This window comes from Anser brachyrhynchus, assembly GCF_964034855.1.
Source record: "Anser brachyrhynchus genome assembly, chromosome: 6".
NCBI classification, from domain to species: domain Eukaryota; kingdom Metazoa; phylum Chordata; class Aves; order Anseriformes; family Anatidae; genus Anser; species Anser brachyrhynchus.
This window is the reverse complement of record NC_137700.1, coordinates 4,020,796-4,092,884: the sequence shown is the minus strand read 5'-3', so window position 1 is coordinate 4,092,884 and position 72,089 is coordinate 4,020,796. Positions and strand designations below refer to the sequence as shown.

Genomic DNA, 72,089 nt, shown 5'->3' with positions numbered 1-72,089 from the left:
GTTGCAAGCAGCGTATCTAAGTGGGGTACTGTTGGGGTACATCTCTTTCACTCATGTAGCCCAGTGATCCCAATGCCCTGGACTTGTGTAATGTGTGCAAGACATTTACTTTCTCCCTATACTTTTGACTGGTTTAGAATAAGCGAGTTCGCCATCTGCTGGCCAGAGAATTCACCGAAGCCCAAAGAGCATTAGAGCAGACGCATTTTCTTCTGTGCTATTCCTGATTTATCAGCTAGAAGAGACACAGTTTAGTACAATCAGGATTCTTTTGACATTAGTAGCATAAAAAGTCTATTTTTGCAACACTGGTATTTGAAAGACCTCCGTTCAGTCCCTAATTTTGTTCTTGATAATGGGACAGATTGTATTAATGTTTGCAAGAATGTGTGAACAACCAGCCTCCCCTCCATGTCGTATTTTAAGATTAAAACTTGTGGTCGTCCCTGTCTCAAAACACAGTCATGCTTTGCAACAATCGCACTCCCTCTTTAGCTTGAAGGAACTTGTCAGTGCCAGAATCTACTGACTATGGCAATTTACTTCATCATCCAAACCGGGCAGAATTTTTGAAAACCTCTAGCAAGATTTCACTTCTCCAAACATTATGTAGAAGACATTCAGCTGTAAAGCAAGAAGATGAAGTCCTTTGTTTCCTATGCCAGAATGACATTTTCAACACTGAACAGGATTGTCACCGACCGTTAACTGGTTGTTAAGTTGTGGCTAGGTATAAAATGTAGAAAATGTTTAAAAATAAAACTTGCCTTTGGATAGTGAACTGTCTTCTTCGGGGATTACTTCAGTTACCTGTAAGAGGAAAACAGATGATTTGGGGGGGTTGTTTGTTTTTAAGAACGGGTGCAGTCTTGCCAGTAATTTAGCTGGTATTTTTCAAAGTGACCTCTTAGAAACTTTACAGCACTGTTGAATCAACATGTCTCTAACCCTACAATTAAATAATGCTAAAAGATGCAGCAATTTATCTTCCTGCAAGTGCTTATTAAGATATCTGAGTAACTGCGACCGTGGCTTCATCACAGATATATATATATATATATATATTTAATACTACACACTTCTGCTCAGAAAGAAAATCACGGAAAATGTAAAATTTCATTTGAGATGCTGAATTTGTTGCAGTGTGAGATCTTCTTCATCACATGATTCTATTCGTAATTAAACCATATTATCTACTGAGAGACCAAGATTACGACAAGAACAGCACAGAGTTCAGCATGAAGCCGATCAGGAGCTCAAGTTTGTACTTATTTTTTTGTAAGGAGATGTACCAAGCTGGCTTTTTTATTGTTTCATCAGCACATTTCTAAGCCTATACGAGCAGGGGAAAAAAAAAAAAAACAAAAAAAAAACAAGTAGAACAATTGCAGGGCTCCTCAGTTTACAGCATGAGGTCGCTTTTTCCAGGTGAAAAGCAGAGCCATAAGTGGCAGTACACTAAAGCCCTGGCACGTGGAGATCCGAGAGGAGAGCTGTTTGGCCCTCCTTTTCACTCCTGGGAACCACATACCTCAAAACCCACAGACTATGGGATATATCTCAGAGAAATCTTGGGAAAGGAGAGCATGAAGAGCATGTTTGTAAATTTATTTCTCCCTGGGCTTCTTCTGCTTCTCCAAGAAATACTTGTTTGAATATAACTTTGGCAGCAGTACTTATGCTGTTTTGCACCTACCACATTTAAAACTCCTACAAAAAACTGAAAAGTTAGACTGAAAAGCATCTCTTTCCGTTCTACTTTGTAAAGCTGCATGTTTTCCTCATGCAAAACAACAGGGGAATGGAAGCTAGAAAAGGAAATGCTGAATGTAAAACAAAACAAAACAAACCTCAGCCCTCCAGGACAAAAGCCGATAACTAAGTGCTTTCTAACATGCTGATTAGGTTTCAAGAGGATACCGCTTTAAATAAGTGTAATTGTCTGTCCATAGGCAGAAGCTGAATAATGGCAGGATGAATATCTATACTTAATTTTTTGTTACTGTCTTCCTGTAGCACACAGGGACTTGTTACGTTTAGGGAAAATGCTAACCTAATGGAGGGTTTAAACCATAAGCTAGTTTGTTATACCAAAATGACTGAGAGAACAAAGCATAAAGTGTTTTCAGATTTCTAGTACACCTTGATTGCTATCCATTAAACTTAAGACAGGTTAAACAAAGCACAGGAAATAAGAGAACTCCTAGTCCCACAACTGGCAAATTGTGCGCACACTTTCCATTCCTGAGAAAATAATACACAAACCTGAAAAATGCATTTAACTGAGAAACGAAGACATCCTTGTCCTATTGGAAGACTAAGGTGACAGCTCTTGGGCTCAGTGATTTTCAGATAAGCTCCAGTCTTCAACTTGCAGACACCAGTGACAGCTCCTTTTTTTGCATTGAAAGGGAAAATGTTTCAACAACACATTGAAAACATACTTAAGGGACAAGAAACAAAATCAAGACTGCAGTGAGAAGGAAAACAGAAAAACAATACTGGGAAAAAAAAAAAAAAGAGAAAAGAGAAAAGACCTTGGTCTTTGTATCGACCAACGAGATAAGCCTTACACATTTTTAAGTTTATTTTTGACGATTGATTGATGCGTTACCAGATATTAAGTACTAATCAAGAGCAAATATTAACACTAGTAAGAATAAATCCGATCCACCAGCCCTTATTCAAAATACATCAATTTCTAATTTGGAGACAACGTCTCTCTGACAAGGAAGTAGAAAAGCTGTAAATACCGATATAGTTTCCTCTCCCGATGTTCCATATACATACCGACGCTGTTCCTACACCTACACTCTGAGCATAAATTTATGTTGACATGAGTATCGGGTGTTATTTCTCTCTCTGTTTGCCTTGAGAGACTCTCCTCCTGTCCACTGAAAAGTAAACTCAAGATTCCAGATCAGTTAAGACAGTTGCTAGCCCCCCATTCAGAGTTCTGCAGCAGCACTGTTCAGATTTTTCAGCAGTCTCTTTACAAAATGACCACTTATAAGTGTACAAAAACACTTATCACCTAGCTTCTCAGTAGGTACACGTTTGGCCTCTCTTAAGCAGAGAGTCAATCACAGCTTAAGATTTTATACAAGATCCCATTTTCAAGTTTGGGGTTATTTCAGAAAATCTTTTTGCCTAGAAACAGTACTACTAGTAACACTTGAACTGGTTTGCCAGCACAACCTTTTACCGTGTTAGAAATGATGTTGACTTCTACCTTCATGTAGCATACATAGTGTCCTGTGCGACAGCTGATTCCATGATGCACCAGCACCGCATATAAGGCGTAGAGGAGTGGTTCTCCACTTGACTGAGACATGTAGGCTCGGAGGTCCAAATACTCAGGATATTTTACCTCCTAAAGAGAGACCAAGAAGATAGAAAAATTATATCAGAGTACTTCGCGGACTAGCCAGAGAAAAACACTTCCAAAAACCAGAGACTGGAATTATATGAATATATTTCTTGATTCACTAAAAATAAGTCTTCCCATAAGCAATGTTTAATACTAGAAGTTGCAGACAACTGTTTCCTGATGAATTAGCCTTCTCAGAGGAAAGTATATGCTTCTTGTCAAGCAGGAACTTTACTGATATTAAGAGAAAAATGAAAAAAAGAGAAAATGAAAATAAAAGCAGACCATTTCTCTATATTCTTAAGATATATTCTTAATATACCTTGTTGATCTTTCCACCTGTGAAATCTGCAAATCTTTTCAGTGATATTGTGAGAACGTTGGAAGAACGGTGTATGGTAAATCTCTTGGATGCAGGAACCATCTTTTTACACCTTAAAAACAAGCAGAGACAAGTGTTTGAAAGCATCTTCTTTTTCGCCCCCAAAACAAACTCCTTTTAATGTCTCACGCATGCTTATGCTATTTGAATGATATTTACTTGCATCATGTGTTTGGTTTTTTCTTTTCATAAACCCATGCACTGCATGTCACGTTTGTTAATACAGAGAAGAAGGTAAGTTTTACCAACAACTCAGAGCATAGCGGGAACAGGAATCTCTCACGAAAGCGTATTACCAGGGAGTTATAAAATATAAACAAAAAATAGTAAAAATGAGTTATATATAAGACTAATAACAGTTATCAGCAATGGAAAAAGTACTGTACATGTGCAAGGCCTTTCCTTTTAAGCTCACAAAAAGACAGAAAATTCTGGCTTTAAGTGTGACTGAACCGATCACACCTCAAAGAGCACGTTAAGGAAGGACCATGCAATTCAGATGTGAGGTGCTATTACAGTTCTTTCTCTTCCTCAGACATCACTTATGAGAATCCTGAATACGCTGCATGTTGCTTTCTAGGATCCGCAGGCTAAGACGAACCTGGGATTAAATTGCTTTAATAACCTATTGGACGCTCTTGATTCGACACCCTAATTTCCTTAGTATCCAACAACAAGAAGTGGATACTGCATTTTTCATTTAGAGGGGTCAGGCATGAATCCTACAGAACTGAGCCGGGCACTCTGTGCTTTTCTGAGGGGATGTTTGACTAACAGCTTGTTTTGCCAAACCATCTTATGCAAATGTTCAATTGTTTCTCACATACGTAGAAACATCTTACATATTGATCAGCACAGAGAGCGCCTGAACTCAACAGGCTTTCCCTGTGCACGGGTTAGGCTTAAGGGAGCTCATTTCGGACATTAGTCCACATCGACAGGTTTCACAGTTCAAGAGCTGTGCAAGACGCTGTTTAGTGAGCCAGCACAGGCTGCTAACATTCATTACCACAGAGCCAGCTCACATTCCCTGACACTCAATCTAACTTTGTTTCACAGTGAACGCTAGGACCTGCAGCAACCTGCTGCTGCCTTCCACTCCAAATCATTCTCCACAGCTCCTTGCTTCAGCTCACCACTACTTACTGGGCATGTCTTTTCACTTCTGCCAATATGAATATTTCAGCATGCAGCTACACGCCTAGGAAGCTTGACAAGCCATGGTGCAGACAATGCTACGAGCAAAGTCCAATATCAGCTAATAGCCACTCTTCTTAGATTTCCAAAACAGATGTAACGTTTTCAAGTTTGGGATTATTTCCGTGCACCAGTTGTTTAAACAAAATGAAGCAACAACAACAACAACGAAGCTGCGTCTCCTTATTTCTAAATGAAGTTAAAAGATAACTTATGCTCTAAGTCATGCAATACATAAAACTAATATCTAGCATTAAGACATAATTAGTTAATAATCTCACTCGCTACATTTGTAGCAATTCTCTCCATCCAGCTCTTCAGGTTTCACAAATCGTTCTAGAGCTCTGGTAACAGATGAAACCGCCTAGAGGAGCGAGAGAGAAGAGCGTAAAGTCACTGTAAATTCAAAATTCCAGAGACGCACTAGGAGTTTATAAGAGAACCTGACTAATACATACTTAAGCGATCTACTATGAGCACTGTCAAGAAGGAGGCAGAAAGAGCATGCTCAGCGTTTACCTCACCTGGAAGTCATTTTACTTTGAAACAAATCATTTTCCAGTAACGCAGACAGCATCTATAGTGTGCTTTGTCATCAATACTGGCAACAAATCCAGCAGTCTAACAATTAGATGTATATTGAGGTAGAACAACAAAGAAGTTTTGACAGTATCATAATTTGTGCAGACATAAAATTCTTTCCGCTTAAACCCAATGCAAATTTGGAGACTCTTTACATGGCTTCCATCAGCGCATTCCTCTATATTCTTAAACCTATAATAGCAGGGAAAAAAAGAAAAAGACAAAAAAAAAAAACAAAAAGGAGAAAAAAAGCAGGATTTTTACATAGTATATATTTTTACATATTACATAGTTTACATATCCCTCCACATGCTGTTCTGAATAATAGCCAAAATATTCATAGCCACTGTATTTGTTCTCCCCACACAGCTGAAAAAACAACATTTGAAACATATTTTTCAAAACATATTTTAATATCCAGCAGACTGTTCAGTCATCAAGCATTTAAAGACTGTTTTAGATAATCTCTAGATTAATCTAAAAGGAATCCCATAAACATGCTGCAGCCGCTTACCTTTAATATACTCGCTGGATGCGATGTTTCTTCCTTTCACCTGCACTGGAAGGCTTCCCTTCCTTGTGAGGTTGTTTACTGCCCTCACTTCTGCATTGCTCTCATAAAGAGCCATCTGGAGGATGGGATTCTTCCTTCTTCTCCCGGGTTTTCTTCTGGAAACGAGGATCTAAGTGTTCCAAGAAGCCTTTCACTTTCCTGATGTTTCTCCTTTTTCTTCTTTTTGTTACGCTTGCGATTGGCATTGTCAAAGTGGAGCGCAGAGAAATACAAATCATAAAGTCTGAAAGAAACATGCAAGTTAAAAAGAGAAAAAAAGATGTGGCACTTGTTGCATACAGGAAACTTTATTTATTTTACCACAGGCGATGATTTGCCGCATGTCAGCTATTTTGTGGTACTTTGTGCACATGTAACTTCCTTTAGATGCAGCAAACTTAAGCCCTCAGATTGAAGGACCATAGGTCCTGGTTGGTACACAGATCATTAACAATGGTTAGCTCTGGAATATGTGCAAGTAAAAAAAAAAAAATATTTTAACCTAATCCAGAATGGTGTGCAGATGTGATTCGAACTACGTGGTCCAAAGCTAGTGCTCTGACACAATTCAGCAATACCTTTCCTGTCTTCACTGATCAACCTAATGATCCCCAGTCATGATCCCCAGCCAGATTATGCTATCTAAATAACTCAGAAACTATGAAAAAAAAAACAAAACATGAGAAGCACCCAGAAAAGAATTAGGAAAAAAAATGCTGATTAGGCTGGAATCCCTGCTTACTTGGAATCCTTCTCTCCCTGTTTATCTTCAGACTTCTTTTTCTTCTAGAACTTCTTATATTTTTTCATGTTTTCACCACCTAAAACCTCCTTTTCTACCTTTCTGCGTTGCCTTTCTATTTCACTTTCACTACCTTCTGCACGAGTATATTGTCTTTTTCTGTTTCCTTCTTTTGCCTTTTTCTGGCGACAGTTCTCCAAATGAGCTGACACAGGTGGAAGTGCATGTCTCTCACGCGAATGTTTTCCAGAATGTTGCTGAGCTACTGAGCAACGATGTGAGTCTGCTCTGGGTGTGCTAAAGTGATGTACATCTTCCTCTCTCAAGAGGGAACCGTGAGGCCATCTGCTTTTGTAATGATAACGCTTATGTGACCTGCTGGAGTAAGTCTGAGTCAATTTGTCAAAGTCTTTATCACCGTGAGAGAACTTTCTCTCTCTACTGTCTCCTGCTGCATGAGGTGAATAGTAATCCTTGTAATAGCTACATTTTTCCCATTTCCGTGGTTCATCTTGATAGTATCTTTCTCTGCTCCAACTTCTTTCCCCTTTGGAATGGTAATATCTAGCGCTATCTTGTTCTGATCTTCCTCTGCTTCGAGATCTGTACTTTGAATATTTTACTGGTCTTCTGCCATTATCAGGGCTGTTCCTTTCACTATGGGAAGATCTGTACCTGCTTCCCTCCCAATACTCCTGCTTGTGACGCTTTTGCTTAACAACTTCCACACTCCGAGAGCACCTTCTCTTGCTGGAATGACCATCTTTTTGACTCTCCTTCTCTTCAGTAGGAGAATGTTCCCTCTTTCTCTGGTAACGCTCTTTGTCAGATTTTTTAGTCTCGTCCTTTGTATCTTGGCATCTATCTGTAATAGCTAAGGAGGAAAGGTTTTTAGAACTACATTCACTGTCAGACTTTAGAGGGGAAGTTTGCCGCAATTTCTCACCAGTCTCAGAAGACTCTTTGATGTAGAAAACATTTTCTTCTGAAATCAGTTCATGTTCTTTTGATCTTCTTGGTTTCTCCTTGTCTCCACGGTCATCACATTGGTACTGTTCAAGGTATTCATCATTCTCAGTAGATTTCGGAGGTCCCGGGACACTGCACAAAATAAAAACACGTTTCCGTCTCCCTCCACCTGCTGCTCTGAGAAAAAAGGGGTGGGGGCGACGGGGGAACAGCCAATGTTTCTCCAGATAATGGAGAAAAACGGAAAAACATTCTATGAAGAAACACAAGTTCTCCGCGAGGCACCAGCCTGCATCAGAGTGCTATGCACAGTGTCGATCATTAGTTCTGTTCGCAACACTGGCCATACAGTACGGAATTCTACTGATTTAAATCCTTCCATTAAATAGTATTAGTAGACAGATAAAACCGCAATGAACTTCCACAAAATCTTGTCTTAATCAGACTGTGCTCATTTTACCTTCTTTCCTCTGACAAGCTGTTCAGCTGGCTGGCCGTGAGGGATTCCATGATGACTTCTCGAGGGACTGGAGGCATAGCTCCAGGCATCTGCAACTAAAACGCACAAGTCAGCAGACAGAAAAAATACCATTTGTGCTGAGGACTAGTCTTCTCAGAATTTCTACATTAAATGCTAAGCAAGATCGCTTTGTGTTGTATGCATTATCTACACTTCAAAGATAACGCCAACTCACCTCCCAAAATCTACTTTATGAAACTTAAGAATTTTTATCTCAGCTCAGCTTAAGCTGACAAGTTCTAATGTCAGCTCAGCTCTGCAAATTCTAATGGCATAATATCACAAAGGGTTACGATCAAATTTGTGCTGTGTTTTCTCAGCATTTCGCCTGAATTAGGAACATGATAAACACTCCCGAATACATCGTGGGTGAGAAATTCTCGATGGAGCAAACTACTATGTTTCAAGCAATCCGTTTGTTTTAGAAAAGAACATCTCACAAGGTTTAACAGGTTCAACTTGGCAAGTGGAATCATCAAGTTTCAGTCCGTTTTCTTTAGATTCATGAACTAAACTAATAGCACCATTCAGTGAATCAGTGTTTGGCAGCTCATGCTGGGATCTTCCTTCATCAGCATTCTGACAGGAAGAATGGGAATTCTGCGATGTACGGACTACCTTTCCAACCAAAATTCCACATTGCATTGCAATTCCTTTTAAATAAGCCCTTTGACTCCTCCTCAGATTTTCCTGAAGATTCTGCACCGTAAGGGACTGTGTTATCAGAGCTGAGTTTAGGATTTCCATTCACCTTTGGCTCCACAAAAATTTCAGCAGAAACTCTTTTTTTTTTTTTTTTGTATTTGTATTTGCTTCATTTGCTTTACCGAATTTGTGATTGTGGATGAAGGAACAGCCTTGTAGAGATCTTCATCCTCCACAGCACTGCTAAGACAGTCAGGCTGTGACACAGTCTGACGAGCAGGCAATTTATTGTGAATACTGATGGTGATCTTCTGGTTTTTTGACGTATCAGTAATTGAAGGCCTGGTAATCGCCTGTTCTTGAACACAGGCCATTGGTGGTGCTGAAGATGGCCTTTTTAGGGTGACACCAGTGGTATTTGCATCCTCTTTTATGGATCCATTTCCATTTAAACGACTTGAATTCTGTATTTAAAAAGAAGAAATTGCAAGACGGGTTAATGGAAACACTCCATTTAACATTTTTAAACATGTCATTCTCCTACTAAGTATTTCTACAAATGGTCTTAACACCTAAAAAGCAAAAAACACTGCCCTTAAAAGATAAATGCAAGTCCCATAAGTGTATTTAATTCCTGCTTTTGGTTTACTGCATATTGATATCAAATTAACATCATTTTTGAAAACCATCCAAACAACTTAACATTGCCTAAAGCTATTCCCAAATATATTTAGTTTCCCCTTTAAACATACCCCAAAAAGCCTGGAATAATTGTTCTGGTGCTCAGGAATAAGACAATTTGGTTTCCCTGTCTTAGCTAAAGTGACGTCGATAGGAAAAACAAGTCCTCTTTTAAATGATTCGAGGATTAGTACACTCTACTTAAATTGTCAAAGAGCGTAGCTCTCTGTGCTTTACAAAGCTGTCTAGGAGGTATAAACAATGGAGTCGCATGGCTGCGCAATTCAGCAGTAACCACTGTTTGAATGACTCTGGCTGTAGCATGAGGGCTGTGAAGACAGCTGCAGCGTGGGAAGGAAAACAAAACAAAGATGCCAAAAACCAAACAAAAAACCCCACACCAAACCCCAAACCCACTGTCCGTTTGGTGCCATTATCTGCCCTCCCGCTTCCCTAAATTACCTTAATCATATGAGGAGGAAGTCGTGGTCCCAGAAATCCAGCCTGCTTACTGTTAGCCCCCCGCTGACCAGGGGGGAATGAACAGGGATAAGACGGTGCTGCTAAGTAAAAAGCACGTTCTCCGAGCGTCAAATCATAGCGCCTTCAGAAAAGAGCAGTGATCTCAGTTTAGTTTTTCTTTCGGCCTACTCTTGGATTAAATCCCATCCTATAATTTTATAGGAACAGTTCATACGATATGGAAGCCTTCTCTACAGAAGACTTAGCCAAGACTACAAACTGAAAAGTAGGTAACAGTCTTCCTACTATGACTATCACTTTCAGAGCAATAATTCATTCTTACACCACAGATGGCCTTCATTTCTCTCCTTCTCTAAATTAGCCAGCTACAGATAACACATATACAGCAATTTACACAAGTGCTGCAGTTTAAGGCCAAGCAACAAAAGATAATAAATGACAGAGAATTTCAGGTTAGACAGAACTGAATTAGAGAAATAATCATCTTTTCCTGGGAGAGAAAGAAAAACACTTGCAAAAAGAAAAGTATCAATAACAGGAGAGTAAATCTCTTCTGAACACATTTGAATACTTGTTATTACCTGATATAAAAAAGTAAGTAAGCTTGCTGACCAAGAACTCTTTTAATGTCAGTACGGACTACTTTTGCATCATTCATCTGATACCAAAGTCCATTACCAGCCTGCAAATAAAGACAACGATATCTTCAGATGAATTGCATGTTTTCCAAATGAAATCACAGATAGCAATAAAATACACACGTGTCAAATAAACATATAATGAAATCTTTTTCCCTAGAAACAGTACTACTAGTAACACTTGAACTGGTTTGCCAGCACAACCTTTACCCTGTTAGAAATGATGCTGACTTCTACCTTTATGTAGCATACATAGTGTCCTGAGCGACAGTTGATACCATGATGCACCAGCACCGCATATAAGGCATAGATGAGTGGTTCTCCACTTGATTGAGACATGTAGGCTCGGAGGTCCAAATACTCAGGATATTTTACTTCCTAAAGAGAGACCAAGAAGATAGAAAAATTATATCAGAGTACTTCGCGGACTAGCCAGAGAAAAACACTTCCAAAAAACAGAGACTGGAATTATATGAATATATCTCTTGATTCACTAAAAATAAGTCTTCCCATAAGCAACGTTTAATACTAGAAGTTGCAGACAACTGTTTTCTGATGAATTAGCCTTCTCAGAGGAAAGTATATGCTTCTTGTCAAGCAGGAACTTTACTGATATTAAGAGAAAGAATAAGCCGTAGTCGTTAGTCTACAATTATTGTCTGAAAATATTAACAACTTTCAGCTTTGGGGGATGTCCCATTACATGATGACAAAGTTGCATTACAGCGGGAAATATACCTTGTTGATCTTTCCACCTGTGAAATCTGCAAATCTTTTCAGTGATATTGTGAGAACGTTGGAAGAACGGTGTATGGTAAATCTCTTGGATGCAGGAACCATCTTTTTACACCTTAAAAACAAGCAGAGACAAGTGTTTGAAAGCATCATCTTTTTTGCCCCCAAAACAAACTCGTTTTAATGTCTCATGCATGCTTATGCTATTTGAATGATATTTACTTGCATCATATGTTTGGTTTTTTCTTTTCATAAACCCATGCACTGCATGTCACGTTTGTTAATACAGAGAAGAAGGTAAGTTTTACCAACAACTCAGAGCATAGCGGGAACAGGAATCTCTCACGAAAGCGTATTACCAGGGAGTTATAAAATATAAACAAAAAATAGTAAAAATGAGTTATATATAAGACTAATAACAGTTATCAGCAATGGAAAAAGTACTGTACATGTGCAAGGCCTTTCCTTTTAAGCTCACAAAAAGACGGAAAATTCTGGCTTTAAGTGTGACTGAACCGATCACACCTCAAAGAGCACATTAAGGAAGGACCATGCAATTCAGATGTGAGGTGCTATTACAGTTCTTTCTCTTCCTCAGACATCACTTATGAGAATCCTGAATACGCTGCATGTTGCTTTCTAGGATCCGCAGGCCAAGACGAACCTGGGATTAAATTGCTTTAATAACCTATTGGACGCTCTTGATTCGACACCCTAATTTCCTTAGTATCCAACAACAAGAAGTGGATACTGCATTTTTCATTTAGAGGGGTCAGGCATGAATTCTACAGAACTGAGCCGGGCACTCTGTGCTTTTCTGAGGGGATGTTTGACTAACAGCTTGTTTTGCCAAACCATCTTATGCAAATGTTCAATTGTTTCTCACATACGTAGAAACATCTTACATATTGATCAGCACAGAGAGCGCCTGAACTCAACAGGCTTTCCCTGTGCACGGGTTAGGCTTAAGGGAGCTCATTTCGGACATTAGTCCACATCGACAGGTTTCACAGTTCAAGAGCTGTGCAAGACGCTGTTTAGTGAGCCAGCACAGGCTGCTAACATTCATTACCACAGAGCCAGCTCACATTCCCTGACACTCAATCTAACTTTGTTTCACAGTGAACGCTAGGACCTGCAGGAACCTGCTGCTGCCTTCCACTCCAAATCATTCTCCATAGCTCCTTGCTTCAGCTCACCACTACTAGAAAATGAAGCAACAACAACAACAACAATGCTGCGTCTCCTTATTTCTAAATGAAGTTAAAGGATAACTTACGCTCTAAGTCATGTAATATATAAAACTAATATCTAGTATTAAGACATAATTAGTAATAATCTTACTCGCTACATTTATAGCAATTCTCTCCATCCAGCTCTTCAGGTTTCACAAATAGTTCTAGAGCTCTGGTAACAGATGAAACCGCCTAGAGGAGCGAGAGAGAAGAGCGTAAAGTCACTGTAAATTCAAAATTCCAGAGACGCACTAGGAGTTTATAAGAGAACCTGACTAACACATACTTAAGCGATCTACTATGAGCACTGTCAAGAAGGAGGCAGAAAGAGCATGCTCAGCGTTTACCTCACCTGGAAGTCATTCTACTTTGAAACAAATCATTTTCCAGTAACGCAGACAGCATCTATAGTGTGCTTTGTCATCAATACTGGCAACAAATCCAACAGTCTAACAATTAGACGTATATTGAGGTAGAACAACAAAGAAGTGTGACAGTATTATACTTTGCGCAGCAATAAAATTCTTTCCCCTTAAACCCAATGCAGACGTGGAGACTATTTACAGGGGTTCCACAGAAGGACAAAGTCCAATCCACTTTCTAACCACCACCAAGCTCTTATATTTTAACATTGTACGTGGTTTGGTTTTTTAAGTTAAACAAGTTTAATTTAGAAAGTTATACATGTACTTAAACATCATGAATTATATTTACAAAACCTCCTACCTTTACATCCAAAGTGATATCAAGAAATGCCTCATACGTATCCGAAACTGCTTTGCAATTCAAGCACTTCACTGGAAGCAAAATATAAATGCTTAACAACACGTGAAGGAGACTAACTGTCCACATTCAAGTTGTCGATAGATACTACTTCAGACAAACTACAGACTGCTTTACTACCGACAAAAGACACAGATCAGTTCTAAGGACAGGAATATTTTTAAAAGTACCTCTTGATCTTAGAAATCCTCCAAATATTTGATGAATGATGGTGGTAGCTTGAGAAGATCTGTCCAATCTGGAAATAAATTATAATCAGACCTCAGAAGATTTAAGGCACACAGTTAACTCTTCAAAGAGTTTTATGAAAACCAAGGATGACCTAGACTTTCAGTTTTGATAGTAAATAAAGGCCTAAAAGGTGCTAGAGAACGTATAAAAGTGAATTTGTTTATGCTTACTTGGTGCTTCCATTCAAGCACGCTTCCTGCATAGCATCAACAGTATAGCGCAAGAACTCGTGTGCGTCTTCTTGACTGCCAAAACGGAAATGTTGTCCTATTCCTAAATAAGAAGATGATAGTATTCACCTCATTTAAAAATGAAGTAATTCTCCTGTTTCTAAAATCTCTCTTCTTTACAGTGTTAAAACCATTTATACACATCAAATAATTATTTGAAGATTACAAGATGCTGAAAAAGAAACACATCTGAAGCCACTTACGACTGAGATTATTGATAACACGCGTAGGCTCGATGGCATCAACAGTGCAACGCAGGGCCTGGTTAATGTGAGTCTCCATCGTGCACATCATGCAAAAATCTTGTTCACGACCTGAAGAGTGAAAGAAGAAAGCATCCCAGTCTAGCGAAACAGACATAACTACAAACAAACATATAAGTAACATTTAAACTACAGATACAATATCCACTCTCCTTGTCCCAACAGTCTCCTAACATTTCATTTCACACAACTTTATAGAATAAAAATATCCATTAAGCCTGTATTCAAGTGCATTTTGTGATGAGAAATCTAAAAGACTACTGCAAAGTCACGTTTGTAAAGGCTGACAGGAATGTGAACTCCACAGGTTGCAAAATGTATGAGGAAAGAATATTTGACCTTGATGATACAGCATTAAGAGATCGTGGGTTATTTTCAGCACAGTGCTGTCAGGTGAGCTTCATGATACAGAGCTACGAGTCCTTTGGGAGAAAGGAAAAATTACAGTAATGTATGTAATAGTACTTCTGCCCTCCTTTTTTCAACAGGATTCTTAACTGAAACGATTTCTATATACAGGAAGAAAACAGTTAAATTTCTAGGTATCGATACAAAGATACCAGCCTAAAAAGCATACAGGTTTAGTACAACATTTACTTTATAGTACAACATTTTATTTAGGACAAAATCAGTCTAGATTTTAATACAGTCCCACAAAAAAATCTAGTCGTGTTCATAACAGCTCATATTGCTTTCTAGGTTTTTTTTGTTTTTTTTTTTTTTTAATTGGTTCAACAACGAACAGACCATTTATTGTAGTGCATTATGGAACCTCGGCTGTGCAGACTAAAGACCTATGATGCCAACATCCTAAATTTTATTGCCTTTCTAGCAGCAGGAAGCCCAAATAGCCCAAATGCCAAATGTTCATTAAATGCATTACTGTCCAATGCACTTCATTATTCCCATGAAGCAAGAAAAGATCCTTTTAAAAAAACAAACAAACAAACAAACAAAAAAAACACATGGTGCATTAAACGCACTCCATATGCTATTCCGAGCCCACTGCTAATACAATGCTCAAAGCCAGCGTCTACAGGTAAAATCAGGCAAGTAAGTTTGTCTCACAGAATCACTGCTGTTCTTTCACCTTCACAGCTATCCAACAGATTTAAAATACTGTTAGAAAGTACTCACATGACTGGCTGTGCTCAAGAGAAAGCATGTAATTGGCAAGTGGGGGGGTGTAGGTCAAACACTGTAGAGTAGCATTAAGAAAACACGTGTTGCCAAGATTGTACAGGCCAACTCCAACACTTTGTGTTTCTTGCCAATCCATACGTATCTTCTCAGGTGGAAAAAGAATCCTTTGTGGCGGAGCAATTCCATCATTAACAACTGCAAGAAAGTTATATTTAAAAAGAGATTTTGTTTGTTTGTTTCTAAGAAAGGTATTAAGTATATATAGGTATAGTGAATATATAAAGTATATATAGGCATAGTAAAAATACTATTCTGTGGGAGCACCTAGAGGAACTAGCTACAATCCAAAACAGAAAAACTTATTGCAGACACCTTTAATACCGCCATATTCAAATTGGCTGGTCAACACAACGTTTTGGGAAAAAAAAGTTTAGTCAACCATTTTAATTTCTTCCTTATTATATGCTTTTTTCCTTATTATAACTTCAACCACAAACTTAGACTTGAAATTATATGGTAATAAATGCAAGGACAATGTAAAAACAAATAACTAGGAATGACGGTACCCCTACAAATATCAGATCTTTTCCTGAGCAATCTTAACATTCAAAAACCTGTGAATAATGGAACCTGTGAATAGCAACAACCAAACACTTTTCTTTGCAAAACAGAAAAGATATGGATGAATCAGTGCATTACAAAATGCTCCCCACATTTCTCTGTCGACTGTAAATATATCAAAATTAATTTCTGTAACGTCAGTCACTTCAGTTGCCTTAGGAGAATCGCTTTGGAAGTCTTTATTCACAGTAGTCCTGTTCTCTATCAGTGCAACAAGCAAGAACTACCACTTTCTACTTTTGTTTTGAAGAAAACGGAGGCAGGATAAAGCGCACACTTACTTAGATCTCTTTGGGCAAAAGGCTTAGATTTTTCAGAGGATCTACAATAAATAGCACCTCCACATCCTTGGGCCACAGAGACTTGGCTTGAATCTTCTGCAGGTGGTATCCGGCCCCAGTTTGCGGTGCGTGACATCAGTTTTTTAGTACTCGGTTTCTTGGATTTGCCAGACCGCCTTGAAGATGGCTTTTTAGACTTTGAAGATTTGGGCTTGTTAACTATGGTCATTGTTCTCATCTGCGACAGAGACAAATGTTCTGGCTGACGTAAGAATACCAAGAAGCATTCCAAGAAGAAAAGAGTAGTAGAAGTCCTGTCACTTAATCTCAAAGAAACGGCCTTGAAGAACTAAATTGCTGGTATGAATGATTTAAAAGGAATCCCCAAACTAAACACACAAAGGAAAAATTTCCATCAAAACTCTATCAGTATTACTTTTAGCTTCTGCAGAACTAGTGGCTGATGCCATTTCTTTCACTTTCGTAGGATTTTAATCCATTACAACTCTGGAGTCTTTTTAATATAAAAATGCAAATGACATTCTCTGAGGGGAATCAGTTATTTATTGCATTTTTGGAGCTTTGCAATTATCTATTAATTATTACCTATTATCTAATAGATAATGGTTGCGATTTATATATAATTGTTGCTCACGCTAGTAATGGAGCACTATTACTTTACTGCCTGCGCTTTTCTGCTTCGTGTGCACAAAGGTACCTGCATTTCGCTGCTACTTTACTTCTGTCTTTCCAGGGCTCACCCTCTACCTCACTGTCTACTGCACCAGTCATGATGGCTTGGTTGTGATTCTATAATGAGCCTAGCTTTTGAATACACTTTTTCTGGGCGTCACTTTGTGATAGCAAGTTAATTTGTGAGGGCTTATCACCTATGACCTGCTTCTCAGTAGGTACACGTTTGGCCTCTGTTAAGCAGAGAGTCAATCACAGCTTAAGATTTTGTCCAAGATGCCATTCACGAAACTGAGTTTAACCTTGACAGAACTGAGTTTAACCTTTAAACCTGAAGCTCCGTTAAAGAATAAAGCAGCACCCAAGCCAGGAAATAGAAGTTAATCGTCACTTTACCCTGAAACGCACGTAAAGCCGGTGAGCTATTCTGTGCTGGCAGGATTGCTGCCGGGATGGCCGACGAGGCGGCGGGCACAGGGGGCCACAGGACCTGCTCCCCGGGGCCACAGGTCCTGTCACAGGGGGCTGCCGGGGGTCTCCAGGCGCCGGGAACAGCGGCAACAGCGGGGACAGAGGGGACAGCAGCGACAGCAGCCGCCACCTCAGCCGAGGCCGTCTCCACAACTGCCACAACGGCCTCGGAACGCCGCCCAACTCGGAGCTCCAGCGTGACGCCTTTTCAACCTGGCCGCGGTGCTCACGGCTAAAAGCAGAGCGTTTCCTCCGGCGTGTCTTTACTGTCGGTGCCGGACCGGCCCTCACCCCGAGCTCTCCCTGCCGGGAGGGCTTTGCGGTTGGGGTTTCCCTCCCGCCGCCGCCGCGGGCAGGCCCCGCGCGCAAGCTGTCCGCGCTGGGGAGCGGCATGTCGCCCGCGGCGAGAGCCCGAGGGCGCGACACGAAAAAGCCCCGACACGAAAAAGCCCCGACGTGCGGGCGAGGCGGCGGGGACACGGCTCTGAGGGAGCGGCCGCTTCGCCCCGCCGTCCTCCTCCCCTCCCGGGCCGCCCCGCCGAGCCCCGTGCGCCTCAGGTGCTGCCCTGAGAGGGCGCTCGGGCACTGGGACAGCTGCCCAGGGCAGTGGTCGTGGCACCGAGCCTGACGGGGGTCCAGAAGTGTTTGAACAATGCTCTCAGACATAGGCTCTGCTTTTGGGGTGGTCCTGTGTGGAGCCAGGAGTTGGACTCGCTCATTATTGTGAGCCCTTTCCACCTTGGGATGTTCTCTGATTCTAGGTCAGCAATCCATTATCTGATGAGAGGTGTGGAGTCATTCGAAGGGAAGAGAGACCAAAACACTTCTGGTTTCCAGAAGCGGGTATTTGGTAACCAAACCGATGATTCCTTTTCTTCTAGAGCGAGTAGCAGCAGGGATCCGCTTTACAATATGCTGGCAACAAGGAAACGAAGAATTGCAAACAAGACGTAGGACTTGAGCAGCAGCTTGTATACATGCATCAGCTTATAAATGAGCACACAGCTGAGCGATAATGCAAAAATTGGACAAACTAAGAGAAGACGTTAACTGTAAATTTTATAGGTATACACTTTACTATGACGTAAGAACTGGGCAAGACCTTTCAGGGAAAAGAGCTGTTGGCATGTAATTTGAAGTAAGCTTCAAATCCCAGAGGATGATTTTGTTGGAACTTTATTCAGCTGAAAACGTGGAAGCCTTGTTTCTGCTTGTGTTAGTTACAGCTCCAGTTTACTTTGGTTGGGAGGGAAGGCATTCCAGGCTAATGTGCTGTACCTGTTCCTTCAGCTCGTTGTCCATAAACGGAGGAGCAAATGAAATTCTTTGAATCTCCATTAAATGCAGCACTACAAAGCGGAGTAGAGGGCGATTTGGCACTTAATTTTTCTGTAAGCAGAAAACCCAACAGAATCTCCACAACAGTTTTCAAATCTTGTCCTGCAGTAAATGACCAGCTGAGTGAAGCTTGCATTTAGAGTATGTGCTCCTACGTTAGAGGGAAATAGCTTTTCCTCTTCAGAAGTGCAACTGAGTGGTGAACTGGCAGCTACGTAGGGAACTAGTTGTACCAAAGGGTTTGTGTTGAAGGCACAGAAAAATATGCAGGTCCCAACAGTAAAGGATTGTCTGTAGGCATCACACTGAGTACAGATGTTGTCCGCGAGTTCGTGCCCAGTGCACCGCGCCAATAAGCACCCAGAGTCGGAATGCACACCAAGGTCTTTTAATTACATAATTAATTACAGAACTCTGCAGAGTCAGGTACTTGGCTATCTTTCGCAAAGCAAGCACACCTCTGACTCGAATCACCGTCATTCATACACAGGAAACTTGTGAAAACTCTCTCTTTGGCTCCTTTTGATTGGTTATTACAGCTCACCTAACTTTTCTCTACTGAGCTTGCGCATTACAGAGGAACACCGGGGGGGGGGGGGGGGGGGGGTACAGGAGGAGGGGGACACACACCGAATCCCACATTAGCAAGGATTATCATTTTGACAGGTGTGATTTCTAATGTGTTAATGACCCTTAATGAGCAAAAGGTTACTACAGGCCAGTCTGGAGCTGGTTTTCTCCTTCTTGTTTTTTCCCTTTTATCCCTTCTCTTCCTTGCTTCTGCTAGCTCAAGGCTACCTGTCTCTCTCCTTCCTTATTTTCTCAGCTAAAAGACTACACAAGCTACAGGCCTCCCTATTTTCTTCAAGGTTTCCTTGCTTTTCTCCCAGCTTTGGGACTACACAGGTGTGCTTTGATATTTGCCAGTATAGCTAAAACTCATGCCAGTCTGCTCACGCACAATAAGCAGTAAGAGTTAAGGACTGGTTTCATCTGCTTTTTACATAGTAACATCCTCCTTATGTTTTAGATATGCTGTAGTTAAAGCTTAAAGTAGTTCAAGTAGTTAAGTTAAAGGAGTAAAGTTACTCCTTGTGGAGTAATTGCCTTAAGTGACTAGGCATTATAAGCACCCCTCCATCCCAAAAGCTACCCGCCTCCAAGGGGCAACCACCCCTCACTGAGCACATCCTCTGAATTTCTCGGAGCCTGTACCTTTAAACGCAAGCGAGGTAATTTCTACCAATCACAACCAAGATACGCATGACTGGAGTCACTCAAGCTCCACCTAAAAGATAGAAAATAATATAAATTGGCTTAAGAGAAAGGGAATGTTGGGGAAGATACTGTCACGAAGGATACCTTCTGACATCAGTCGACAGGCTGAGCCTCTCACCCCTCCCCCCCCCCGCCCACTGGGATGCTGCGAGGTAAGATCTGAACGCTTGGTTATACCAGGCGTCTCCACGGAAACTTAGAAATCTCTAGCGTCTTTATGCTTTTTAACATCTTAATACCTAGGCCGTGTACCTGTGCATTTCATGCATGCTAGCTTGCTTTTGCAGACAGTGAATTTATCACTGGCAATCCAAAGGACCTGTGTATCTGTTGCCGTAATAAACTGCACTTAATTGCATTGTTCCTGGCCGTGACAGTTCTCCTTGAACGCGACTAGAGCGAGGGCGTGCTGCGTTGTTGGTGGATCCGTGGCCGTGATAGTTCAGTACCCTGAAGCCGACCGGACCCGTAACGGTCAATCGGCTACACCCCTTAATGCGACACTACTAAAGGAAGAAGATGACAGGGCTTGCATTAGGCACGAGTTGCATTAGGCTTTGCATGTGAAAACATCCCCAAATAATTTCACATGGATTTAACGTTTTTAAAGGGAAAAAAACAGGAAGGTGTAGTCTTTCTGTAAGCTACAGCCCTAGATGGTTAAGGCATCAGCATTCATTCCTTTGCTTGACAACAAACTATGAACATACAGAAGAGTTAAATATTTTCATTGCATTCTTAAAGGCGATTTTTCAGACTTGTGCTTCAGTTGTTGGAGTTGAAGAAATCGGTAGACGCCCTTACTTTTACGTTAAGACCAAAATCTTTATCTAAGATTGTGTTATCTAACACAACTAAACTCCCACCCCCACATGTCTTTTTGGAACTTCTGAAAGATCTTTCTGCAGTCCCACTCTGATGGTCTTTCAGTTGTTGAACCTGAGCTGTGCCTACCGCACCAACGAATGCTTTCATGACACAGTATTTTGTCAAAGCAGTTTTGCTTCTTGGAGCTACAGAAGCAGCTCTGGCTACATGATAGGGAACTGTGCTGCACTGGCAAAAACAGACTTACTTACAGACTTAACACCACTTGCTAACTTGATCTATTTCAAATCTCATTTTAACTTTAAAGAGCAATCAGTTTTGCGGTTCCTGTCTTACTAAGTTGCCTTGTTTTGCATGGAAGGTCAGCCTGTGAATGTTTTGCTTTATTGCATGCTTCAAAAAAAGGCTGAGAGGAAGAGACTGGAGGAACCTTTTCTATTCTATAGACTTTCCCCCACGAATGTGGAATTGCAGGCTACTTGGATGAATGTTCGAATGTAAGGGAGCAAGCCTCAGCCAAAGGAGGTAGAATCCTTGCTTAAGAGGAAGTAGCAGTGTGGGGACATCTTTGCTTAATGGGAGCCGTTTAAACTCTTCATAGAAACTCAATAAGCTCTACATCTTATGTTTGGAAAGCAGTATGGTTACGCAGCTGCTAACCTAATGACTTGAGTCTTCTGCTCTGCAACCACGTTTTGTTTTCAAGCAGTGCATACATCAGTTTAGGCTTTGGACAAGGAGATTTGTAATGCAAATAGTGATAAACCAGAATCAGTGCTACTGACGAGTGTAATGGTGAAATGCAGCAAATCAAGTGTTCCTGGAGAACTGTGAGATTACAAAACCAATAAGCCATGAAGCACTTTTTTTTTTTTTTTTTAATCAATTCTTATATGCTGAAATAACACCTTCAAGAAAATCTGTTTATCCAGCCAGGCGACGGTGTCTACCTGTAAGCACAAAGGAAACGCCTTGAGAGTTCGTTTGCTGTATTTGAAGTTCTTATACCCTGCAGAAATAATTATTTAGAGTAACATGTAACTGAGGAGATCGTAGCAGGAAGTATATTATTTCTAGCATTAAATTGCTGCCCCGTTGCCAGTGCAATCTAGGGAGAGAACTGTATATAATAGTTAAACTCCCCTGGACTGACTTAAATTTTAAAATATTCTGACAAAGTAAGCTCTAAATCACTTGACATTTTGAACAGTTTTAAACGGGTACAAAACCGAAGCTTTATAAACCAAGCAGCATTTATAATGCTTCATATATAAAAACAATGCCTATTTTTAAGATTTGTTACATATCTAGTAGATACGCTTGCTGGAAAAGCCAGGTCTGTTGTAGACCAAATGCTGCAGATTAAGACTTGTGGCTTACCAGTTCCATTTCTGTATTTTCTTGGAAAATGTTTCGAGTTAGAGTTTAAATATAAAATGTAAATACTGTACAGATATATATTGAAATAAGTATTTCTTGGTGTACACAGGTGATTTGCATGACAAATACTCTGTATCGATCATTGTTAAAAACGCAATGTTCTGTGTAAATCCACTGCGTATTAATCTTTTCATTTATCATCAAGAGCTGTTACTTAAGCCTGGACATTCTCAAAAATAAAGTGTGAAACTATATACCATTGTGTAGCTCCTCCTTTATCAAGAGTACATGCAAGATAATTGCTCCTTTTTTTTTTCTTTCTAGAGGATGATTCAATTTTATAGCATGGATTATAACCGCTCTTGCAAGTGACCTTCTTTTAAGCACAACAGTTTAAATGATCAGGTTACAGAGAAAACCCTTTCACTGCAAAATAGATTCAATAAAGACTTGTGGCTTACCAGTTTCATTTCAAAACCCAAGGTGTTGGGTTTGATGGAAAAATGGTTGGTTTGGATGGTAAAAAGGTCGTCCGTTTTGATGGTAGGTTTAGTCTGAGTATTGAAGGCTTCCATCAGTAAGCTCTGCATCTGAAAGACAAAGGGAAGAAATGTCATTCCCTGTTGTGATACTCAACATGGAACTGTCTGGCTCAGTGGTTTTCTTTCTAAAGAGAGAAGTCACAAGCCTGCACACAGCTTGATCTGCTCTCTGACTACAGGGCTGAACTGACTGGAGAAGGCAGCTTCCAAAGCCCTCCCATTAAACTGACTGCATTTCAGTTCCATGCTAAAATTGGTCAACTGTACAGAATATTAGGACAAAGCTACCTGTTTTGATAGCAAACGGTAGACCTTAGGTAAGTTGCATTCATTTGAAGGTTTGACTGGACGGCATCCTTGTTTTACTAGTGATCTTGTGGTCAAGCTGACCAAATCCTAGCCACAGAACAGAAGCGTTCAGAAACTGGCTAGAGAGAGCACTTATTAGAGAGAGCAGGAATTTAACTGCTTTAACGCTGCTCTTTCTCTCACGTATCTGGAATTTCCTTAAATCACAAATTATCACTAGCTATCCTTGTTAATTTATTCAAAGTAACATGAGTCCAGGTGAAAAGGCACACTCTAACAAGTCCTCAGTTGTTCCTAGTCTGCTCCTAGCTTACTTGAGAGGTTCAATACAGTAAGAAATAAATAAATAAATAAATAACCTGCTGAAGTGGCCTTTTTTCAGATTAGATTCCACCATTCAGAAAATCCTGCTTAAGAGATGTTTTTTCTTTTCTTTGAAAGACTGACCTTCCCCCACATGAAACTAATTAGTATCTTTAGGCTTGATGAAATACATGAATTCCTCAATTTACCAAAATTGCTTTGCACAGCCCTCCCATCCTGCTTATGTTGCAAGCAGCGTATCTAAGTGGGGTACTGTTGGGGTACATCTCTTTCACTCATGTAGCCCAGTGATCCCAATGCCCTGGACTTGTGTAATGTGTGCAAGACATTTACTTTCTCCCTATACTTTTGACTGGTTTAGAATAAGCGAGTTCGCCATCTGCTGGCCAGAGAATTCACCGAAGCCCAAAGAGCATTAGAGCAGACGCATTTTCTTCTGTGCTATTCCTGATTTATCAGCTAGAAGAGACACAGTTTAGTACAATCAGGATTCTTTTGACATTAGTAGCATAAAAAGTCTATTTTTGCAACACTGGTATTTGAAAGACCTCCGTTCAGTCCCTAATTTTGTTCTTGATAATGGGACAGATTGTATTAATGTTTGCAAGAATGTGTGAACAACCAGCCTCCCCTCCATGTCGTATTTTAAGATTAAAACTTGTGGTCGTCCCTGTCTCAAAACACAGTCATGCTTTGCAACAATCGCACTCCCTCTTTAGCTTGAAGGAACTTGTCAGTGCCAGAATCTACTGACTATGGCAATTTACTTCATCATCCAAACCGGGCAGAATTTTTGAAAACCTCTAGCAAGATTTCACTTCTCCAAACATTATGTAGAAGACATTCAGCTGTAAAGCAAGAAGATGAAGTCCTTTGTTTCCTATGCCAGAATGACATTTTCAACACTGAACAGGATTGTCACCGACCGTTAACTGGTTGTTAAGTTGTGGCTAGGTATAAAATGTAGAAAATGTTTAAAAATAAAACTTGCCTTTGGATAGTGAACTGTCTTCTTCGGGGATTACTTCAGTTACCTGTAAGAGGAAAACAGATGATTTGGGGGGGTTGTTTGTTTTTAAGAACGGGTGCAGTCTTGCCAGTAATTTAGCTGGTATTTTTCAAAGTGACCTCTTAGAAACTTTACAGCACTGTTGAATCAACATGTCTCTAACCCTACAATTAAATAATGCTAAAAGATGCAGCAATTTATCTTCCTGCAAGTGCTTATTAAGATATCTGAGTAACTGCGACCGTGGCTTCATCACAGATATATATATATATATATTTAATACTACACACTTCTGCTCAGAAAGAAAATCACGGAAAATGTAAAATTTCATTTGAGATGCTGAATTTGTTGCAGTGTGAGATCTTCTTCATCACATGATTCTATTCGTAATTAAACCATATTATCTACTGAGAGACCAAGATTACGACAAGAACAGCACAGAGTTCAGCATGAAGCCGATCAGGAGCTCAAGTTTGTACTTATTTTTTTGTAAGGAGATGTACCAAGCTGGCTTTTTTATTGTTTCATCAGCACATTTCTAAGCCTATACGAGCAGGGGAAAAAAAAAAAAAACAAAAAAAAACCAAGTAGAACAATTGCAGGGCTCCTCAGTTTACAGCATGAGGTCGCTTTTTCCAGGTGAAAAGCGGAGCCATAAGTGGCAGTACACTAAAGCCCTGGCACGTGGAGATCCGAGAGGAGAGCTGTTTGGCCCTCCTTTTCACTCCTGGGAACCACATACCTCAAAACCCACAGACTATGGGATATATCTCAGAGAAATCTTGGGAAAGGAGAGCATGAAGAGCATGTTTGTAAATTTATTTCTCCCTGGGCTTCTTCTGCTTCTCCAAGAAATACTTGTTTGAATATAACTTTGGCAGCAGTACTTATGCTGTTTTGCACCTACCACATTTAAAACTCCTACAAAAAACTGAAAAGTTAGACTGAAAAGCATCTCTTTCCGTTCTACTTTGTAAAGCTGCATGTTTTCCTCATGCAAAACAACAGGGGAATGGAAGCTAGAAAAGGAAATGCTGAATGTAAAACAAAACAAAACAAACCTCAGCCCTCCAGGACAAAAGCCGATAACTAAGTGCTTTCTAACATGCTGATTAGGTTTCAAGAGGATACCGCTTTAAATAAGTGTAATTGTCTGTCCATAGGCAGAAGCTGAATAATGGCAGGATGAATATCTATACTTAATTTTTTGTTACTGTCTTCCTGTAGCACACAGGGACTTGTTACGTTTAGGGAAAATGCTAACCTAATGGAGGGTTTAAACCATAAGCTAGTTTGTTATACCAAAATGACTGAGAGAACAAAGCATAAAGTGTTTTCAGATTTCTAGTACACCTTGATTGCTATCCATTAAACTTAAGACAGGTTAAACAAAGCACAGGAAATAAGAGAACTCCTAGTCCCACAACTGGCAAATTGTGCGCACACTTTCCATTCCTGAGAAAATAATACACAAACCTGAAAAATGCATTTAACTGAGAAAACGAAGACATCCTTGTCCTATTGGAAGACTAAGGTGACAGCTCTTGGGCTCAGTGATTTTCAGATAAGCTCCAGTCTTCAACTTGCAGACACCAGTGACAGCTCCTTTTTTTGCATTGAAAGGGAAAATGTTTCAACAACACATTGAAAACATACTTAAGGGACAAGAAACAAAATCAAGACTGCAGTGAGAAGGAAAACAGAAAAACAATACTGGGAAAAAAAAAAAAAAAGAGAAAAGAGAAAAGACCTTGGTCTTTGTATCGACCAACGAGATAAGCCTTACACATTTTTAAGTTTATTTTTGACGATTGATTGATGCGTTACCAGATATTAAGTACTAATCAAGAGCAAATATTAACACTAGTAAGAATAAATCCGATCCACCAGCCCTTATTCAAAATACATCAATTTCTAATTTGGAGACAACGTCTCTCTGACAAGGAAGTAGAAAAGCTGTAAATACCGATATAGTTTCCTCTCCCGATGTTCCATATACATACCGATGCTGTTCCTACACCTACACTCTGAGCATAAATTTATGTTGACATGAGTATCGGGTGTTATTTCTCTCTCTGTTTGCCTTGAGAGACTCTCCTCCTGTCCACTGAAAAGTAAACTCAAGATTCCAGATCAGTTAAGACAGTTGCTAGCCCCCCATTCAGAGTTCTGCAGCAGCACTGTTCAGATTTTTCAGCAGTCTCTTTACAAAATGACCACTTATAAGTGTACAAAAACACTTATCACCTAGCTTCTCAGTAGGTACACGTTTGGCCTCTCTTAAGCAGAGAGTCAATCACAGCTTAAGATTTTATACAAGATCCCATTTTCAAGTTTGGGGTTATTTCAGAAAATCTTTTTGCCTAGAAACAGTACTACTAGTAACACTTGAACTGGTTTGCCAGCACAACCTTTTACCCTGTTAGAAATGATGTTGACTTCTACCTTCATGTAGCATACATAGTGTCCTGTGCGACAGTTGATTCCATGATGCACCAGCACCGCATATAAGGCGTAGAGGAGTGGTTCTCCACTTGACTGAGACATGTAGGCTCGGAGGTCCAAATACTCAGGATATTTTACCTCCTAAAGAGAGACCAAGAAGATTGAAAAATTATATCAGAGTACTTCGCGGACTAGCCAGAGAAAAACACTTCCAAAAAACAGAGACTGGAATTATATGAATATATTTCTTGATTCACTAAAAATAAGTCTTCCCATAAGCAATGTTTAATACTAGAAGTTGCAGACAACTGTTTCCTGATGAATTAGCCTTCTCAGAGGAAAGTATATGCTTCTTGTCAAGCAGGAACTTTACTGATATTAAGAGAAAAATGAAAAAAAGAGAAAATGAAAATAAAAGCAGACCATTTCTCTATATTCTTAAGGTATATTCTTAATATACCTTGTTGATCTTTCCACCTGTGAAATCTGCAAATCTTTTCAGTGATATTGTGAGAACGTTGGAAGAACGGTGTATGGTAAATCTCTTGGATGCAGGAACCATCTTTTTACACCTTAAAAACAAGCAGAGACAAGTGTTTGAAAGCATCTTCTTTTTCGCCCCCAAAACAAACTCCTTTTAATGTCTCACGCATGCTTATGCTATTTGAATGATATTTACTTGCATCATGTGTTTGGTTTTTTCTTTTCATAAACCCATGCACTGCATGTCACGTTTGTTAATACAGAGAAGAAGGTAAGTTTTACCAACAACTCAGAGCATAGCGGGAACAGGAATCTCTCACGAAAGCGTATTACCAGGGAGTTATAAAATATAAACAAAAAATAGTAAAAATGAGTTATATATAAGACTAATAACAGTTATCAGCAATGGAAAAAGTACTGTACATGTGCAAGGCCTTTCCTTTTAAGCTCACAAAAAGACAGAAAATTCTGGCTTTAAGTGTGACTGAACCGATCACACCTCAAAGAGCACGTTAAGGAAGGACCATGCAATTCAGATGTGAGGTGCTATTACAGTTCTTTCTCTTCCTCAGACATCACTTATGAGAATCCTGAATACGCTGCATGTTGCTTTCTAGGATCCGCAGGCTAAGACGAACCTGGGATTAAATTGCTTTAATAACCTATTGGACGCTCTTGATTCGACACCTTAATTTCCTTAGTATCCAACAACAAGAAGTGGATACTGCATTTTTCATTTAGAGGGGTCAGGCATGAATCCTACAGAACTGAGCCGGGCACTCTGTGCTTTTCTGAGGGGATGTTTGACTAACAGCTTGTTTTGCCAAACCATCTTATGCAAATGTTCAATTGTTTCTCACATACGTAGAAACATCTTACATATTGATCAGCACAGAGAGCGCCTGAACTCAACAGGCTTTCCCTGTGCACGGGTTAGGCTTAAGGGAGCTCATTTCGGACATTAGTCCACATCGACAGGTTTCACAGTTCAAGAGCTGTGCAAGACGCTGTTTAGTGAGCCAGCACAGGCTGCTAACATTCATTACCACAGAGCCAGCTCACATTCCCTGACACTCAATCTAACTTTGTTTCACAGTGAACGCTAGGACCTGCAGCAACCTGCTGCTGCCTTCCACTCCAAATCATTCTCCACAGCTCCTTGCTTCAGCTCACCACTACTTACTGGGCATGTCTTTTCACTTCTGCCAATATGAATATTTCAGCATGCAGCTACACGCCTAGGAAGCTTGACAAGCCATGGTGCAGACAATGCTACGAGAAAAGTCCAATATCAGCTAATAGCCACTCTTCTTAGATTTCCAAAACAGATGTAACGTTTTCAAGTTTGGGATTATTTCCGTGCACCAGTTGTTTAAACAAAATGAAGCAACAACAACAACAACGAAGCTGCGTCTCCTTATTTCTAAATGAAGTTAAAAGATAACTTATGCTCTAAGTCATGCAATACATAAAACTAATATCTAGCATTAAGACATAATTAGTTAATAATCTCACTCGCTACATTTGTAGCAATTCTCTCCATCCAGCTCTTCAGGTTTCACAAATCGTTCTAGAGCTCTGGTAACAGATGAAACCGCCTAGAGGAGCGAGAGAGAAGAGCGTAAAGTCACTGTAAATTCAAAATTCCAGAGACGCACTAGGAGTTTATAAGAGAACCTGACTAATACATACTTAAGCGATCTACTATGAGCACTGTCAAGAAGGAGGCAGAAAGAGCATGCTCAGCGTTTACCTCACCTGGAAGTCATTTTACTTTGAAACAAATCATTTTCCAGTAACGCAGACAGCATCTATAGTGTGCTTTGTCATCAATACTGGCAACAAATCCAGCAGTCTAACAATTAGATGTATATTGAGGTAGAACAACAAAGAAGTTTTGACAGTATCATAATTTGTGCAGACATAAAATTCTTTCCGCTTAAACCCAATGCAAATTTGGAGACTCTTTACATGGCTTCCATCAGCGCATTCCTCTATATTCTTAAACCTATAATAGCAGGGAAAAAAAGAAAAAGACAAAAAAAAAAAACAAAAAGGAGAAAAAAAGCAGGATTTTTACATAGTACATATTTTTACATATTACATAGTTTACATATCCCTCCACATGCTGTTCTGAATAATAGCCAAAATATTCATAGCCACTGTATTTGTTCTCCCCACACAGCTGAAAAAACAACATTTGAAACATATTTTTCAAAACATATTTTAATATCCAGCAGACTGTTCAGTCATCAAGCATTTAAAGACTGTTTTAGATAATCTCTAGATTAATCTAAAAGGAATCCCATAAACATGCTGCAGCCGCTTACCTTTAATATACTCGCTGGATGCGATGTTTCTTCCTTTCACCTGCACTGGAAGGCTTCCCTTCCTTGTGAGGTTGTTTACTGCCCTCACTTCTGCATTGCTCTCATAAAGAGCCATCTGGAGGATGGGATTCTTCCTTCTTCTCCCGGGTTTTCTTCTGGAAACGAGGATCTAAGTGTTCCAAGAAGCCTTTCACTTTCCTGATGTTTCTCCTTTTTCTTCTTTTTGTTACGCTTGCGATTGGCATTGTCAAAGTGGAGCGCAGAGAAATACAAATCATAAAGTCTGAAAGAAACATGCAAGTTAAAAAGAGAAAAAAAGATGTGGCACTTGTTGCATACAGGAAACTTTATTTATTTTACCACAGGCGATGATTTGCCGCATGTCAGCTATTTTGTGGTACTTTGTGCACATGTAACTTCCTTTAGATGCAGCAAACTTAAGCCCTCAGATTGAAGGACCATAGGTCCTGGTTGGTACACAGATCATTAACAATGGTTAGCTCTGGAATATGTGCAAGTAAAAAAAAAAAAATATTTTAACCTAATCCAGAATGGTGTGCAGATGTGATTCGAACTACGTGGTCCAAAGCTAGTGCTCTGACACAATTCAGCAATACCTTTCCTGTCTTCACTGATCAACCTAATGATCCCCAGTCATGATCCCCAGCCAGATTATGCTATCTAAATAACTCAGAAACTATGAAAAAAAAAACAAAACATGAGAAGCACCCAGAAAAGAATTAGGAAAAAAAATGCTGATTAGGCTGGAATCCCTGCTTACTTGGAATCCTTCTCTCCCTGTTTATCTTCAGACTTCTTTTTCTTCTAGAACTTCTTATATTTTTTCATGTTTTCACCACCTAAAACCTCCTTTTCTACCTTTCTGCGTTGCCTTTCTATTTCACTTTCACTACCTTCTGCACGAGTATATTGTCTTTTTCTGTTTCCTTCTTTTGCCTTTTTCTGGCGACAGTTCTCCAAATGAGCTGACACAGGTGGAAGTGCATGTCTCTCACGCGAATGTTTTCCAGAATGTTGCTGAGCTACTGAGCAACGATGTGAGTCTGCTCTGGGTGTGCTAAAGTGATGTACATCTTCCTCTCTCAAGAGGGAACCGTGAGGCCATCTGCTTTTGTAATGATAACGCTTATGTGACCTGCTGGAGTAAGTCTGAGTCAATTTGTCAAAGTCTTTATCACCGTGAGAGAACTTTCTCTCTCTACTGTCTCCTGCTGCATGAGGTGAATAGTAATCCTTGTAATAGCTACATTTTTCCCATTTCCGTGGTTCATCTTGATAGTATCTTTCTCTGCTCCAACTTCTTTCCCCTTTGGAATGGTAATATCTAGCGCTATCTTGTTCTGATCTTCCTCTGCTTCGAGATCTGTACTTTGAATATTTTACTGGTCTTCTGCCATTATCAGGGCTGTTCCTTTCACTATGGGAAGATCTGTACCTGCTTCCCTCCCAATACTCCTGCTTGTGACGCTTTTGCTTAACAACTTCCACACTCCGAGAGCACCTTCTCTTGCTGGAATGACCATCTTTTTGACTCTCCTTCTCTTCAGTAGGAGAATGTTCCCTCTTTCTCTGGTAACGCTCTTTGTCAGATTTTTTAGTCTCGTCCTTTGTATCTTGGCATCTATCTGTAATAGCTAAGGAGGAAAGGTTTTTAGAACTACATTCACTGTCAGACTTTAGAGGGGAAGTTTGCCGCAATTTCTCACCAGTCTCAGAAGACTCTTTGATGTAGAAAACATTTTCTTCTGAAATCAGTTCATGTTCTTTTGATCTTCTTGGTTTCTCCTTGTCTCCACGGTCATCACATTGGTACTGTTCAAGGTATTCATCATTCTCAGTAGATTTCGGAGGTCCCGGGACACTGCACAAAATAAAAACACGTTTCCGTCTCCCTCCACCTGCTGCTCTGAGAAAAAAGGGGTGGGGGCGACGGGGGAACAGCCAATGTTTCTCCAGATAATGGAGAAAAACGGAAAAACATTCTATGAAGAAACACAAGTTCTCCGCGAGGCACCAGCCTGCATCAGAGTGCTATGCACAGTGTCGATCATTAGTTCTGTTCGCAACACTGGCCATACAGTACGGAATTCTACTGATTTAAATCCTTCCATTAAATAGTATTAGTAGACAGATAAAACCGCAATGAACTTCCACAAAATCTTGTCTTAATCAGACTGTGCTCATTTTACCTTCTTTCCTCTGACAAGCTGTTCAGCTGGCTGGCCGTGAGGGATTCCATGATGACTTCTCGAGGGACTGGAGGCATAGCTCCAGGCATCTGCAACTAAAACGCACAAGTCAGCAGACAGAAAAAATACCATTTGTGCTGAGGACTAGTCTTCTCAGAATTTCTACATTAAATGCTAAGCAAGATCGCTTTGTGTTGTATGCATTATCTACACTTCAAAGATAACGCCAACTCACCTCCCAAAATCTACTTTATGAAACTTAAGAATTTTTATCTCAGCTCAGCTTAAGCTGACAAGTTCTAATGTCAGCTCAGCTCTGCAAATTCTAATGGCATAATATCACAAAGGGTTACGATCAAATTTGTGCTGTGTTTTCTCAGCATTTCGCCTGAATTAGGAACATGATAAACACTCCCGAATACATCGTGGGTGAGAAATTCTCGATGGAGCAAACTACTATGTTTCAAGCAATCCGTTTGTTTTAGAAAAGAACATCTCACAAGGTTTAACAGGTTCAACTTGGCAAGTGGAATCATCAAGTTTCAGTCCGTTTTCTTTAGATTCATGAACTAAACTAATAGCACCATTCAGTGAATCAGTGTTTGGCAGCTCATGCTGGGATCTTCCTTCATCAGCATTCTGACAGGAAGAATGGGAATTCTGCGATGTACGGACTACCTTTCCAACCAAAATTCCACATTGCATTGCAATTCCTTTTAAATAAGCCCTTTGACTCCTCCTCAGATTTTCCTGAAGATTCTGCACCGTAAGGGACTGTGTTATCAGAGCTGAGTTTAGGATTTCCATTCACCTTTGGCTCCACAAAAATTTCAGCAGAAACTCTTTTTTTTTTTTTTTTGTATTTGTATTTGCTTCATTTGCTTTACCGAATTTGTGATTGTGGATGAAGGAACAGCCTTGTAGAGATCTTCATCCTCCACAGCACTGCTAAGACAGTCAGGCTGTGACACAGTCTGACGAGCAGGCAATTTATTGTGAATACTGATGGTGATCTTCTGGTTTTTTGACGTATCAGTAATTGAAGGCCTGGTAATCGCCTGTTCTTGAACACAGGCCATTGGTGGTGCTGAAGATGGCCTTTTTAGGGTGACACCAGTGGTATTTGCATCCTCTTTTATGGATCCATTTCCATTTAAACGACTTGAATTCTGTATTTAAAAAGAAGAAATTGCAAGACGGGTTAATGGAAACACTCCATTTAACATTTTTAAACATGTCATTCTCCTACTAAGTATTTCTACAAATGGTCTTAACACCTAAAAAGCAAAAAACACTGCCCTTAAAAGATAAATGCAAGTCCCATAAGTGTATTTAATTCCTGCTTTTGGTTTACTGCATATTGATATCAAATTAACATCATTTTTGAAAACCATCCAAACAACTTAACATTGCCTAAAGCTATTCCCAAATATATTTAGTTTCCCCTTTAAACATACCCCAAAAAGCCTGGAATAATTGTTCTGGTGCTCAGGAATAAGACAATTTGGTTTCCCTGTCTTAGCTAAAGTGACGTCGATAGGAAAAACAAGTCCTCTTTTAAATGATTCGAGGATTAGTACACTCTACTTAAATTGTCAAAGAGCGTAGCTCTCTGTGCTTTACAAAGCTGTCTAGGAGGTATAAACAATGGAGTCGCATGGCTGCGCAATTCAGCAGTAACCACTGTTTGAATGACTCTGGCTGTAGCATGAGGGCTGTGAAGACAGCTGCAGCGTGGGAAGGAAAACAAAACAAAGATGCCAAAAACCAAACAAAAAACCCCACACCAAACCCCAAACCCACTGTCCGTTTGGTGCCATTATCTGCCCTCCCGCTTCCCTAAATTACCTTAATCATATGAGGAGGAAGTCGTGGTCCCAGAAATCCAGCCTGCTTACTGTTAGCCCCCCGCTGACCAGGGGGGAATGAACAGGGATAAGACGGTGCTGCTAAGTAAAAAGCACGTTCTCCGAGCGTCAAATCATAGCGCCTTCAGAAAAGAGCAGTGATCTCAGTTTAGTTTTTCTTTCGGCCTACTCTTGGATTAAATCCCATCCTATAATTTTATAGGAACAGTTCATACGATATGGAAGCCTTCTCTACAGAAGACTTAGCCAAGACTACAAACTGAAAAGTAGGTAACAGTCTTCCTACTATGACTATCACTTTCAGAGCAATAATTCATTCTTACACCACAGATGGCCTTCATTTCTCTCCTTCTCTAAATTAGCCAGCTACAGATAACACATATACAGCAATTTACACAAGTGCTGCAGTTTAAGGCCAAGCAACAAAAGATAATAAATGACAGAGAATTTCAGGTTAGACAGAACTGAATTAGAGAAATAATCATCTTTTCCTGGGAGAGAAAGAAAAACACTTGCAAAAAGAAAAGTATCAATAACAGGAGAGTAAATCTCTTCTGAACACATTTGAATACTTGTTATTACCTGATATAAAAAAGTAAGTAAGCTTGCTGACCAAGAACTCTTTTAATGTCAGTACGGACTACTTTTGCATCATTCATCTGATACCAAAGTCCATTACCAGCCTGCAAATAAAGACAACGATATCTTCAGATGAATTGCATGTTTTCCAAATGAAATCACAGATAGCAATAAAATACACACGTGTCAAATAAACATATAATGAAATCTTTTTCCCTAGAAACAGTACTACTAGTAACACTTGAACTGGTTTGCCAGCACAACCTTTACCCTGTTAGAAATGATGCTGACTTCTACCTTTATGTAGCATACATAGTGTCCTGAGCGACAGTTGATACCATGATGCACCAGCACCGCATATAAGGCATAGATGAGTGGTTCTCCACTTGATTGAGACATGTAGGCTCGGAGGTCCAAATACTCAGGATATTTTACTTCCTAAAGAGAGACCAAGAAGATAGAAAAATTATATCAGAGTACTTCGCGGACTAGCCAGAGAAAAACACTTCCAAAAAACAGAGACTGGAATTATATGAATATATCTCTTGATTCACTAAAAATAAGTCTTCCCATAAGCAACGTTTAATACTAGAAGTTGCAGACAACTGTTTTCTGATGAATTAGCCTTCTCAGAGGAAAGTATATGCTTCTTGTCAAGCAGGAACTTTACTGATATTAAGAGAAAGAATAAGCCGTAGTCGTTAGTCTACAATTATTGTCTGAAAATATTAACAACTTTCAGCTTTGGGGGATGTCCCATTACATGATGACAAAGTTGCATTACAGCGGGAAATATACCTTGTTGATCTTTCCACCTGTGAAATCTGCAAATCTTTTCAGTGATATTGTGAGAACGTTGGAAGAACGGTGTATGGTAAATCTCTTGGATGCAGGAACCATCTTTTTACACCTTAAAAACAAGCAGAGACAAGTGTTTGAAAGCATCATCTTTTTTGCCCCCAAAACAAACTCGTTTTAATGTCTCATGCATGCTTATGCTATTTGAATGATATTTACTTGCATCATATGTTTGGTTTTTTCTTTTCATAAACCCATGCACTGCATGTCACGTTTGTTAATACAGAGAAGAAGGTAAGTTTTACCAACAACTCAGAGCATAGCGGGAACAGGAATCTCTCACGAAAGCGTATTACCAGGGAGTTATAAAATATAAACAAAAAATAGTAAAAATGAGTTATATATAAGACTAATAACAGTTATCAGCAATGGAAAAAGTACTGTACATGTGCAAGGCCTTTCCTTTTAAACTCACAAAAAGACGGAAAATTCTGGCTTTAAGTGTGACTGAACCGATCACACCTCAAAGAGCACATTAAGGAAGGACCATGCAATTCAGATGTGAGGTGCTATTACAGTTCTTTCTCTTCCTCAGACATCACTTATGAGAATCCTGAATACGCTGCATGTTGCTTTCTAGGATCCGCAGGCCAAGACGAACCTGGGATTAAATTGCTTTAATAACCTATTGGACGCTCTTGATTCGACACCCTAATTTCCTTAGTATCCAACAACAAGAAGTGGATACTGCATTTTTCATTTAGAGGGGTCAGGCATGAATTCTACAGAACTGAGCCGGGCACTCTGTGCTTTTCTGAGGGGATGTTTGACTAACAGCTTGTTTTGCCAAACCATCTTATGCAAATATTCAATTGTTTCTCACATACGTAGAAACATCTTACATATTGATCAGCACAGAGAGCGCCTGAACTCAACAGGCTTTCCCTGTGCACGGGTTAGGCTTAAGGGAGCTCATTTCGGACATTAGTCCACATCGACAGGTTTCACAGTTCAAGAGCTGTGCAAGACGCTGTTTAGTGAGCCAGCACAGGCTGCTAACATTCATTACCACAGAGCCAGCTCACATTCCCTGACACTCAATCTAACTTTGTTTCACAGTGAACGCTAGGACCTGTAGGAACCTGCTGCTGCCTTCCACTCCAAATCATTCTCCATAGCTCCTTGCTTCAGCTCACCACTACTAGAAAATGAAGCAACAACAACAACAACAATGCTGCGTCTCCTTATTTCTAAATGAAGTTAAAGGATAACTTACGCTCTAAGTCATGTAATATATAAAACTAATATCTAGTATTAAGACATAATTAGTAATAATCTTACTCGCTACATTTATAGCAATTCTCTCCATCCAGCTCTTCAGGTTTCACAAATAGTTCTAGAGCTCTGGTAACAGATGAAACCGCCTAGAGGAGCGAGAGAGAAGAGCGTAAAGTCACTGTAAATTCAAAATTCCAGAGACGCACTAGGAGTTTATAAGAGAACCTGACTAACACATACTTAAGCGATCTGCTATGAGCACTGTCAAGAAGGAGGCAGAAAGAGCATGCTCAGCGTTTACCTCACCTGGAAGTCATTCTACTTTGAAACAAATCATTTTCCAGTAACGCAGACAGCATCTATAGTGTGCTTTGTCATCAATACTGGCAACAAATCCAACAGTCTAACAATTAGACGTATATTGAGGTAGAACAACAAAGAAGTGTGACAGTATTATACTTTGCACAGCAATAAAATTCTTTCCCCTTAAACCCAATGCAGACGTGGAGACTATTTACAGGGGTTCCACAGAAGGACAAAGTCCAATCCACTTTCTAACCACCACCAAGCTCTTATATTTTAACATTGTACGTGGTTTGGTTTTTTAAGTTAAACAAGTTTAATTTAGAAAGTTATACATGTACTTAAACATCATGAATTATATTTACAAAACCTCCTACCTTTACATCCAAAGTGATATCAAGAAATGCCTCATACGTATCCGAAACTGCTTTGCAATTCAAGCACTTCACTGGAAGCAAAATATAAATGCTTAACAACACGTGAAGGAGACTAACTGTCCACATTCAAGTTGTCGATAGATACTACTTCAGACAAACTACAGACTGCTTTACTACCGACAAAAGACACAGATCAGTTCTAAGGACAGGAATATTTTTAAAAGTACCTCTTGATCTTAGAAATCCTCCAAATATTTGATGAATGATGGTGGTAGCTTGAGAAGATCTGTCCAATCTGGAAATAAATTATAATCAGACCTCAGAAGATTTAAGGCACACAGTTAACTCTTCAAAGAGTTTTATGAAAACCAAGGATGACCTAGACTTTCAGTTTTGATAGTAAATAAAGGCCTAAAAGGTGCTAGAGAACGTATAAAAGTGAATTTGTTTATGCTTACTTGGTGCTTCCATTCAAGCACGCTTCCTGCATAGCATCAACAGTATAGCGCAAGAACTCGTGTGCGTCTTCTTGACTGCCAAAACGGAAATGTTGTCCTATTCCTAAATAAGAAGATGATAGTATTCACCTCATTTAAAAATGAAGTAATTCTCCTGTTTCTAAAATCTCTCTTCTTTACAGTGTTAAAACCATTTATACACATCAAATAATTATTTGAAGATTACAAGATGCTGAAAAAGAAACACATCTGAAGCCACTTACGACTGAGATTATTGATAACACGCGTAGGCTCGATGGCATCAACAGTGCAACGCAGGGCCTGGTTAATGTGAGTCTCCATCGTGCACATCATGCAAAAATCTTGTTCACGACCTGAAGAGTGAAAGAAGAAAGCATCCCAGTCTAGCGAAACAGACATAACTACAAACAAACATATAAGTAACATTTAAACTATAGATACAATATCCACTCTCCTTGTCCCAACAGTCTCCTAACATTTCATTTCACACAACTTTATAGAATAAAAATATCCATTAAGCCTGTATTCAAGTGCATTTTGTGATGAGAAATCTAAAAGACTACTGCAAAGTCACGTTTGTAAAGGCTGACAGGAATGTGAACTCCACAGGTTGCAAAATGTATGAGGAAAGAATATTTGACCTTGATGATACAGCATTAAGAGAACGTGGGTTATTTTCAGCACAGTGCTGTCAGGTGAGCTTCATGATACAGAGCTACGAGTCCTTTGGGAGAAAGGAAAAATTACAGTAATGTATGTAATAGTACTTCTGCCCTCCTTTTTTCAACAGGATTCTCAACTGAAACGATTTCTATATACAGGAAGAAAACAGTTAAATTTCTAGGTATCGATACAAAGATACCAGCCTAAAAAGCATACAGGTTTAGTACAACATTTACTTTATAGTACAACATTTTATTTAGGACAAAATCAGTCTAGATTTTAATACAGTCCCACAAAAAAATCTAGTCGTGTTCATAACAGCTCATATTGCTTTCTAGGTTTTTTTTGTTTTTTTTTTTTTTTTAATTGGTTCAACAACGAACAGACCATTTATTGTAGTGCATTATGGAACCTCGGCTGTGCAGACTAAAGACCTATGATGCCAACATCCTAAATTTTATTGCCTTTCTAGCAGCAGGAAGCCCAAATAGCCCAAATGCCAAATGTTCATTAAATGCATTACTGTCCAATGCACTTCATTATTCCCATGAAGCAAGAAAAGATCCTTTTAAAAAAACAAACAAACAAACAAACAAAAAAAACACATGGTGCATTAAACGCACTCCATATGCTATTCCGAGCCCACTGCTAATACAATGCTCAAAGCCAGCGTCTACAGGTAAAATCAGACAAGTAAGTTTGTCTCACAGAATCACTGCTGTTCTTTCACCTTCACAGCTATCCAACAGATTTAAAATACTGTTAGAAAGTACTCACATGACTGGCTGTGCTCAAGAGAAAGCATGTAATTGGCAAGTGGGGGGGTGTAGGTCAAACACTGTAGAGTAGCATTAAGAAAACACGTGTTGCCAAGATTGTACAGGCCAACTCCAACACTTTGTGTTTCTTGCCAATCCATACGTATCTTCTCAGGTGGAAAAAGAATCCTTTGTGGCGGAGCAATTCCATCATTAACAACTGCAAGAAAGTTATATTTAAAAAGAGATTTTGTTTGTTTGTTTCTAAGAAAGGTATTAAGTATATATAGGTATAGTGAATATATAAAGTATATATAGGCATAGTAAAAATACTATTCTGCGGGAGCACCTAGAGGAACTAGCTACAATCCAAAACAGAAAAACTTATTGCAGACACCTTTAATACCGCCATCTTCAAATTGGCTGGTCAACACAACGTTTTGGGAAAAAAAAGTTTAGTCAACCATTTTAATTTCTTCCTTATTATATGCTTTTTTCCTTATTATAACTTCAACCACAAACTTAGACTTGAAATTATATGGTAATAAATGCAAGGACAATGTAAAAACAAATAACTAGGAATGACGGTACCCCTACAAATATCAGATCTTTTCCTGAGCAATCTTAACATTCAAAAACCTGTGAATAATGGAACCTGTGAATAGCAACAATCAAACACTTTTCTTTGCAAAACAGAAAAGATATGGATGAATCAGTGCATTACAAAATGCTCCCCACATTTCTCTGTCGACTGTAAATATATCAAAATTAATTTCTGTAACGTCAGTCACTTCAGTTGCCTTAGGAGAATCGCTTTGGAAGTCTTTATTCACAGTAGTCCCGTTCTCTATCAGTGCAACAAGCAAGAACTACCACTTTCTACTTTTGTTTTGAAGAAAACGGAGGCAGGATAAAGCGCACACTTACTTAGATCTCTTTGGGCAAAAGGCTTAGATTTTTCAGAGGATCTACAATAAATAGCACCTCCACATCCTTGGGCCACAGAGACTTGGCTTGAATCTTCTGCAGGTGGTATCCGGCCCCAGTTTGCGGTGCGTGACATCAGTTTTTTAGTACTCGGTTTCTTGGATTTGCCAGACCGCCTTGAAGATGGCTTTTTAGACTTTGAAGATTTGGGCTTGTTAACTATGGTCATTGTTCTCATCTGCGACAGAGACAAATGTTCTGGCTGACGTAAGAATACCAAGAAGCATTCCAAGAAGAAAAGAGTAGTAGAAGTCCTGTCACTTAATCTCAAAGAAACGGCCTTGAAGAACTAACTTGCTGGTATGAATGATTTAAAAGGAATCCCCAAACTAAACACACAAAGGAAAAATTTCCATCAAAACTCTATCAGTATTACTTTTAGCTTCTGCAGAACTAGTGGCTGATGCCATTTCTTTCACTTTCGTAGGATTTTAATCCATTACAACTCTGGAGTCTTTTTAATATAAAAATGCAAATGACATTCTCTGAGGGGAATCAGTTATTTATTGCATTTTTGGAGCTTTGCAATTATCTATTAATTATTACCTATTATCTAATAGATAATGGTTGCGATTTATATATAATTGTTGCTCACGCTAGTAATGGAGCACTATTACTTTACTGCCTGCGCTTTTCTGCTTCGTGTGCACAAAGGTACCTGCATTTCGCTGCTACTTTACTTCTGTCTTTCCAGGGCTCACCCTCTACCTCACTGTCTACTGCACCAGTCATGATGGCTTGGTTGTGATTCTATAATGAGCCTAGCTTTTGAATACACTTTTTCTGGGCGTCACTTTGTGATAGCAAGTTAATTTGTGAGGGCTTATCACCTATGACCTGCTTCTCAGTAGGTACACGTTTGGCCTCTGTTAAGCAGAGAGTCAATCACAGCTTAAGATTTTGTCCAAGATGCCATTCACGAAACTGAGTTTAACCTTGACAGAACTGAGTTTAACCTTTAAACCTGAAGCTCCGTTAAAGAATAAAGCAGCACCCAAGCCAGGAAATAGAAGTTAATCGTCACTTTACCCTGAAACGCACGTAAAGCCGGTGAGCTATTCTGTGCTGGCAGGATTGCTGCCGGGATGGCCGACGAGGCGGCGGGCACAGGGGGCCACAGGACCTGCTCCCCGGGGCCACAGGTCCTGTCACAGGGGGCTGCCGGGGGTCTCCAGGCGCCGGGAACAGCGGCAACAGCGGGGACAGAGGGGACAGCAGCGACAGCAGCCGCCACCTCAGCCGAGGCCGTCTCCACAACTGCCACAACGGCCTCGGAACGCCGCCCAACTCGGAGCTCCAGCGTGACGCCTTTTCAACCTGGCCGCGGTGCTCACGGCTAAAAGCAGAGCGTTTCCTCCGGCGTGTCTTTACTGTCGGTGCCGGACCGGCCCTCACCCCGAGCTCTCCCTGCCGGGAGGGCTTTGCGGTTGGGGTTTCCCTCCCGCCGCCGCCGCGGGCAGGCCCCGCGCGCAAGCTGTCCGCGCTGGGGAGCGGCATGTCGCCCGCGGCGAGAGCCCGAGGGCGCGACACGAAAAAGCCCCGACACGAAAAAGCCCCGACGTGCGGGCGAGGCGGCGGGGACACGGCTCTGAGGGAGCGGCCGCTTCGCCCCGCCGTCCTCCTCCCCTCCCGGGCCGCCCCGCCGAGCCCCGTGCGCCTCAGGTGCTGCCCTGAGAGGGCGCTCGGGCACTGGGAGAGCTGCCCAGGGCAGTGGTCGTGGCACCGAGCCTGACGGGGGTCCAGAAGTGTTTGAACAATGCTCTCAGACATAGGCTCTGCTTTTGGGGTGGTCCTGTGTGGAGCCAGGAGTTGGACTCGCTCATTATTGTGAGCCCTTTCCACCTTGGGATGTTCTCTGATTCTAGGTCAGCAATCCATTATCTGATGAGAGGTGTGGAGTCATTCGAAGGGAAGAGAGACCAAAACACTTCTGGTTTCCAGAAGCGGGTATTTGGTAACCAAACCGATGATTCCTTTTCTTCTAGAGCGAGTAGCAGCAGGGATCCGCTTTACAATATGCTGGCAACAAGGAAACGAAGAATTGCAAACAAGACGTAGGACTTGAGCAGCAGCTTGTATACATGCATCAGCTTATAAATGAGCACACAGCTGAGCGATAATGCAAAAATTGGACAAACTAAGAGAAGACGTTAACTGTAAATTTTATAGGTATACACTTTACTATGACGTAAGAACTGGGCAAGACCTTTCAGGGAAAAGAGCTGTTGGCATGTAATTTGAAGTAAGCTTCAAATCCCAGAGGATGATTTTGTTGGAACTTTATTCAGCTGAAAACGTGGAAGCCTTGTTTCTGCTTGTGTTAGTTACAGCTCCAGTTTACTTTGGTTGGGAGGGAAGGCATTCCAGGCTAATGTGCTGTACCTGTTCCTTCAGCTCGTTGTCCATAAACGGAGGAGCAAATGAAATTCTTTGAATCTCCATTAAATGCAGCACTACAAAGCGGAGTAGAGGGCGATTTGGCACTTAATTTTTCTGTAAGCAGAAAACCCAACAGAATCTCCACAACAGTTTTCAAATCTTGTCCTGCAGTAAATGACCAGCTGAGTGAAGCTTGCATTTAGAGTATGTGCTCCTACGTTAGAGGGAAATAGCTTTTCCTCTTCAGAAGTGCAACTGAGTGGTGAACTGGCAGCTACGTAGGGAACTAGTTGTACCAAAGGGTTTGTGTTGAAGGCACAGAAAAATATGCAGGTCCCAACAGTAAAGGATTGTCTGTAGGCATCACACTGAGTACAGATGTTGTCCGCGAGTTCGTGCCCAGTGCACCGCGCCAATAAGCACCCAGAGTCGGAATGCACACCAAGGTCTTTTAATTACATAATTAATTACAGAACTCTGCAGAGTCAGGTACTTGGCTATCTTTCGCAAAGCAAGCACACCTCTGACTCGAATCACCGTCATTCATACACAGGAAACTTGTGAAAACTCTCTCTTTGGCTCCTTTTGATTGGTTATTACAGCTCACCTAACTTTTCTCTACTGAGCTTGCGCATTACAGAGGAACACCGGGGGGGGGGGGGGGGGGGGGGTACAGGAGGAGGGGGACACACACCGAATCCCACATTAGCAAGGATTATCATTTTGACAGGTGTGATTTCTAATGTGTTAATGACCCTTAATGAGCAAAAGGTTACTACAGGCCAGTCTGGAGCTGGTTTTCTCCTTCTTGTTTTTTCCCTTTTATCCCTTCTCTTCCTTGCTTCTGCTAGCTCAAGGCTACCTGTCTCTCTCCTTCCTTATTTTCTCAGCTAAAAGACTACACAAGCTACAGGCCTCCCTATTTTCTTCAAGGTTTCCTTGCTTTTCTCCCAGCTTTGGGACTACACAGGTGTGCTTTGATATTTGCCAGTATAGCTAAAACTCATGCCAGTCTGCTCACGCACAATAAGCAGTAAGAGTTAAGGACTGGTTTCATCTGCTTTTTACATAGTAACATCCTCCTTATGTTTTAGATATGCTGTAGTTAAAGCTTAAAGTAGTTCAAGTAGTTAAGTTAAAGGAGTAAAGTTACTCCTTGTGGAGTAATTGCCTTAAGTGACTAGGCATTATAAGCACCCCTCCATCCCAAAAGCTACCCGCCTCCAAGGGGCAACCACCCCTCACTGAGCACATCCTCTGAATTTCTCGGAGCCTGTACCTTTAAACGCAAGCGAGGTAATTTCTACCAATCACAACCAAGATACGCATGACTGGAGTCACTCAAGCTCCACCTAAAAGATAGAAAATAATATAAATTGGCTTAAGAGAAAGGGAATGTTGGGGAAGATACTGTCACGAAGGATACCTTCTGACATCAGTCGACAGGCTGAGCCTCTCACCCCTCCCCCCCCCCGCCCACTGGGATGCTGCGAGGTAAGATCTGAACGCTTGGTTATACCAGGCGTCTCCACGGAAACTTAGAAATCTCTAGCGTCTTTATGCTTTTTAACATCTTAATACCTAGGCCGTGTACCTGTGCATTTCATGCATGCTAGCTTGCTTTTGCAGACAGTGAATTTATCACTGGCAATCCAAAGGACCTGTGTATCTGTTGCCGTAATAAACTGCACTTAATTGCATTGTTCCTGGCCGTGACAGTTCTCCTTGAACGCGACTAGAGCGAGGGCGTGCTGCGTTGTTGGTGGATCCGTGGCCGTGATAGTTCAGTACCCTGAAGCCGACCGGACCCGTAACGGTCAATCGGCTACACCCCTTAATGCGACACTACTAAAGGAAGAAGATGACAGGGCTTGCATTAGGCACGAGTTGCATTAGGCTTTGCATGTGAAAACATCCCCAAATAATTTCACATGGATTTAACGTTTTTAAAGGGAAAAAAACAGGAAGGTGTAGTCTTTCTGTAAGCTACAGCCCTAGATAGTTAAGGCATCAGCATTCATTCCTTTGCTTGACAACAAACTATGAACATACAGAAGAGTTAAATATTTTCATTGCATTCTTAAAGGCGATTTTTCAGACTTGTGCTTCAGTTGTTGGAGTTGAAGAAATCGGTAGACGCCCTTACTTTTACGTTAAGACCAAAATCTTTATCTAAGATTGTGTTATCTAACACAACTAAACTCCCACCCCCACATGTCTTTTTGGAACTTCTGAAAGATCTTTCTGCAGTCCCACTCTGATGGTCTTTCAGTTGTTGAACCTGAGCTGTGCCTACCGCACCAACGAATGCTTTCATGACACAGTATTTTGTCAAAGCAGTTTTGCTTCTTGGAGCTACAGAAGCAGCTCTGGCTACATGATAGGGAACTGTGCTGCACTGGCAAAAACAGACTTACTTACAGACTTAACACCACTTGCTAACTTGATCTATTTCAAATCTCATTTTAACTTTAAAGAGCAATCAGTTTTGCGGTTCCTGTCTTACTAAGTTGCCTTGTTTTGCATGGAAGGTCAGCCTGTGAATGTTTTGCTTTATTGCATGCTTCAAAAAAAGGCTGAGAGGAAGAGACTGGAGGAACCTTTTCTATTCTATAGACTTTCCCCCACGAATGTGGAATTGCAGGCTACTTGGATGAATGTTCGAATGTAAGGGAGCAAGCCTCAGCCAAAGGAGGTAGAATCCTTGCTTAAGAGGAAGTAGCAGTGTGGGGACATCTTTGCTTAATGGGAGCCGTTTAAACTCTTCATAGAAACTCAATAAGCTCTACATCTTATGTTTGGAAAGCAGTATGGTTACGCAGCTGCTAACCTAATGACTTGAGTCTTCTGCTCTGCAACCACGTTTTGTTTTCAAGCAGTGCATACATCAGTTTAGGCTTTGGACAAGGAGATTTGTAATGCAAATAGTGATAAACCAGAATCAGTGCTACTGACGAGTGTAATGGTGAAATGCAGCAAATCAAGTGTTCCTGGAGAACTGTGAGATTACAAAACCAATAAGCCATGAAGCACTTTTTTTTTTTTTTTTTAATCAATTCTTATATGCTGAAATAACACCTTCAAGAAAATCTGTTTATCCAGCCAGGCGACGGTGTCTACCTGTAAGCACAAAGGAAACGCCTTGAGAGTTCGTTTGCTGTATTTGAAGTTCTTATACCCTGCAGAAATAATTATTTAGAGTAACATGTAACTGAGGAGATCGTAGCAGGAAGTATATTATTTCTAGCATTAAATTGCTGCCCCGTTGCCAGTGCAATCTAGGGAGAGAACTGTATATAATAGTTAAACTCCCCTGGACTGACTTAAATTTTAAAATATTCTGACAAAGTAAGCTCTAAATCACTTGACATTTTGAACAGTTTTAAACGGGTACAAAACCGAAGCTTTATAAACCAAGCAGCATTTATAATGCTTCATATATAAAAACAATGCCTATTTTTAAGATTTGTTACATATCTATGTAGATACGCTTGCTGGAAAAGCCAGGTCTGTTGTAGACCAAATGCTGCAGATTAAGACTTGTGGCTTACCAGTTCCATTTCTGTATTTTCTTGGAAAATGTTTCGAGTTAGAGTTTAAATATAAAATGTAAATACTGTACAGATATATATTGAAATAAGTATTTCTTGGTGTACACAGGTGATTTGCATGACAAATACTCTGTATCGATCATTGTTAAAAACGCAATGTTCTGTGTAAATCCACTGCGTATTAATCTTTTCATTTATCATCAAGAGCTGTTACTTAAGCCTGGACATTCTCAAAAATAAAGTGTGAAACTATATACCATTGTGTAGCTCCTCCTTTATCAAGAGTACATGCAAGATAATTGCTCCTTTTTTTTTTCTTTCTAGAGGATGATTCAATTTTATAGCATGGATTATAACCGCTCTTGCAAGTGACCTTCTTTTAAGCACAACAGTTTAAATGATCAGGTTACAGAGAAAACCCTTTCACTGCAAAATAGATTCAATAAAGACTTGTGGCTTACCAGTTTCATTTCAAAACCCAAGGTGTTGGGTTTGATGGAAAAATGGTTGGTTTGGATGGTAAAAAGGTCGTCCGTTTTGATGGTAGGTTTAGTCTGAGTATTGAAGGCTTCCATCAGTAAGCTCTGCATCTGAAAGACAAAGGGAAGAAATGTCATTCCCTGTTGTGATACTCAACATGGAACTGTCTGGCTCAGTGGTTTTCTTTCTAAAGAGAGAAGTCACAAGCCTGCACACAGCTTGATCTGCTCTCTGACTACAGGGCTGAACTGACTGGAGAAGGCAGCTTCCAAAGCCCTCCCATTAAACTGACTGCATTTCAGTTCCATGCTAAAATTGGTCAACTGTACAGAATATTAGGACAAAGCTACCTGTTTTGATAGCAAACGGTAGACCTTAGGTAAGTTGCATTCATTTGAAGGTTTGACTGGACGGCATCCTTGTTTTACTAGTGATCTTGTGGTCAAGCTGACCAAATCCTAGCCACAGAACAGAAGCGTTCAGAAACTGGCTAGAGAGAGCACTTATTAGAGAGAGCAGGAATTTAACTGCTTTAACGCTGCTCTTTCTCTCACGTATCTGGAATTTCCTTAAATCACAAATTATCACTAGCTATCCTTGTTAATTTATTCAAAGTAACATGAGTCCAGGTGAAAAGGCACACTCTAACAAGTCCTCAGTTGTTCCTAGTCTGCTCCTAGCTTACTTGAGAGGTTCAATACAGTAAGAAATAAATAAATAAATAAATAACCTGCTGAAGTGGCCTTTTTTCAGATTAGATTCCACCATTCAGAAAATCCTGCTTAAGAGATGTTTTTTCTTTTCTTTGAAAGACTGACCTTCCCCCACATGAAACTAATTAGTATCTTTAGGCTTGATGAAATACATGAATTCCTCAATTTACCAAAATTGCTTTGCACAGCCCTCCCATCCTGCTTATGTTGCAAGCAGCGTATCTAAGTGGGGTACTGTTGGGGTACATCTCTTTCACTCATGTAGCCCAGTGATCCCAATGCCCTGGACTTGTGTAATGTGTGCAAGACATTTACTTTCTCCCTATACTTTTGACTGGTTTAGAATAAGCGAGTTCGCCATCTGCTGGCCAGAGAATTCACCGAAGCCCAAAGAGCATTAGAGCAGACGCATTTTCTTCTGTGCTATTCCTGATTTATCAGCTAGAAGAGACACAGTTTAGTACAATCAGGATTCTTTTGACATTAGTAGCATAAAAAGTCTATTTTTGCAACACTGGTATTTGAAAGACCTCCGTTCAGTCCCTAATTTTGTTCTTGATAATGGGACAGATTGTATTAATGTTTGCAAGAATGTGTGAACAACCAGCCTCCCCTCCATGTCGTATTTTAAGATTAAAACTTGTGGTCGTCCCTGTCTCAAAACACAGTCATGCTTTGCAACAATCGCACTCCCTCTTTAGCTTGAAGGAACTTGTCAGTGCCAGAATCTACTGACTATGGCAATTTACTTCATCATCCAAACCGGGCAGAATTTTTGAAAACCTCTAGCAAGATTTCACTTCTCCAAACATTATGTAGAAGACATTCAGCTGTAAAGCAAGAAGATGAAGTCCTTTGTTTCCTATGCCAGAATGACATTTTCAACACTGAACAGGATTGTCACCGACCGTTAACTGGTTGTTAAGTTGTGGCTAGGTATAAAATGTAGAAAATGTTTAAAAATAAAACTTGCCTTTGGATAGTGAACTGTCTTCTTCGGGGATTACTTCAGTTACCTGTAAGAGGAAAACAGATGATTTGGGGGGGTTGTTTGTTTTTAAGAACGGGTGCAGTCTTGCCAGTAATTTAGCTGGTATTTTTCAAAGTGACCTCTTAGAAACTTTACAGCACTGTTGAATCAACATGTCTCTAACCCTACAATTAAATAATGCTAAAAGATGCAGCAATTTATCTTCCTGCAAGTGCTTATTAAGATATCTGAGTAACTGCGACCGTGGCTTCATCACAGATATATATATATATATATTTAATACTACACACTTCTGCTCAGAAAGAAAATCACGGAAAATGTAAAATTTCATTTGAGATGCTGAATTTGTTGCAGTGTGAGATCTTCTTCATCACATGATTCTATTCGTAATTAAACCATATTATCTACTGAGAGACCAAGATTACGACAAGAACAGCACAGAGTTCAGCATGAAGCCGATCAGGAGCTCAAGTTTGTACTTATTTTTTTGTAAGGAGATGTACCAAGCTGGCTTTTTTATTGTTTCATCAGCACATTTCTAAGCCTATACGAGCAGGGGAAAAAAAAAAAAAAACAAAAAAAACCCAAGTAGAACAATTGCAGGGCTCCTCAGTTTACAGCATGAGGTCGCTTTTTCCAGGTGAAAAGCGGAGCCATAAGTGGCAGTACACTAAAGCCCTGGCACGTGGAGATCCGAGAGGAGAGCTGTTTGGCCCTCCTTTTCACTCCTGGGAACCACATACCTCAAAACCCACAGACTATGGGATATATCTCAGAGAAATCTTGGGAAAGGAGAGCATGAAGAGCATGTTTGTAAATTTATTTCTCCCTGGGCTTCTTCTGCTTCTCCAAGAAATACTTGTTTGAATATAACTTTGGCAGCAGTACTTATGCTGTTTTGCACCTACCACATTTAAAACTCCTACAAAAAACTGAAAAGTTAGACTGAAAAGCATCTCTTTCCGTTCTACTTTGTAAAGCTGCATGTTTTCCTCATGCAAAACAACAGGGGAATGGAAGCTAGAAAAGGAAATGCTGAATGTAAAACAAAACAAAACAAACCTCAGCCCTCCAGGACAAAAGCCGATAACTAAGTGCTTTCTAACATGCTGATTAGGTTTCAAGAGGATACCGCTTTAAATAAGTGTAATTGTCTGTCCATAGGCAGAAGCTGAATAATGGCAGGATGAATATCTATACTTAATTTTTTGTTACTGTCTTCCTGTAGCACACAGGGACTTGTTACGTTTAGGGAAAATGCTAACCTAATGGAGGGTTTAAACCATAAGCTAGTTTGTTATACCAAAATGACTGAGAGAACAAAGCATAAAGTGTTTTCAGATTTCTAGTACACCTTGATTGCTATCCATTAAACTTAAGACAGGTTAAACAAAGCACAGGAAATAAGAGAACTCCTAGTCCCACAACTGGCAAATTGTGCGCACACTTTCCATTCCTGAGAAAATAATACACAAACCTGAAAAATGCATTTAACTGAGAAAACGAAGACATCCTTGTCCTATTGGAAGACTAAGGTGACAGCTCTTGGGCTCAGTGATTTTCAGATAAGCTCCAGTCTTCAACTTGCAGACACCAGTGACAGCTCCTTTTTTTGCATTGAAAGGGAAAATGTTTCAACAACACATTGAAAACATACTTAAGGGACAAGAAACAAAATCAAGACTGCAGTGAGAAGGAAAACAGAAAAACAATACTGGGAAAAAAAAAAAAAAAGAGAAAAGAGAAAAGACCTTGGTCTTTGTATCGACCAACGAGATAAGCCTTACACATTTTTAAGTTTATTTTTGACGATTGATTGATGCGTTACCAGATATTAAGTACTAATCAAGAGCAAATATTAACACTAGTAAGAATAAATCCGATCCACCAGCCCTTATTCAAAATACATCAATTTCTAATTTGGAGACAACGTCTCTCTGACAAGGAAGTAGAAAAGCTGTAAATACCGATATAGTTTCCTCTCCCGATGTTCCATATACATACCGACGCTGTTCCTACACCTACACTCTGAGCATAAATTTATGTTGACATGAGTATCGGGTGTTATTTCTCTCTCTGTTTGCCTTGAGAGACTCTCCTCCTGTCCACTGAAAAGTAAACTCAAGATTCCAGATCAGTTAAGACAGTTGCTAGCCCCCCATTCAGAGTTCTGCAGCAGCACTGTTCAGATTTTTCAGCAGTCTCTTTACAAAATGACCACTTATAAGTGTACAAAAACACTTATCACCTAGCTTCTCAGTAGGTACACGTTTGGCCTCTCTTAAGCAGAGAGTCAATCACAGCTTAAGATTTTATACAAGATCCCATTTTCAAGTTTGGGGTTATTTCAGAAAATCTTTTTGCCTAGAAACAGTACTACTAGTAACACTTGAACTGGTTTGCCAGCACAACCTTTTACCGTGTTAGAAATGATGTTGACTTCTACCTTCATGTAGCATACATAGTGTCCTGTGCGACAGTTGATTCCATGATGCACCAGCACCGCATATAAGGCGTAGAGGAGTGGTTCTCCACTTGACTGAGACATGTAGGCTCGGAGGTCCAAATACTCAGGATATTTTACCTCCTAAAGAGAGACCAAGAAGATAGAAAAATTATATCAGAGTACTTCGCGGACTAGCCAGAGAAAAACACTTCCAAAAAACAGAGACTGGAATTATATGAATATATTTCTTGATTCACTAAAAATAAGTCTTCCCATAAGCAATGTTTAATACTAGAAGTTGCAGACAACTGTTTCCTGATGAATTAGCCTTCTCAGAGGAAAGTATATGCTTCTTGTCAAGCAGGAACTTTACTGATATTAAGAGAAAAATGAAAAAAAGAGAAAATGAAAATAAAAGCAGACCATTTCTCTATATTCTTAAGGTATATTCTTAATATACCTTGTTGATCTTTCCACCTGTGAAATCTGCAAATCTTTTCAGTGATATTGTGAGAACGTTGGAAGAACGGTGTATGGTAAATCTCTTGGATGCAGGAACCATCTTTTTACACCTTAAAAACAAGCAGAGACAAGTGTTTGAAAGCATCTTCTTTTTCGCCCCCAAAACAAACTCCTTTTAATGTCTCACGCATGCTTATGCTATTTGAATGATATTTACTTGCATCATGTGTTTGGTTTTTTCTTTTCATAAACCCATGCACTGCATGTCACGTTTGTTAATACAGAGAAGAAGGTAAGTTTTACCAACAACTCAGAGCACAGCGGGAACAGGAATCTCTCACGAAAGCATATTACCAGGGAGTTATAAAATATAAACAAAAAATAGTAAAAATGAGTTATATATAAGACTAATAACAGTTATCAGCAATGGAAAAAGTACCGTACATGTGCAAGGCCTTTCCTTTTAAGCTCACAAAAAGACAGAAAATTCTGGCTTTAAGTGTGACTGAACCGATCACACCTCAAAGAGCACGTTAAGGAAGGACCATGCAATTCAGATGTGAGGTGCTATTACAGTTCTTTCTCTTCCTCAGACATCACTTATGAGAATCCTGAATACGCTGCATGTTGCTTTCTAGGATCCGCAGGCTAAGACGAACCTGGGATTAAATTGCTTTAATAACCTATTGGACGCTCTTGATTCGACACCTTAATTTCCTTAGTATCCAACAACAAGAAGTGGATACTGCATTTTTCATTTAGAGGGGTCAGGCATGAATCCTACAGAACTGAGCCGGGCACTCTGTGCTTTTCTGAGGGGATGTTTGACTAACAGCTTGTTTTGCCAAACCATCTTATGCAAATGTTCAATTGTTTCTCACATACGTAGAAACATCTTACATATTGATCAGCACAGAGAGCGCCTGAACTCAATAGGCTTTCCCTGTGCACGGGTTAGGCTTAAGGGAGCTCATTTCGGACATTAGTCCACATCGACAGGTTTCACAGTTCAAGAGCTGTGCAAGACGCTGTTTAGTGAGCCAGCACAGGCTGCTAACATTCATTACCACAGAGCCAGCTCACATTCCCTGACACTCAATCTAACTTTGTTTCACAGTGAACGCTAGGACCTGCAGCAACCTGCTGCTGCCTTCCACTCCAAATCATTCTCCACAGCTCCTTGCTTCAGCTCACCACTACTTACTGGGCATGTCTTTTCACTTCTGCCAATATGAATATTTCAGCATGCAGCTACACGCCTAGGAAGCTTGACAAGCCATGGTGCAGACAATGCTACGAGAAAAGTCCAATATCAGCTAATAGCCACTCTTCTTAGATTTCCAAAACAGATGTAACGTTTTCAAGTTTGGGATTATTTCCGTGCACCAGTTGTTTAAACAAAATGAAGCAACAACAACAACAACGAAGCTGCGTCTCCTTATTTCTAAATGAAGTTAAAAGATAACTTATGCTCTAAGTCATGCAATACATAAAACTAATATCTAGCATTAAGACATAATTAGTTAATAATCTCACTCGCTACATTTGTAGCAATTCTCTCCATCCAGCTCTTCAGGTTTCACAAATCGTTCTAGAGCTCTGGTAACAGATGAAACCGCCTAGAGGAGCGAGAGAGAAGAGCGTAAAGTCACTGTAAATTCAAAATTCCAGAGACGCACTAGGAGTTTATAAGAGAACCTGACTAATACATACTTAAGCGATCTACTATGAGCACTGTCAAGAAGGAGGCAGAAAGAGCATGCTCAGCGTTTACCTCACCTGGAAGTCATTTTACTTTGAAACAAATCATTTTCCAGTAACGCAGACAGCATCTATAGTGTGCTTTGTCATCAATACTGGCAACAAATCCAGCAGTCTAACAATTAGATGTATATTGAGGTAGAACAACAAAGAAGTTTTGACAGTATCATAATTTGTGCAGACATAAAATTCTTTCCGCTTAAACCCAATGCAAATTTGGAGACTCTTTACATGGCTTCCATCAGCGCATTCCTCTATATTCTTAAACCTATAATAGCAGGGAAAAAAAGAAAAAGACAAAAAAAAAAAACAAAAAGGAGAAAAAAAGCAGGATTTTTACATAGTACATATTTTTACATATTACATAGTTTACATATCCCTCCACATGCTGTTCTGAATAATAGCCAAAATATTCATAGCCACTGTATTTGTTCTCCCCACACAGCTGAAAAAACAACATTTGAAACATATTTTTCAAAACATATTTTAATATCCAGCAGACTGTTCAGTCATCAAGCATTTAAAGACTGTTTTAGATAATCTCTAGATTAATCTAAAAGGAATCCCATAAACATGCTGCAGCCGCTTACCTTTAATATACTCGCTGGATGCGATGTTTCTTCCTTTCACCTGCACTGGAAGGCTTCCCTTCCTTGTGAGGTTGTTTACTGCCCTCACTTCTGCATTGCTCTCATAAAGAGCCATCTGGAGGATGGGATTCTTCCTTCTTCTCCCGGGTTTTCTTCTGGAAACGAGGATCTAAGTGTTCCAAGAAGCCTTTCACTTTCCTGATGTTTCTCCTTTTTCTTCTTTTTGTTACGCTTGCGATTGGCATTGTCAAAGTGGAGCGCAGAGAAATACAAATCATAAAGTCTGAAAGAAACATGCAAGTTAAAAAGAGAAAAAAAGATGTGGCACTTGTTGCATACAGGAAACTTTATTTATTTTACCACAGGCGATGATTTGCCGCATGTCAGCTATTTTGTGGTACTTTGTGCACATGTAACTTCCTTTAGATGCAGCAAACTTAAGCCCTCAGATTGAAGGACCATAGGTCCTGGTTGGTACACAGATCATTAACAATGGTTAGCTCTGGAATATGTGCAAGTAAAAAAAAAAAAATATTTTAACCTAATCCAGAATGGTGTGCAGATGTGATTCGAACTACGTGGTCCAAAGCTAGTGCTCTGACACAATTCAGCAATACCTTTCCTGTCTTCACTGATCAACCTAATGATCCCCAGTCATGATCCCCAGCCAGATTATGCTATCTAAATAACTCAGAAACTATGAAAAAAAAAACAAAACATGAGAAGCACCCAGAAAAGAATTAGGAAAAAAAATGCTGATTAGGCTGGAATCCCTGCTTACTTGGAATCCTTCTCTCCCTGTTTATCTTCAGACTTCTTTTTCTTCTAGAACTTCTTATATTTTTTCATGTTTTCACCACCTAAAACCTCCTTTTCTACCTTTCTGCGTTGCCTTTCTATTTCACTTTCACTACCTTCTGCACGAGTATATTGTCTTTTTCTGTTTCCTTCTTTTGCCTTTTTCTGGCGACAGTTCTCCAAATGAGCTGACACAGGTGGAAGTGCATGTCTCTCACGCGAATGTTTTCCAGAATGTTGCTGAGCTACTGAGCAACGATGTGAGTCTGCTCTGGGTGTGCTAAAGTGATGTACATCTTCCTCTCTCAAGAGGGAACCGTGAGGCCATCTGCTTTTGTAATGATAACGCTTATGTGACCTGCTGGAGTAAGTCTGAGTCAATTTGTCAAAGTCTTTATCACCGTGAGAGAACTTTCTCTCTCTACTGTCTCCTGCTGCATGAGGTGAATAGTAATCCTTGTAATAGCTACATTTTTCCCATTTCCGTGGTTCATCTTGATAGTATCTTTCTCTGCTCCAACTTCTTTCCCCTTTGGAATGGTAATATCTAGCGCTATCTTGTTCTGATCTTCCTCTGCTTCGAGATCTGTACTTTGAATATTTTACTGGTCTTCTGCCATTATCAGGGCTGTTCCTTTCACTATGGGAAGATCTGTACCTGCTTCCCTCCCAATACTCCTGCTTGTGACGCTTTTGCTTAACAACTTCCACACTCCGAGAGCACCTTCTCTTGCTGGAATGACCATCTTTTTGACTCTCCTTCTCTTCAGTAGGAGAATGTTCCCTCTTTCTCTGGTAACGCTCTTTGTCAGATTTTTTAGTCTCGTCCTTTGTATCTTGGCATCTATCTGTAATAGCTAAGGAGGAAAGGTTTTTAGAACTACATTCACTGTCAGACTTTAGAGGGGAAGTTTGCCGCAATTTCTCACCAGTCTCAGAAGACTCTTTGATGTAGAAAACATTTTCTTCTGAAATCAGTTCATGTTCTTTTGATCTTCTTGGTTTCTCCTTGTCTCCACGGTCATCACATTGGTACTGTTCAAGGTATTCATCATTCTCAGTAGATTTCGGAGGTCCCGGGACACTGCACAAAATAAAAACACGTTTCCGTCTCCCTCCACCTGCTGCTCTGAGAAAAAAGGGGTGGGGGCGACGGGGGAACAGCCAATGTTTCTCCAGATAATGGAGAAAAACGGAAAAACATTCTATGAAGAAACACAAGTTCTCCGCGAGGCACCAGCCTGCATCAGAGTGCTATGCACAGTGTCGATCATTAGTTCTGTTCGCAACACTGGCCATACAGTACGGAATTCTACTGATTTAAATCCTTCCATTAAATAGTATTAGTAGACAGATAAAACCGCAATGAACTTCCACAAAATCTTGTCTTAATCAGACTGTGCTCATTTTACCTTCTTTCCTCTGACAAGCTGTTCAGCTGGCTGGCCGTGAGGGATTCCATGATGACTTCTCGAGGGACTGGAGGCATAGCTCCAGGCATCTGCAACTAAAACGCACAAGTCAGCAGACAGAAAAAATACCATTTGTGCTGAGGACTAGTCTTCTCAGAATTTCTACATTAAATGCTAAGCAAGATCGCTTTGTGTTGTATGCATTATCTACACTTCAAAGATAACGCCAACTCACCTCCCAAAATCTACTTTATGAAACTTAAGAATTTTTATCTCAGCTCAGCTTAAGCTGACAAGTTCTAATGTCAGCTCAGCTCTGCAAATTCTAATGGCATAATATCACAAAGGGTTACGATCAAATTTGTGCTGTGTTTTCTCAGCATTTCGCCTGAATTAGGAACATGATAAACACTCCCGAATACATCGTGGGTGAGAAATTCTCGATGGAGCAAACTACTATGTTTCAAGCAATCCGTTTGTTTTAGAAAAGAACATCTCACAAGGTTTAACAGGTTCAACTTGGCAAGTGGAATCATCAAGTTTCAGTCCGTTTTCTTTAGATTCATGAACTAAACTAATAGCACCATTCAGTGAATCAGTGTTTGGCAGCTCATGCTGGGATCTTCCTTCATCAGCATTCTGACAGGAAGAATGGGAATTCTGCGATGTACGGACTACCTTTCCAACCAAAATTCCACATTGCATTGCAATTCCTTTTAAATAAGCCCTTTGACTCCTCCTCAGATTTTCCTGAAGATTCTGCACCGTAAGGGACTGTGTTATCAGAGCTGAGTTTAGGATTTCCATTCACCTTTGGCTCCACAAAAATTTCAGCAGAAACTCTTTTTTTTTTTTTTTTGTATTTGTATTTGCTTCATTTGCTTTACCGAATTTGTGATTGTGGATGAAGGAACAGCCTTGTAGAGATCTTCATCCTCCACAGCACTGCTAAGACAGTCAGGCTGTGACACAGTCTGACGAGCAGGCAATTTATTGTGAATACTGATGGTGATCTTCTGGTTTTTTGACGTATCAGTAATTGAAGGCCTGGTAATCGCCTGTTCTTGAACACAGGCCATTGGTGGTGCTGAAGATGGCCTTTTTAGGGTGACACCAGTGGTATTTGCATCCTCTTTTATGGATCCATTTCCATTTAAACGACTTGAATTCTGTATTTAAAAAGAAGAAATTGCAAGACGGGTTAATGGAAACACTCCATTTAACATTTTTAAACATGTCATTCTCCTACTAAGTATTTCTACAAATGGTCTTAACACCTAAAAAGCAAAAAACACTGCCCTTAAAAGATAAATGCAAGTCCCATAAGTGTATTTAATTCCTCCTTTTGGTTTACTGCATATTGATATCAAATTAACATCATTTTTGAAAACCATCCAAACAACTTAACATTGCCTAAAGCTATTCCCAAATATATTTAGTTTCCCCTTTAAACATACCCCAAAAAGCCTGGAATAATTGTTCTGGTGCTCAGGAATAAGACAATTTGGTTTCCCTGTCTTAGCTAAAGTGACGTCGATAGGAAAAACAAGTCCTCTTTTAAATGATTCGAGGATTAGTACACTCTACTTAAATTGTCAAAGAGCGTAGCTCTCTGTGCTTTACAAAGCTGTCTAGGAGGTATAAACAATGGAGTCGCATGGCTGCGCAATTCAGCAGTAACCACTGTTTGAATGACTCTGGCTGTAGCATGAGGGCTGTGAAGACAGCTGCAGCGTGGGAAGGAAAACAAAACAAAGATGCCAAAAACCAAACAAAAAACCCCACACCAAACCCCAAACCCACTGTCCGTTTGGTGCCATTATCTGCCCTCCCGCTTCCCTAAATTACCTTAATCATATGAGGAGGAAGTCGTGGTCCCAGAAATCCAGCCTGCTTACTGTTAGCCCCCCGCTGACCAGGGGGGAATGAACAGGGATAAGACGGTGCTGCTAAGTAAAAAGCACGTTCTCCGAGCGTCAAATCATAGCGCCTTCAGAAAAGAGCAGTGATCTCAGTTTAGTTTTTCTTTCGGCCTACTCTTGGATTAAATCCCATCCTATAATTTTATAGGAACAGTTCATACGATATGGAAGCCTTCTCTACAGAAGACTTAGCCAAGACTACAAACTGAAAAGTAGGTAACAGTCTTCCTACTATGACTATCACTTTCAGAGCAATAATTCATTCTTACACCACAGATGGCCTTCATTTCTCTCCTTCTCTAAATTAGCCAGCTACAGATAACACATATACAGCAATTTACACAAGTGCTGCAGTTTAAGGCCAAGCAACAAAAGATAATAAATGACAGAGAATTTCAGGTTAGACAGAACTGAATTAGAGAAATAATCAACTTTTCCTGGGAGAGAAAGAAAAACACTTGCAAAAAGAAAAGTATCAATAACAGGAGAGTAAATCTCTTCTGAACACATTTGAATACTTGTTATTACCTGATATAAAAAAGTAAGTAAGCTTGCTGACCAAGAACTCTTTTAATGTCAGTACGGACTACTTTTGCATCATTCATCTGATACCAAAGTCCATTACCAGCCTGCAAATAAAGACAACGATATCTTTAGATGAATTGCATGTTTTCCAAATGAAATCACAGATAGCAATAAAATACACACGTGTCAAATAAACATATAATGAAATCTTTTTCCCTAGAAACAGTACTACTAGTAACACTTGAACTGGTTTGCCAGCACAACCTTTACCCTGTTAGAAATGATGTTGACTTCTACCTTTATGTAGCATACATAGTGTCCTGAGCGACAGTTGATACCATGATGCACCAGCACCGCATATAAGGCATAGAGGAGTGGTTCTCCACTTGATTGAGACATGTAGGCTCGGAGGTCCAAATACTCAGGATATTTTACTTCCTAAAGAGAGACCAAGAAGATAGAAAAATTATATCAGAGTACTTCGCGGACTAGCCAGAGAAAAACACTTCCAAAAAACAGAGACTGGAATTATATGAATATATCTCTTGATTCACTAAAAATAAGTCTTCCCATAAGCAACGTTTAATACTAGAAGTTGCAGACAACTGTTTTCTGATGAATTAGCCTTCTCAGAGGAAAGTATATGCTTCTTGTCAAGCAGGAACTTTACTGATATTAAGAGAAAGAATAAGCCGTAGTCGTTAGTCTACAATTATTGTCTGAAAATATTAACAACTTTCAGCTTTGGGGGATGTCCCATTACATGATGACAAAGTTGCATTACAGCGGGAAATATACCTTGTTGATCTTTCCACCTGTGAAATCTGCAAATCTTTTCAGTGATATTGTGAGAACGTTGGAAGAACGGTGTATGGTAAATCTCTTGGATGCAGGAACCATCTTTTTACACCTTAAAAACAAGCAGAGACAAGTGTTTGAAAGCATCATCTTTTTTGCCCCCAAAACAAACTCGTTTTAATGTCTCATGCATGCTTATGCTATTTGAATGATATTTACTTGCATCATATGTTTGGTTTTTTCTTTTCATAAACCCATGCACTGCATGTCACGTTTGTTAATACAGAGAAGAAGGTAAGTTTTACCAACAACTCAGAGCATAGCGGGAACAGGAATCTCTCACGAAAGCGTATTACCAGGGAGTTATAAAATATAAACAAAAAATAGTAAAAATGAGTTATATATAAGACTAATAACAGTTATCAGCAATGGAAAAAGTACTGTACATGTGCAAGGCCTTTCCTTTTAAACTCACAAAAAGACGGAAAATTCTGGCTTTAAGTGTGACTGAACCGATCACACCTCAAAGAGCACATTAAGGAAGGACCATGCAATTCAGATGTGAGGTGCTATTACAGTTCTTTCTCTTCCTCAGACATCACTTATGAGAATCCTGAATACGCTGCATGTTGCTTTCTAGGATCCGCAGGCCAAGACGAACCTGGGATTAAATTGCTTTAATAACCTATTGGACGCTCTTGATTCGACACCCTAATTTCCTTAGTATCCAACAACAAGAAGTGGATACTGCATTTTTCATTTAGAGGGGTCAGGCATGAATTCTACAGAACTGAGCCGGGCACTCTGTGCTTTTCTGAGGGGATGTTTGACTAACAGCTTGTTTTGCCAAACCATCTTATGCAAATGTTCAATTGTTTCTCACATACGTAGAAACATCTTACATATTGATCAGCACAGAGAGCGCCTGAACTCAACAGGCTTTCCCTGTGCACGGGTTAGGCTTAAGGGAGCTCATTTCGGACATTAGTCCACATCGACAGGTTTCACAGTTCAAGAGCTGTGCAAGACGCTGTTTAGTGAGCCAGCACAGGCTGCTAACATTCATTACCACAGAGCCAGCTCACATTCCCTGACACTCAATCTAACTTTGTTTCACAGTGAACGCTAGGACCTGTAGGAACCTGCTGCTGCCTTCCACTCCAAATCATTCTCCATAGCTCCTTGCTTCAGCTCACCACTACTAGAAAATGAAGCAACAACAACAACAACAATGCTGCGTCTCCTTATTTCTAAATGAAGTTAAAGGATAACTTACGCTCTAAGTCATGTAATATATAAAACTAATATCTAGTATTAAGACATAATTAGTAATAATCTTACTCGCTACATTTATAGCAATTCTCTCCATCCAGCTCTTCAGGTTTCACAAATAGTTCTAGAGCTCTGGTAACAGATGAAACCGCCTAGAGGAGCGAGAGAGAAGAGCGTAAAGTCACTGTAAATTCAAAATTCCAGAGACGCACTAGGAGTTTATAAGAGAACCTGACTAACACATACTTAAGCGATCTGCTATGAGCACTGTCAAGAAGGAGGCAGAAAGAGCATGCTCAGCGTTTACCTCACCTGGAAGTCATTCTACTTTGAAACAAATCATTTTCCAGTAACGCAGACAGCATCTATAGTGTGCTTTGTCATCAATACTGGCAACAAATCCAACAGTCTAACAATTAGACGTATATTGAGGTAGAACAACAAAGAAGTGTGACAGTATTATACTTTGCACAGCAATAAAATTCTTTCCCCTTAAACCCAATGCAGACGTGGAGACTATTTACAGGGGTTCCACAGAAGGACAAAGTCCAATCCACTTTCTAACCACCACCAAGCTCTTATATTTTAACATTGTACGTGGTTTGGTTTTTTAAGTTAAACAAGTTTAATTTAGAAAGTTATACATGTACTTAAACATCATGAATTATATTTACAAAACCTCCTACCTTTACATCCAAAGTGATATCAAGAAATGCCTCATACGTATCCGAAACTGCTTTGCAATTCAAGCACTTCACTGGAAGCAAAATATAAATGCTTAACAACACGTGAAGGAGACTAACTGTCCACATTCAAGTTGTCGATAGATACTACTTCAGACAAACTACAGACTGCTTTACTACCGACAAAAGACACAGATCAGTTCTAAGGACAGGAATATTTTTAAAAGTACCTCTTGATCTTAGAAATCCTCCAAATATTTGATGAATGATGGTGGTAGCTTGAGAAGATCTGTCCAATCTGGAAATAAATTATAATCAGACCTCAGAAGATTTAAGGCACACAGTTAACTCTTCAAAGAGTTTTATGAAAACCAAGGATGACCTAGACTTTCAGTTTTGATAGTAAATAAAGGCCTAAAAGGTGCTAGAGAACGTATAAAAGTGAATTTGTTTATGCTTACTTGGTGCTTCCATTCAAGCACGCTTCCTGCATAGCATCAACAGTATAGCGCAAGAACTCGTGTGCGTCTTCTTGACTGCCAAAACGGAAATGTTGTCCTATTCCTAAATAAGAAGATGATAGTATTCACCTCATTTAAAAATGAAGTAATTCTCCTGTTTCTAAAATCTCTCTTCTTTACAGTGTTAAAACCATTTATACACATCAAATAATTATTTGAAGATTACAAGATGCTGAAAAAGAAACACATCTGAAGCCACTTACGACTGAGATTATTGATAACACGCGTAGGCTCGATGGCATCAACAGTGCAACGCAGGGCCTGGTTAATGTGAGTCTCCATCGTGCACATCATGCAAAAATCTTGTTCACGACCTGAAGAGTGAAAGAAGAAAGCATCCCAGTCTAGCGAAACAGACATAACTACAAACAAACATATAAGTAACATTTAAACTATAGATACAATATCCACTCTCCTTGTCCCAACAGTCTCCTAACATTTCATTTCACACAACTTTATAGAATAAAAATATCCATTAAGCCTGTATTCAAGTGCATTTTGTGATGAGAAATCTAAAAGACTACTGCAAAGTCACGTTTGTAAAGGCTGACAGGAATGTGAACTCCACAGGTTGCAAAATGTATGAGGAAAGAATATTTGACCTTGATGATACAGCATTAAGAGAACGTGGGTTATTTTCAGCACAGTGCTGTCAGGTGAGCTTCATGATACAGAGCTACGAGTCCTTTGGGAGAAAGGAAAAATTACAGTAATGTATGTAATAGTACTTCTGCCCTCCTTTTTTCAACAGGATTCTTAACTGAAACGATTTCTATATACAGGAAGAAAACAGTTAAATTTCTAGGTATCGATACAAAGATACCAGCCTAAAAAGCATACAGGTTTAGTACAACATTTACTTTATAGTACAACATTTTATTTAGGACAAAATCAGTCTAGATTTTAATACAGTCCCACAAAAAAATCTAGTCGTGTTCATAACAGCTCATATTGCTTTCTAGGTTTTTTTTGTTTTTTTTTTTTTTAATTGGTTCAACAACGAACAGACCATTTATTGTAGTGCATTATGGAACCTCGGCTGTGCAGACTAAAGACCTATGATGCCAACATCCTAAATTTTATTGCCTTTCTAGCAGCAGGAAGCCCAAATAGCCCAAATGCCAAATGTTCATTAAATGCATTACTGTCCAATGCACTTCATTATTCCCATGAAGCAAGAAAAGATCCTTTTAAAAAAACAAACAAACAAACAAACAAAAAAAACACATGGTGCATTAAACGCACTCCATATGCTATTCCGAGCCCACTGCTAATACAATGCTCAAAGCCAGCGTCTACAGGTAAAATCAGGCAAGTAAGTTTGTCTCACAGAATCACTGCTGTTCTTTCACCTTCACAGCTATCCAACAGATTTAAAATACTGTTAGAAAGTACTCACATGACTGGCTGTGCTCAAGAGAAAGCATGTAATTGGCAAGTGGGGGGGTGTAGGTCAAACACTGTAGAGTAGCATTAAGAAAACACGTGTTGCCAAGATTGTACAGGCCAACTCCAACACTTTGTGTTTCTTGCCAATCCATACGTATCTTCTCAGGTGGAAAAAGAATCCTTTGTGGCGGAGCAATTCCATCATTAACAACTGCAAGAAAGTTATATTTAAAAAGAGATTTTGTTTGTTTGTTTCTAAGAAAGGTATTAAGTATATATAGGTATAGTGAATATATAAAGTATATATAGGCATAGTAAAAATACTATTCTGCGGGAGCACCTAGAGGAACTAGCTACAATCCAAAACAGAAAAACTTATTGCAGACACCTTTAATACCGCCATATTCAAATTGGCTGGTCAACACAACGTTTTGGGAAAAAAAAGTTTAGTCAACCATTTTAATTTCTTCCTTATTATATGCTTTTTTCCTTATTATAACTTCAACCACAAACTTAGACTTGAAATTATATGGTAATAAATGCAAGGACAATGTAAAAACAAATAACTAGGAATGACGGTACCCCTACAAATATCAGATCTTTTCCTGAGCAATCTTAACATTCAAAAACCTGTGAATAATGGAACCTGTGAATAGCAACAATCAAACACTTTTCTTTGCAAAACAGAAAAGATATGGATGAATCAGTGCATTACAAAATGCTCCCCACATTTCTCTGTCGACTGTAAATATATCAAAATTAATTTCTGTAACGTCAGTCACTTCAGTTGCCTTAGGAGAATCGCTTTGGAAGTCTTTATTCACAGTAGTCCTGTTCTCTATCAGTGCAACAAGCAAGAACTACCACTTTCTACTTTTGTTTTGAAGAAAACGGAGGCAGGATAAAGCGCACACTTACTTAGATCTCTTTGGGCAAAAGGCTTAGATTTTTCAGAGGATCTACAATAAATAGCACCTCCACATCCTTGGGCCACAGAGACTTGGCTTGAATCTTCTGCAGGTGGTATCCGGCCCCAGTTTGCGGTGCGTGACATCAGTTTTTTAGTACTCGGTTTCTTGGATTTGCCAGACCGCCTTGAAGATGGCTTTTTAGACTTTGAAGATTTGGGCTTGTTAACTATGGTCATTGTTCTCATCTGCGACAGAGACAAATGTTCTGGCTGACGTAAGAATACCAAGAAGCATTCCAAGAAGAAAAGAGTAGTAGAAGTCCTGTCACTTAATCTCAAAGAAACGGCCTTGAAGAACTAAATTGCTGGTATGAATGATTTAAAAGGAATCCCCAAACTAAACACACAAAGGAAAAATTTCCATCAAAACTCTATCAGTATTACTTTTAGCTTCTGCAGAACTAGTGGCTGATGCCATTTCTTTCACTTTCGTAGGATTTTAATCCATTACAACTCTGGAGTCTTTTTAATATAAAAATGCAAATGACATTCTCTGAGGGGAATCAGTTATTTATTGCATTTTTGGAGCTTTGCAATTATCTATTAATTATTACCTATTATCTAATAGATAATGGTTGCGATTTATATATAATTGTTGCTCACGCTAGTAATGGAGCACTATTACTTTACTGCCTGCGCTTTTCTGCTTCGTGTGCACAAAGGTACCTGCATTTCGCTGCTACTTTACTTCTGTCTTTCCAGGGCTCACCCTCTACCTCACTGTCTACTGCACCAGTCATGATGGCTTGGTTGTGATTCTATAATGAGCCTAGCTTTTGAATACACTTTTTCTGGGCGTCACTTTGTGATAGCAAGTTAATTTGTGAGGGCTTATCACCTATGACCTGCTTCTCAGTAGGTACACGTTTGGCCTCTGTTAAGCAGAGAGTCAATCACAGCTTAAGATTTTGTCCAAGATGCCATTCACGAAACTGAGTTTAACCTTGACAGAACTGAGTTTAACCTTTAAACCTGAAGCTCCGTTAAAGAATAAAGCAGCACCCAAGCCAGGAAATAGAAGTTAATCGTCACTTTACCCTGAAACGCACGTAAAGCCGGTGAGCTATTCTGTGCTGGCAGGATTGCTGCCGGGATGGCCGACGAGGCGGCGGGCACAGGGGGCCACAGGACCTGCTCCCCGGGGCCACAGGTCCTGTCACAGGGGGCTGCCGGGGGTCTCCAGGCGCCGGGAACAGCGGCAACAGCGGGGACAGAGGGGACAGCAGCGACAGCAGCCGCCACCTCAGCCGAGGCCGTCTCCACAACTGCCACAACGGCCTCGGAACGCCGCCCAACTCGGAGCTCCAGCGTGACGCCTTTTCAACCTGGCCGCGGTGCTCACGGCTAAAAGCAGAGCGTTTCCTCCGGCGTGTCTTTACTGTCGGTGCCGGACCGGCCCTCACCCCGAGCTCTCCCTGCCGGGAGGGCTTTGCGGTTGGGGTTTCCCTCCCGCCGCCGCCGCGGGCAGGCCCCGCGCGCAAGCTGTCCGCGCTGGGGAGCGGCATGTCGCCCGCGGCGAGAGCCCGAGGGCGCGACACGAAAAAGCCCCGACACGAAAAAGCCCCGACGTGCGGGCGAGGCGGCGGGGACACGGCTCTGAGGGAGCGGCCGCTTCGCCCCGCCGTCCTCCTCCCCTCCCGGGCCGCCCCGCCGAGCCCCGTGCGCCTCAGGTGCTGCCCTGAGAGGGCGCTCGGGCACTGGGACAGCTGCCCAGGGCAGTGGTCGTGGCACCGAGCCTGACGGGGGTCCAGAAGTGTTTGAACAATGCTCTCAGACATAGGCTCTGCTTTTGGGGTGGTCCTGTGTGGAGCCAGGAGTTGGACTCGCTCATTATTGTGAGCCCTTTCCACCTTGGGATGTTCTCTGATTCTAGGTCAGCAATCCATTATCTGATGAGAGGTGTGGAGTCATTCGAAGGGAAGAGAGACCAAAACACTTCTGGTTTCCAGAAGCGGGTATTTGGTAACCAAACCGATGATTCCTTTTCTTCTAGAGCGAGTAGCAGCAGGGATCCGCTTTACAATATGCTGGCAACAAGGAAACGAAGAATTGCAAACAAGACGTAGGACTTGAGCAGCAGCTTGTATACATGCATCAGCTTATAAATGAGCACACAGCTGAGCGATAATGCAAAAATTGGACAAACTAAGTGAAGACGTTAACTGTAAATTTTATAGGTATACACTTTACTATGACGTAAGAACTGGGCAAGACCTTTCAGGGAAAAGAGCTGTTGGCATGTAATTTGAAGTAAGCTTCAAATCCCAGAGGATGATTTTGTTGGAACTTTATTCAGCTGAAAACGTGGAAGCCTTGTTTCTGCTTGTGTTAGTTACAGCTCCAGTTTACTTTGGTTGGGAGGGAAGGCATTCCAGGCTAATGTGCTGTACCTGTTCCTTCAGCTCGTTGTCCATAAACGGAGGAGCAAATGAAATTCTTTGAATCTCCATTAAATGCAGCACTACAAAGCGGAGTAGAGGGCGATTTGGCACTTAATTTTTCTGTAAGCAGAAAACCCAACAGAATCTCCACAACAGTTTTCAAATCTTGTCCTGCAGTAAATGACCAGCTGAGTGAAGCTTGCATTTAGAGTATGTGCTCCTACGTTAGAGGGAAATAGCTTTTCCTCTTCAGAAGTGCAACTGAGTGGTGAACTGGCAGCTACGTAGGGAACTAGTTGTACCAAAGGGTTTGTGTTGAAGGCACAGAAAAATATGCAGGTCCCAACAGTAAAGGATTGTCTGTAGGCATCACACTGAGTACAGATGTTGTCCGCGAGTTCGTGCCCAGTGCACCGCGCCAATAAGCACCCAGAGTCGGAATGCACACCAAGGTCTTTTAATTACATAATTAATTACAGAACTCTGCAGAGTCAGGTACTTGGCTATCTTTCGCAAAGCAAGCACACCTCTGACTCGAATCACCGTCATTCATACACAGGAAACTTGTGAAAACTCTCTCTTTGGCTCCTTTTGATTGGTTATTACAGCTCACCTAACTTTTCTCTACTGAGCTTGCGCATTACAGAGGAACACCGGGGGGGGGGGGGGGGGGGGGGTACAGGAGGAGGGGGACACACACCGAATCCCACATTAGCAAGGATTATCATTTTGACAGGTGTGATTTCTAATGTGTTAATGACCCTTAATGAGCAAAAGGTTACTACAGGCCAGTCTGGAGCTGGTTTTCTCCTTCTTGTTTTTTCCCTTTTATCCCTTCTCTTCCTTGCTTCTGCTAGCTCAAGGCTACCTGTCTCTCTCCTTCCTTATTTTCTCAGCTAAAAGACTACACAAGCTACAGGCCTCCCTATTTTCTTCAAGGTTTCCTTGCTTTTCTCCCAGCTTTGGGACTACACAGGTGTGCTTTGATATTTGCCAGTATAGCTAAAACTCATGCCAGTCTGCTCACGCACAATAAGCAGTAAGAGTTAAGGACTGGTTTCATCTGCTTTTTACATAGTAACATCCTCCTTATGTTTTAGATATGCTGTAGTTAAAGCTTAAAGTAGTTCAAGTAGTTAAGTTAAAGGAGTAAAGTTACTCCTTGTGGAGTAATTGCCTTAAGTGACTAGGCATTATAAGCACCCCTCCATCCCAAAAGCTACCCGCCTCCAAGGGGCAACCACCCCTCACTGAGCACATCCTCTGAATTTCTCGGAGCCTGTACCTTTAAACGCAAGCGAGGTAATTTCTACCAATCACAACCAAGATACGCATGACTGGAGTCACTCAAGCTCCACCTAAAAGATAGAAAATAATATAAATTGGCTTAAGAGAAAGGGAATGTTGGGGAAGATACTGTCACGAAGGATACCTTCTGACATCAGTCGACAGGCTGAGCCTCTCACCCCTCCCCCCCCCCGCCCACTGGGATGCTGCGAGGTAAGATCTGAACGCTTGGTTATACCAGGCGTCTCCACGGAAACTTAGAAATCTCTAGCGTCTTTATGCTTTTTAACATCTTAATACCTAGGCCGTGTACCTGTGCATTTCATGCATGCTAGCTTGCTTTTGCAGACAGTGAATTTATCACTGGCAATCCAAAGGACCTGTGTATCTGTTGCCGTAATAAACTGCACTTAATTGCATTGTTCCTGGCCGTGACAGTTCTCCTTGAACGCGACTAGAGCGAGGGCGTGCTGCGTTGTTGGTGGATCCGTGGCCGTGATAGTTCAGTACCCTGAAGCCGACCGGACCCGTAACGGTCAATCGGCTACACCCCTTAATGCGACACTACTAAAGGAAGAAGATGACAGGGCTTGCATTAGGCACGAGTTGCATTAGGCTTTGCATGTGAAAACATCCCCAAATAATTTCACATGGATTTAACGTTTTTAAAGGGAAAAAAACAGGAAGGTGTAGTCTTTCTGTAAGCTACAGCCCTAGATGGTTAAGGCATCAGCATTCATTCCTTTGCTTGACAACAAACTATGAACATACAGAAGAGTTAAATATTTTCATTGCATTCTTAAAGGCGATTTTTCAGACTTGTGCTTCAGTTGTTGGAGTTGAAGAAATCGGTAGACGCCCTTACTTTTACGTTAAGACCAAAATCTTTATCTAAGATTGTGTTATCTAACACAACTAAACTCCCACCCCCACATGTCTTTTTGGAACTTCTGAAAGATCTTTCTGCAGTCCCACTCTGATGGTCTTTCAGTTGTTGAACCTGAGCTGTGCCTACCGCACCAACGAATGCTTTCATGACACAGTATTTTGTCAAAGCAGTTTTGCTTCTTGGAGCTACAGAAGCAGCTCTGGCTACATGATAGGGAACTGTGCTGCACTGGCAAAAACAGACTTACTTACAGACTTAACACCACTTGCTAACTTGATCTATTTCAAATCTCATTTTAACTTTAAAGAGCAATCAGTTTTGCGGTTCCTGTCTTACTAAGTTGCCTTGTTTTGCATGGAAGGTCAGCCTGTGAATGTTTTGCTTTATTGCATGCTTCAAAAAAAGGCTGAGAGGAAGAGACTGGAGGAACCTTTTCTATTCTATAGACTTTCCCCCACGAATGTGGAATTGCAGGCTACTTGGATGAATGTTCGAATGTAAGGGAGCAAGCCTCAGCCAAAGGAGGTAGAATCCTTGCTTAAGAGGAAGTAGCAGTGTGGGGACATCTTTGCTTAATGGGAGCCGTTTAAACTCTTCATAGAAACTCAATAAGCTCTACATCTTATGTTTGGAAAGCAGTATGGTTACGCAGCTGCTAACCTAATGACTTGAGTCTTCTGCTCTGCAACCACGTTTTGTTTTCAAGCAGTGCATACATCAGTTTAGGCTTTGGACAAGGAGATTTGTAATGCAAATAGTGATAAACCAGAATCAGTGCTACTGACGAGTGTAATGGTGAAATGCAGCAAATCAAGTGTTCCTGGAGAACTGTGAGATTACAAAACCAATAAGCCATGAAGCACTTTTTTTTTTTTTTTTTAATCAATTCTTATATGCTGAAATAACACCTTCAAGAAAATCTGTTTATCCAGCCAGGCGACGGTGTCTACCTGTAAGCACAAAGGAAACGCCTTGAGAGTTCGTTTGCTGTATTTGAAGTTCTTATACCCTGCAGAAATAATTATTTAGAGTAACATGTAACTGAGGAGATCGTAGCAGGAAGTATATTATTTCTAGCATTAAATTGCTGCCCCGTTGCCAGTGCAATCTAGGGAGAGAACTGTATATAATAGTTAAACTCCCCTGGACTGACTTAAATTTTAAAATATTCTGACAAAGTAAGCTCTAAATCACTTGACATTTTGAACAGTTTTAAACGGGTACAAAACCGAAGCTTTATAAACCAAGCAGCATTTATAATGCTTCATATATAAAAACAATGCCTATTTTTAAGACTTGTTACATATCTATGTAGATACGCTTGCTGGAAAAGCCAGGTCTGTTGTAGACCAAATGCTGCAGATTAAGACTTGTGGCTTACCAGTTCCATTTCTGTATTTTCTTGGAAAATGTTTCGAGTTAGAGTTTAAATATAAAATGTAAATACTGTACAGATATATATTGAAATAAGTATTTCTTGGTGTACACAGGTGATTTGCATGACAAATACTCTGTATCGATCATTGTTAAAAACGCAATGTTCTGTGTAAATCCACTGCGTATTAATCTTTTCATTTATCATCAAGAGCTGTTACTTAAGCCTGGACATTCTCAAAAATAAAGTGTGAAACTATATACCATTGTGTAGCTCCTCCTTTATCAAGAGTACATGCAAGATAATTGCTCCTTTTTTTTTTCTTTCTAGAGGATGATTCAATTTTATAGCATGGATTATAACCGCTCTTGCAAGTGACCTTCTTTTAAGCACAACAGTTTAAATGATCAGGTTACAGAGAAAACCCTTTCACTGCAAAATAGATTCAATAAAGACTTGTGGCTTACCAGTTTCATTTCAAAACCCAAGGTGTTGGGTTTGATGGAAAAATGGTTGGTTTGGATGGTAAAAAGGTCGTCCGTTTTGATGGTAGGTTTAGTCTGAGTATTGAAGGCTTCCATCAGTAAGCTCTGCATCTGAAAGACAAAGGGAAGAAATGTCATTCCCTGTTGTGATACTCAACATGGAACTGTCTGGCTCAGTGGTTTTCTTTCTAAAGAGAGAAGTCACAAGCCTGCACACAGCTTGATCTGCTCTCTGACTACAGGGCTGAACTGACTGGAGAAGGCAGCTTCCAAAGCCCTCCCATTAAACTGACTGCATTTCAGTTCCATGCTAAAATTGGTCAACTGTACAGAATATTAGGACAAAGCTACCTGTTTTGATAGCAAACGGTAGACCTTAGGTAAGTTGCATTCATTTGAAGGTTTGACTGGACGGCATCCTTGTTTTACTAGTGATCTTGTGGTCAAGCTGACCAAATCCTAGCCACAGAACAGAAGCGTTCAGAAACTGGCTAGAGAGAGCACTTATTAGAGAGAGCAGGAATTTAACTGCTTTAACGCTGCTCTTTCTCTCACGTATCTGGAATTTCCTTAAATCACAAATTATCACTAGCTATCCTTGTTAATTTATTCAAAGTAACATGAGTCCAGGTGAAAAGGCACACTCTAACAAGTCCTCAGTTGTTCCTAGTCTGCTCCTAGCTTACTTGAGAGGTTCAATACAGTAAGAAATAAATAAATAAATAAATAACCTGCTGAAGTGGCCTTTTTTCAGATTAGATTCCACCATTCAGAAAATCCTGCTTAAGAGATGTTTTTTCTTTTCTTTGAAAGACTGACCTTCCCCCACATGAAACTAATTAGTATCTTTAGGCTTGATGAAATACATGAATTCCTCAATTTACCAAAATTGCTTTGCACAGCCCTCCCATCCTGCTTATGTTGCAAGCAGCGTATCTAAGTGGGGTACTGTTGGGGTACATCTCTTTCACTCATGTAGCCCAGTGATCCCAATGCCCTGGACTTGTGTAATGTGTGCAAGACATTTACTTTCTCCCTATACTTTTGACTGGTTTAGAATAAGCGAGTTCGCCATCTGCTGGCCAGAGAATTCACCGAAGCCCAAAGAGCATTAGAGCAGACGCATTTTCTTCTGTGCTATTCCTGATTTATCAGCTAGAAGAGACACAGTTTAGTACAATCAGGATTCTTTTGACATTAGTAGCATAAAAAGTCTATTTTTGCAACACTGGTATTTGAAAGACCTCCGTTCAGTCCCTAATTTTGTTCTTGATAATGGGACAGATTGTATTAATGTTTGCAAGAATGTGTGAACAACCAGCCTCCCCTCCATGTCGTATTTTAAGATTAAAACTTGTGGTCGTCCCTGTCTCAAAACACAGTCATGCTTTGCAACAATCGCACTCCCTCTTTAGCTTGAAGGAACTTGTCAGTGCCAGAATCTACTGACTATGGCAATTTACTTCATCATCCAAACCGGGCAGAATTTTTGAAAACCTCTAGCAAGATTTCACTTCTCCAAACATTATGTAGAAGACATTCAGCTGTAAAGCAAGAAGATGAAGTCCTTTGTTTCCTATGCCAGAATGACATTTTCAACACTGAACAGGATTGTCACCGACCGTTAACTGGTTGTTAAGTTGTGGCTAGGTATAAAATGTAGAAAATGTTTAAAAATAAAACTTGCCTTTGGATAGTGAACTGTCTTCTTCGGGGATTACTTCAGTTACCTGTAAGAGGAAAACAGATGATTTGGGGGGGTTGTTTGTTTTTAAGAACGGGTGCAGTCTTGCCAGTAATTTAGCTGGTATTTTTCAAAGTGACCTCTTAGAAACTTTACAGCACTGTTGAATCAACATGTCTCTAACCCTACAATTAAATAATGCTAAAAGATGCAGCAATTTATCTTCCTGCAAGTGCTTATTAAGATATCTGAGTAACTGCGACCGTGGCTTCATCACAGATATATATATATATATATTTAATACTACACAC

The 72,089-nt window shown here is 40.3% G+C and overlaps 3 pseudogenes across 3 annotated transcripts; all 3 read right to left on the bottom strand.

Annotated features, from left to right (window-relative positions):
- Positions 1 to 5,846: 5,846 nt before the first annotated feature.
- LOC308196964 (ubiquitin carboxyl-terminal hydrolase 42-like) lies at positions 5,847 to 16,513 on the bottom strand (annotated as a pseudogene). The gene is made up of 15 exons: positions 16,285 to 16,513; positions 15,377 to 15,577; positions 14,180 to 14,290; positions 13,917 to 14,019; positions 13,686 to 13,753; positions 13,459 to 13,529; positions 12,842 to 12,924; positions 11,501 to 11,612; positions 11,000 to 11,140; positions 10,706 to 10,806; positions 10,104 to 10,245; positions 8,715 to 9,424; positions 8,256 to 8,344; positions 6,827 to 7,927; positions 5,847 to 6,328 (listed from the first exon to the last, which is right to left on the bottom strand). The product of its transcript is annotated as a ubiquitin carboxyl-terminal hydrolase 42-like (transcript).
- Positions 16,514 to 29,236: 12,723 nt separating this feature from the next.
- On the bottom strand, positions 29,237 to 40,183 carry LOC308196963 (ubiquitin carboxyl-terminal hydrolase 42-like; annotated as a pseudogene). Its single transcript has 15 exons — positions 39,955 to 40,183; positions 39,047 to 39,247; positions 37,849 to 37,959; positions 37,586 to 37,688; positions 37,355 to 37,422; positions 37,128 to 37,198; positions 36,511 to 36,593; positions 35,170 to 35,281; positions 34,669 to 34,809; positions 34,375 to 34,475; positions 33,773 to 33,914; positions 32,384 to 33,093; positions 31,925 to 32,013; positions 30,496 to 31,596; positions 29,237 to 29,997 (listed from the first exon to the last, which is right to left on the bottom strand). The product of its transcript is annotated as a ubiquitin carboxyl-terminal hydrolase 42-like (transcript).
- A 12,726-nt stretch (positions 40,184 to 52,909) lies between these two features.
- LOC308196962 (ubiquitin carboxyl-terminal hydrolase 42-like) lies at positions 52,910 to 63,854 on the bottom strand (annotated as a pseudogene). Its single transcript has 15 exons — positions 63,626 to 63,854; positions 62,718 to 62,918; positions 61,522 to 61,632; positions 61,259 to 61,361; positions 61,028 to 61,095; positions 60,801 to 60,871; positions 60,184 to 60,266; positions 58,843 to 58,954; positions 58,342 to 58,482; positions 58,048 to 58,148; positions 57,446 to 57,587; positions 56,057 to 56,766; positions 55,598 to 55,686; positions 54,169 to 55,269; positions 52,910 to 53,670 (listed from the first exon to the last, which is right to left on the bottom strand). The product of its transcript is annotated as a ubiquitin carboxyl-terminal hydrolase 42-like (transcript).
- Between the last annotated feature and the right edge of the window lie 8,235 nt (positions 63,855 to 72,089).